This window comes from Oncorhynchus kisutch, unplaced genomic scaffold (assembly GCF_002021735.2).
Source record: "Oncorhynchus kisutch isolate 150728-3 unplaced genomic scaffold, Okis_V2 Okis02a-Okis13b_hom, whole genome shotgun sequence".
In the NCBI taxonomy this organism is placed as follows: Eukaryota; Metazoa; Chordata; class Actinopteri; order Salmoniformes; family Salmonidae; genus Oncorhynchus; species Oncorhynchus kisutch.
Window position 1 is genome coordinate 14,766,445 of NW_022261979.1, and position 72,089 is coordinate 14,838,533.

The 72,089-nt window shown below is 41.3% G+C and overlaps 2 protein-coding genes across 7 annotated transcripts; one reads left to right on the forward strand and one right to left on the reverse strand.

Annotated features, from left to right (window-relative positions):
* Positions 1-6,232: 6,232 nt before the first annotated feature.
* ice1 (KIAA0947-like (H. sapiens)) lies at positions 6,233-30,042 on the reverse strand. 4 transcript variants are annotated; one of them, XM_031812156.1, is made up of 22 exons: positions 29,745-30,034; positions 29,568-29,626; positions 28,495-28,529; positions 26,112-26,130; positions 25,866-25,977; positions 24,252-24,328; positions 24,134-24,171; positions 23,933-24,015; positions 23,702-23,778; positions 23,569-23,606; positions 23,356-23,438; positions 22,421-22,457; positions 20,962-21,018; positions 18,956-19,021; positions 17,134-18,855; positions 14,765-17,103; positions 12,342-12,510; positions 11,108-11,268; positions 10,717-10,907; positions 9,593-9,693; positions 9,291-9,389; positions 6,233-7,839 (listed from the first exon to the last, which is right to left on the reverse strand). In XM_031812156.1, exons 1-22 carry the CDS (start codon positions 29,823-29,825, stop codon positions 7,658-7,660), a joined length of 5,826 nt encoding a protein of 1,941 aa, XP_031668016.1. In that variant the 5' UTR covers positions 29,826-30,034; the 3' UTR covers positions 6,233-7,657. The 4 variants fall into 4 exon arrangements, with proteins under 4 accessions (XP_031668016.1, XP_031668015.1, XP_031668017.1 ...); XM_031812155.1 differs by having other exon boundaries at positions 14,765-18,855; positions 29,745-30,033; XM_031812157.1 differs by having other exon boundaries at positions 7,665-7,839; positions 9,593-9,688; positions 14,765-18,855; positions 29,745-30,035.
* Positions 30,043-39,005: 8,963 nt separating this feature from the next.
* Positions 39,006-50,021, forward strand: LOC109886272 (zinc finger protein 121-like). Of its 3 annotated transcripts, XM_031812161.1 has the most exons (3): positions 39,006-39,288; positions 39,897-40,016; positions 46,543-50,021. In XM_031812161.1, exons 2-3 carry the CDS (start codon positions 39,953-39,955, stop codon positions 47,655-47,657), a joined length of 1,179 nt encoding a protein of 392 aa, XP_031668021.1. In that variant the 5' UTR covers positions 39,006-39,288; positions 39,897-39,952; the 3' UTR covers positions 47,658-50,021. The 3 variants fall into 3 exon arrangements, with proteins under 3 accessions (XP_031668021.1, XP_020333580.1, XP_031668020.1); XM_020477991.2 differs by lacking the exon at positions 39,897-40,016; XM_031812160.1 differs by lacking the exon at positions 39,006-39,288 and having other exon boundaries at positions 39,323-40,016.
* The last annotated feature ends 22,068 nt before the right edge of the window (positions 50,022-72,089 follow it).

A 72,089-nucleotide genomic window follows, 5' to 3' on the forward strand; every position in this document is an offset into this window, starting at 1 on the left:
GCCCCACAAGGGTGCGTGCTCAGCCCCCCCCCCCCTGTACTCCCTGTTCACCCATGACTGTTTGGCCAAGCACGCCTCCAACTCAATCATCAAGTTTGCAGACGACACAACAGTAGTAGGCTTGATTACCAACAATGACGAGACAGCCTACAGGAAGGAGGTGAGGGCCCTCGGAGTGTGGTGCCTGAAAAACAACCACTCACTCAACGTCAACAAAACAAAGTAGATGATCGTGGACTTCAGGAAACAGCAGAGGGAGCACCCCCCCCCATCTACATCGACAGGACATAATGACATCACAATACCCCATAATGACATCACAATACCCCATAATGACATCACAATACCCCATAATGACATCACATTACCCCATAATGACATCACAATACCCCATAATGACATCACATTACCCCATAATGACATCACAATACCCCATAATGACATCACAATACCCCATAATGACATCACATTACCCCATAATGACATCACAATACCCCATAATGACATCACATTACCCCATAATGACATCACAATACCCCATAATGACATCACAATACCCCATAATGACATCACAATACCCCATAATGACATCACATTACCCCATAATGACATCACAATACCCCATAATGACATCACATTACCCCATAATGACATCACAATACCCCATAATGACATCACATTACCCCATAATGACATCACAATACCCCATAATGACATCACATTACCCCATAATGACATCACAATACCCCATAATGACATCACATTACCCCATAATGACATCACAATACCCCATAATGACCCCATAATGACATCACAATACCCCATAATAACATCACAATACCCCATAATGACATCACAATACCCCATAATGACATCACAATACCCCATAATGACATCACAATACCCCATAATGACATCACAATACCCCATAATGACCTGTCCTGGAGAAGAAGTGAAATGAAGCACCATATGAAAATAAAACAAGACAAGCCGGTCGTGTTCAGCTCACGTCAAAGGAACCCACGGCCCTATTGATGAAATCTGATCACCATGACAATATCTCTCCAAAAGCTCTCCAACCTGATGAGTCTTCAGGGCTGTTTAAAATCCTTACCTTCCACTATTACAGGCTGCTGTGTTGTCCAATCATTGTCCTGTCGGTCTCAATACAGAGCTCTATAGGAGAGTGGTACTGGACACTTCCTGCACTCGGAGGATATGTCCCAAATGGCACCCTATTCCCTACATAGTGCCCTGTGGGCCCTGGTCAAATGTAGTGCATTACATAGGGAATAGGTTGTCATTCGGGAGGCATCTTGTGAGGAACACTACTCTGTTATTGTACCCTTGGATGTTGTCATCGTCGAGGGTGATGGAGATGTTATCAGGCCGTCTCATGTTTTCTCTGTCCATGATGTTATCAGGCCGTCTCATGTTTTCTCTGCTGTTTCACAAGGCCTTCTGAGAAGCAGAAGACAGCTTTTTGAAAAACAACCCTAAACCCAAAAGCTGAAGCAAATGAAACGTTGAAAGATGTGTTTTTCACCTACAGGTAACATTCTGAGTATGTTGTCTATCAGCACCATATCACCAGGTAACATTCTGAGTATGTTGTCTATCACTAGCAGCACCATATCACCAGGTAACATTCTGACTATGTTGTCTATCAGCACCATATCACCAGGTAACATTCTGACTATGTTGTCTATCAGCACCATATCACCAGGTAACATTCTGAGTATGTTGTCTATCACTAGCAGCACCATATCACCAGGTAACATTCTGAGTATGTTGTCTATCAGCACCATATCACCAGGTAACATTCTGAGTATGTTGTCTATCAGCACCATATCACCAGGTAACATTCTGAGTGTTGTCTAGCAGCACAATATCACCAGGTAACATTCTGAGTGTTGTCCATCACTATCAGCACCATATCACCAGGTAACATTCTGAGTGTTGTCTATCACTATCAGCACCATATCACCAGGTAACATTCTGAGTGTTGTCTATCACTATCAGCACCATATCACCAGGTAACATTCTGAGTATGTTGTCTAGCAGCACCATATCACCAGGTAACATTCTGAGTACGTTGTCTATCAGCACCATATCACCAGGTAACATTCTGAGTATGTTGTCTATCACTAGCAGCACCATATCACTAGCAGCACCATATCACCAGGTAACATTCTGAGTATGTTGTCTATCACTAGCAGCACCATATCACCAGGTAACATTCTGAGTATGTTGTCTATCACTAGCAGCACCATATCACCAGGTAACATTCTGACTATGTTGTCTATCACTAGCAGCACCATATCACTAGCAGCACCATATCACCAGGTAACATTCTGACTATGTTGTCTATCACTAGCAGCACCATATCACCAGGTAACATTCTGACTATGTTGTCTATCACTAGCAGCACCATATCACCAGGTACAGTGGGGCAAAAAAGTATTTAGTCAGCCACCAATTGTGCAAGTTATCCCACTTAAAAAGATGAGAGAGGCCTGTAATTTTCATCATAGTCACACTTAAACTATGACAGACAAAACAAGAAAAAAGAATCCAGAAAATCACATTGTAGGATTCTTTATGAATTTATTTGCAAATTATGGTGGAAAATAAGTATTTGGTCACCTACAAACAAGCAAGATTTCTGCCTCTCACAGACCTGTAACTTCTTCTTTAAGAGGCTCCTCTGTCCTCCACTCGTTACCTGTATTAATGGCACCTGTTTGAAGTTGTTATCAGTATAAAAGACACCTGTCCACAACCTCAAACAGTCACACTCCAAACTCCACTATGGCCAAGACCAAAGAGCTGTCAAAGGACACCAGAAACAAATTGTAGACCTGCACCAGGCTGGGAAGACTGAATCTGCAATAGGTAAGCAGCTTGGTTTGAAGAAATCAACTGTGGGAGCAATTATTAGGAAATGGAAGACATACAAGACCACTGATAATCTCCCTCGATCTGGGGCTCCACGCAAGATCTCACCCCATGGGGTCAAAATGAACACAAGAACGGTGAGCAAAAATCCCAGAACCACACGGGGTTACCTAGTGAATGACCTGCAGAGCTGGGACCAAAGTAACAAAGCCTAAGACATGGTGGATAAGAATCAGAAAGTGATGGTTTCTGCATACCAAACACTTAGAATTCTCCTCCATTTAAATATAGTGGGGTCCTCCAACACAACCCAACAGACTAGCAGCTCTAAGTCCTGCAGTGGAGTGGCTGTATGGATTTGGACAGTTATTCAGTGTTTAAAGGATAAGTGTGGTAACACACTACGCCGCCAGGGACTCAAATCCTGCAGTGCCAGACATGTCCCCCTGCTTAAGCCAGTACATGTCCAGGCCCGTCTGAAGTTTGCTAGAGAGCATTTGGATGATCCAGAAGAAGATTGGGAGATGTCATATGGTCAGATGAAACCAAAATAAAACATTTTGGTAAAAACTCTTCGTGTTTGGAGGACAAAGAATGCTGAGTTGCATCCAAAGAACACCATACCTACTGTGAAGCATGGGGGTGGAAACATCATGCTTTGGGGCTGTTTTTCTGCAAAGGGACCAGGACGACTGATCCGTGTAAAGGAAAGAATGAATGGGGCCATGTATCGTGAGATTTTGAGTGAAAACCTCCTTCCATCAGCAAGGGCATTGAAGATGAAACGTGGCTGGGTCTTTCAGCATGACAATGATCCCAAAAACACCACCCGGGCAACGAAGGAGTGGCTTCGTAAGAAGCATTTCAAGGTCCTGGAGTCGCCTAGCCAGTCTCCATATCTCAACCCCATAGAAAATCTCTGGAGGGAGTCGAAAGTCCGTGTTGCCCAGCAACAGCCCCAAAACATCACTGCTCTATAGGAGATCTGAATGGAGGAATGGGCCAAAATAACAGCAACAGTGTGTGATAACCTTGTGAAGACTTACAGAAAACGTTTGACCTCTGTCATTGCCAACAAAGGGTATATAACAAGGTATTGAGATAAACTTTTGTTATTGACCAAATACTTATTTTCCACCATAATTTGCAAATAAATTCATTAAAAATCTTACAATGTGATTTTCTGGATTTCTTTCCCTCATTTTGTCTGTCATAGTTGAAGTGTACCTATGATGAAAATTACAGGCCTCTCTCATATTTTTAAGTGGGAGAACTTGCACAATTGGTGGCTGACTAAATACTTTTTTGCCCCACTGTAACACTGAGTATGTTGTCTATCAGCACCATATCACCAGGTAACATTCTGAGTATGTTGTCTATCAGCACCATATCACCAGGTAACATTCTGAGTGTTGTCTAGCAGCACAATATCACCAGGTAACATTCTGAGTGTTGTCCATCACTATCAGCACCATATCACCAGGTAACATTCTGAGTGTTGTCTATCACTATCAGCACCATATCACCAGGTAACATTCTGAGTGTTGTCTATCACTATCAGCACCATATCACCAGGTAACATTCTGAGTATGTTGTCTAGCAGCACCATATCACCAGGTAACATTCTGAGTATGTTGTCTATCAGCACCATATCACCAGGTAATATTCTGAGTACGTTGTCTATCAGCACCATATCACCAGGTAACATTCTGAGTATGTTGTCTATCAGCACCATATCACCAGGTAACATTCTGAGTATGTTGTCTATTACTAGCAGCACCATATCACCAGGTAACATTCTGAGTATGTTGTCAATCACTAGCAGCACCATATCACCAGGTAACACTGAGTATTTTGTCCATCACTAGCATCACCATATCACCAGGTAACATTCTTAGTATGTTGTCCATCACTAGCAGCACCATATCACCAGGTAACATTCGGAGTGTTGTCTATCACTAGCAGCACCATATCACCAGGTAACATTCTGAAAATGTTGTCTAACAGCACTATATCACCAGGTAACACTGAGTATGTTGTCTATCAGCACCATATCACCAGGTAACACTGAGTATGCTGTCTATCAGCACCATATCACCAGGTAACACTGAGTATGCTGTCTAGCAGCACCATATCACCAGGTAACACTGAGTATGCTGTCTAGCAGCACCATATCACCAGGTAACACTGAGTATGCTGTCTAGCAGCACCATATCACCAGGTAACACTGAGTATGTTGTCTATCAGCACCATATCACCAGGTAACACTGAGTATGTTGTCTAGCAGCACCATATCACCAGGTAACACTGAGTATGCTGTCTAGCAGCACCATATCACCAGGTAACACTGAGTATGCTGTCTAGCAGCACCATATCACCAGGTAACACTGAGTATGCTGTCTAGCAGCACCATATCACCAGGTAACACTGAGTATGTGTAAATGTTCTTGGTAAATAAAGGTGATTCTGAAAAGAACACGTTTGCTTTTTTCAATGGAACCTGTATTTTTGATATAAATTGAATGTTCTAGAATAGTTCCAGTTCCACTTGGTTTTTCCATGTGCCATCATGGGCAGGCTTTCTATCACCACAATGGGAAGGAGGAAGAACAGGCTTTTCCCCACTATCCCCATTTAGTTTGACTGGTCAGTAATAATGACCCTTTAAAAGGTCAAGACACAGCAGTGGCATGGATAGTTGATGGATGGATGGATGAATGATGGATAATGGATAGATGGATGCATGCTGGATAGATGAATGATGGAAAATGGATGGATGCATGCTGGATAGATGAATGGACAATGGATGGATGGCTGAATGATGGATGCATGCTGGACAATGGATGGATGCATGCTGGATGAATGGACAATGGATGCCTGCTGGACAATGGATGGATGCATGCTGGATAGATGAATGGACAATGGATGCCTGCTGGACAATGGATGGATGAATGATGGAAAATGGATGGATGCATGCTGGATGGATGAATGATGGACAATGGATGGATGGCTGAATGATGGATGCATGCTGGACAATGGGATGGATGAATGATGGACAATGGATGGATGGCTGAATGATGGACAATGGATGCATGCTGGATGGATGAATGACGGACAATGGATGGATGCATGCTGGATGGATGAATGACGGACAATGGATGGATGGATGAATGATGGATGGATGATGGATAATTAATGATGGACGGACAATGGATGGATGGATAATGAATGCAGGATGGATGGCTGAATGATGGATAATAGATGGATGGATGCTTCTCAATATGGAGAAGTGGAGCAGTCTTCCATGAGACAATAATTGGATCATATTATTAAACAATGTTTACCTCTTAGATTTTAATTTGTGAAATTAAATAGAAATAATAGGCTCTGTAACAGTGAACATTTACAAAACATTTACAAAAGTAAGACGATATTGTATACAACATCATATTTACAAAGTCATGCTTAACATACAAAGAAGCGCAACAGAACACCAAGGGGAACGTGATGCGTTAACCAACAGATAAATAATATGGACATTAAAACCAGTCCCAGAGGTTCAGTCCACAGCACGGTTCAAGATGTCAGATCTGAAAAGGTATGGATAGGTAACAGTCAAATGGATGCTGCTTCACCTTGTCCTCTGATAGGCAACATTCTTGGACCTAGGGATTAGGAGCTAGGGGTTAGGGGTGTGGAAGGGTTAAGGACTAGGGATTAGGAGCTAGGGGTTAGGGGTGTGGATGCTGCTTCACCTTGTCCTCTGATAGGCAACATTCTTGGACCTAGGGATTAGGAGCTAGGGGTTAGGGGTGTGGAAGGGTTAAGGACTAGGGATTAGGAGCTAGGGGTTAGGGGTGTGGATGCTGCTTCACCTTGTCCTCTGATAGGCAACATTCTTGGACCTAGGGGTTAGGAGCTAGGGGTGTGGATGCTGCTTCACCTTGTCCTCTGATAGGCAACGTTCTTGGACTTAGGAAATCCTTTCAGATCTGTAAAAGTGGCAATGGACCTAGGGGTTAGGAGCTAGGGATTAGGAGGGGTTAGGAGCTAGGGTTTAGGAGAGGTTAGGAGCTAGGGATTAGGAGGGGTTAGGAGCTAGGGATTAGGAGGGGTTAGGAGCTAGAGATTAGGAGGGGTTAGGAGCTAGGGATTAGGAGGGGTTAGGAGCTAGGGATTAGGAGGGGTTAGGAGCTAGGGATTAGGAGGGGTTAGGAGCTAGGGATTAGGAGGGGTTAGGAGCTAGGGATTAGGGGTGTGGAAGGGTTAAGGACTAGGGATTAGGAACTAGTTGTTAGGGGTGTGGAGGGGTTAAGGACTAGGGGTTAGGAGGGGTTAGGAGCTATGGGTTAGGGGTGTGGAGGGGTTAAGGACTAGGGATTAGGAGGGGTTAGGAGCTAGGGGTTAGGGGCTAGGGATTAGGAGGGGTTAGGAGCTAGGGGTTAGGGGTGTGGAGCTGCTAAAGACTAGGGATAAGGAGCTAGGGGCTAGGGGTGTGGAGTTGTTAAGGACTAGGGGTTAGGGGTGGGTAGGTGTTAAGGACTAGGGGTTAAGGAGCTAGGGGTTAGGAGATAAGGGTTAGTAGTGTGGAAGGTTTAAGGACTAGGGATTAGGAGCTAGGGGTGTGGAGGGGTTAAAGACTAGGGAATAGGAGTTACGTTTAAGGGACTAGGGGTTAGGAGCTAGGGGTTAGGATCTAGGGGTTAAAGTCTAGGGAATAGGAGCTATGTTTAAGGGACTAGGGGTTAGGAGCTAGGTTTTAGGGTTTGATGTGTCGGCAGAGCGAGGCGATCTGTGTGATGCAGCTGGTGACAGCGGGGGGGACGGGCTGGGTGGTCTCTCCTCGCCATGACGCCAGCGCAGCCAGAGCCTCCTTGGGGTTGCTAGGCGACAGGTCGTAGACAGTGTAGACAGCTGCCAGCTGGACCTCCCAGGGAACACCTGGAAATGACATCACAGAGACTCATTGGTTGGCCATCTGTCCAATTCAGACACACAGATCTGTCCAGACTCATCTGTAAAAACGAAACAAAAAGTTGTTCTGCTCAGATGAGACTGGACAGATGTCTGCCCGGTCCCGTCTGAGCAGACTTACTTTTTGTTTTTAGCAGAAGAGTTAGGGTTACAGGTACATACATCCCCCCAGAAATTGATCAGGAAACAAGGCGTACAGCGCCTTCAGAAGGTAATCAGAACCTGAGGTTATCAGGAAACGAGGCGTACAGCGCCTTCAGAAGGTAATCAGAACCTGAGGTTATCAGGAAACGAGGCGTACAGCACCTTCAGAAGGTAATCAGAACCTGAGGTTATCAGGAAACGAGGCGTACAGCACCTTCAGAAGGTATTCAGAACCTGAGGTTATCAGGAAACGAGGCGTACAGCGCCTTCAGAAGGTAATCAGAACCTGAGGTTATCAGGAAACGAGGCGTACAGCGCCTTCAGAAGGTATTCAGAACCTGAGGTTATCAGGAAACGAGGCGTACAGCACCTTCAGAAGGTATTCAGAACCTGAGGTTATCAGGAAACGAGGCGTACAGCGCCTTCAGAAGGTAATCAGAACCTGAGGTTATCAGGAAACGAGGCGTACAGCGCCTTCAGAAGGTATTCAGAACCTGAGGTTATCAGGAAACGAGGCGTACAGCGCCTTCAGAAGGTAATCAGAACCTGAGGTTATCAGGAAACGAGGCGTACAGCGCCTTCAGAAGGTAATCAGAACCTGAGGTTATCAGGAAACGAGGCGTACAGCGCCTTCAGAAGGTAATCAGAACCTGAGGTTATCAGGAAACGAGGCGTACAGCGCCTTCAGAAGGTAATCAGAACCTGAGGTTATCAGGAAACGAGGCGTACAGCGCCTTCAGAAGGTAATCAGAACCCTGGACTTACACATTTTATTTATTTTACAGCCTTAACCTAAAATGGATTCAATTAAATACAAATATCAGCAATCTACACACAATACCCTATAATGACAAAGCGAAAATAGGTTTAGACAATTAAAAATTAAAATACCTTACTAAAAGTTTGGACACCTACTCATTCCAGAGTTTATTTATTTTTAAACATTTTCTGTATTGTAGAATAATAGTAAAGACATTAAAAATATGAAATAAAACACATGGAATAATGTAGTAACCAAAATCAATTTTGCCTTAATTATTTAACGAGGCAAGTCAGTTAAGAACAAATTCTTATTTTCAATGACGGCTTAGGAACAGTGGGTTAATTGCCTGTTCAGGGGCAGAACAACAGATTTGTACCTTGTCAGCTCGGGGGTTTGAACTTGCAACCTTCTGGTTACTATTCCAACACTCTAACCACTAGGCTACCCTGCCGCCCCAACATTACAACATGGATAGATGAACCATTTCAGAAGCTTTACAGTAGACGGCTACCTTCTGACTGTCCGTGTCTGGCGAATGTGTTGATGACCCTGGCGATGTTCTTCACAGACGAGCCGCATCTCTCCTTTATTCCGAGCTGCCCGAGGCGCCCTAACGAGGTGGTTCTCATGGTTACACTTCATTGGTCAGTACAAATTATATATATATATATTTTTTTAAGAAAGTGTTTCATGAAAAAAATTCTACACAAACAAAACACCACCCACCTATGAGTCTGAGGCAAAACACCACCCACCTATGAGTCTGAGGCAAAACACCACCCACCTATGAGTCTGAGGCAAAACACCACCCACCTATGAGTCTGAGGACCGCAGCCACAGTGACATCCTGGATGGGTGTTTGTCTTGACCTGGGCTGGGTCACCCAGGAGTTCATCATCGGCCACAGCTCTGTACTTTAAACAGAACAACAACAACACACCAAGGCCATGATTCACAGACTGATAAACACACTCCTACATACTGTATCTACTGTCTTCAGTCTGTCATGTTGTCTCTGACTGATAAACACACTCCTACATACTGTATCTACTGTCCCACCCCCACATGCTGTCTAGATCCCCCCCCCCCCCACATGCTGTCCAGACCCCCCCCCCCCACATGCTGTCCAGATCCCCCCCCCCACATGCTGTCTCGATCCCCCCCCCCACATGCTGTCTCGATCTCCCCCCCCCACATGCTGTCTAGATCTCCCCCCCACATGCTGTCTAGATCTCCCCCCCACATGCTGTCTAGATCTCCCCCCCCCCACATGCTGTCTAGATCTCCCCCCCCCACATGCTGTCTAGATCTCCCCCCCACATGCTGTCTAGATCTCCCCCCCCACATGCTGTCTAGATCTCCCCCCCCCCACATGCTGTCTAGATCTCCCCCCCCCACATGCTGTCTAGATCTCCCCCCCACATGCTGTCTAGATCTCCCCCCCACATGCTGTCTAGATCTCCCCCCCACATGCTGTCTAGATCTCCCCCCCCACATGCTGTCTAGATCCCCCCCCCCACATGCTGTCTAGATCTCCCCCCCCCCACATGCTGTCTAGATCTCCCCCCCACATGCTGTCTAGACCCCCCCCCACATGCTGTCTAGACCCCCCCCCCACATGCTGTCTAGACCCCCCCCCCACATGCTGTCTAGATCCCCCCCCCCCACATGCTGTCTAGATCCCCCCCCCCCACATGCTGTCTAGATCCCCCCCCCCCCACATGCTGTCTAGATCCCCCCCCCCCCACATGCTGTCTAGATCCCCCCCCCCCCCACATGCTGTCTAGCTAGATTCATATTGATCTGGATGGTCATAATGACATTAAAAGAGTTTACTAAATGTATGCATCTGGTTTTGTCTGCATTGTTTTGTTAGCTGGTGAATTTCAGTCCAGCTGTGGCAGTCAACAACAACCAATAGCAGGCCTGCTTTCTACCTCAGTAGGTTGTCATGGGTCCACTTCCAGTGTGTATGAGAGCAGAGCAGCTCCAGGGTGAAGACGTGTTGCCAGGCAACGGGGTTCAGGTCCTGTCCCTGTCGCGGGTGTTTCTGGAAGGTCATCTCAGCTGCAGCTCTGACGGACGTCAACGTGCGGGACACCAACTGATCCACGTCACTAGGAGGACTCTGGGGACACAGACATGGCATGAAGTCCAAACAGATGTTACGCCAAGCTTCACAATACACAAACAGGAAATGGCCTTCTCAGCGACGGAATACTGACAACTCTTCCCTCTGTTAATTGATCAAAAGGCGGAGACCAATAGACAACAGTAGATCCATAAACCTGTTCATGACCACAGACCAAGATTACAGAGATGCCATACCTTCTCCCATCCCAGGTAAGCAGTTAGGCAGTGGAGCACCTCTCCGTGAGCTTTGACCTTGGTGACCGTGTGGATGGCCTGGCACACTACAGTCCTGCAGGAGAACACATTGGGCCATGTGGTCACCATGAACAGAACCAGCTTGGTTGACTCAGGGAAATCTGGGGGGGAAAACAAGAACAGAAACAATGTCAACTCAAGCTGACGTCACGTGACGTCAGTCAACTCAAGCTATTCAATGAAGCCATGCTACCTTCTCTAAGGACACCATAGGCCAGGATATGCTACCTTCTCTAAGGACGCCGTACCTTCTCTAAGGATGCTGTAGGCCAGGATGTGTTACCTTCTCTAAGGACACCGTACCTTCTCTAAGGACGCTGTAGGCCAGGATGTGTTACCTTCTCTAAGGACACCGTACCTTCTCTAAGGATGCTGTAGGCCAGGATGTGTTACCTTCTCTAAGGACACCGTACCTTCTCTAAGGACGCTGTAGGCCAGGATGTGCTACCTTCTCTAAGGACACCATAGGCCAGGATGTGCTACCTTCTCTAAGGATGCTGTAGGCCAAGATGATGTGGGGGCTGTGCTTTGGCAAAGTGGGTGGGGTTATATCCTTCCTGTTTGGCCCTGTCCGGGGGTGTCCTCGGATGGGGCCACAGTGTCTCCTGACCCCTCCTGTCTCAGCCTCCAGTATTTATGCTGCAGTAGTTTATGTGTCGGAGGACTAGGGTCAGTTTGTTATATCTGGAGTACTTCTCCTGTCCTATTCGGTGTCCTGTGTGAATCTAAGTGTGCATTCTCTAATTCTCTCCTTCTCTCTTTCTTTCTCTCAGAGGACCTGAGCCCTAGGACCATGCCCCAGGACTACCTGACATGATGACTCCTTGCTGTCCACAGTCCACCTGGCCATGCTGCTGTTCCAGTTTCAACTGTTCTGCCTTATTATTATTTGACCATGCTGGTCATTTATGAACATTTGAACATCTTGGCCATGTTCTGTTATAATCTCCACCCGGCACAGCCAGAAGAGGACTGGCCACCTCACATAGCCTGGTTCCTCTCTAGGTTTCTTCCTAGGTTTTGGCCTTTCTAGGGAGTTTTTCCTAGCCACCGTGCTTCTACGCCTGCATTGCTTGCTGTTTGGCATTTTAGGCTGGGTTTCTGTACAGCACTGAGATATCAGCTGATGTACGAAGGGCTATATAAATAAATTTGATTTGATTTGATGAGTTACCTTCTCTAAGGATGCTGTAGGCCAGGATATGTGCTCTGTCCCAGTCCCTCCTCCGTCGGCACAGAGCAGTGTAGACTCTAACCAGAGCCTGGAGGTGAGACCCAGGCAGCTCAGTCCTCTCAGTCTTCAGCTTAGTCAGCATCACCGACATCAGATCATCTGCCAGAGGCTGACAAGTCACAGGACAGCCATGTACCAATGATTCACAGTACCAATGATTCACAGGTCAGCCATGTACCAATGAGTCACAGGACAGCCATGTACCAATGAGTCACAGGACAGCCATGTACCAATGATTCAGAGGACAACCATGTACCAATGATTCAGAGGACAGCCATGTACCAATGATTCAGAGGACAACCATGTACCAATGAGTCACAGGACAACCATGTACCAATGAGTCACAGGACAACCATGTACCAATGAGTCACAGGACAACCATGTACCAATGATTCACAGGACAGCCATGTACCAATGACTCACAGGACAACCATGTACCAATGAGTCACAGGACAACCATGTACCAGTGATTCACAGGACAGCCATGTACCAATGAGTCACAGTACCAATGATTCACAGGTCAGCCATGTACCAATGAGTCACAGGACAGCCATGTACCAATGAGTCACAGGACAGCCATGTACCAATGAGTCACAGGACAGCCATGTACCAATGAGTCACAGGACAGCCATGTACCAATGAGTCACAGGACAGCCATGTACCAACGATTCACAGGACAGCCATGTACCAACGAGTCACAGGACAGCCATGTACCAATGAGTCACAGGACAGCCATGTACCAATGAGTCACAGGACAGCCATGTACCAATGATTCACAGGACAGCCATGTACCAATGAGTCACAGGACAGCCATGTACCAATGATTCACAGGACAACCATGTAAGAGGTGTTACCGTCTACAAATTAAAGGGATACTTTAGGATCTCTGCTAGCAGATACCATAGACTTCTAGTCATTATGCTAACGCTAGTTAGCAACTACGTTCAAACTGCACAGAGACATAAAAATGGTATCGAGTTCATCTGACTCTGTCTGGGGAAGTCGATAAAGGAGACCATCTGACTCTGGGGAAGTCGATAAAGGAGACCATCTGACTCTGGGGAAGTCGATAAAGGGTCTCATTGACAAAATCCAGAATAGAGGTCGACCGATTAATCGGAATGGCCGATTAATTAGGGCCGATTTCAAGTTCTAATTTATACCTTTATTTAACTAGGTAAGTCAGTTAAGAACACATTCTTATTTTCAATGACGGCCTAGGAACAGTGGGTTAACTGCCTCGTTCAGGGGCAGAACGACAGATGTTCACCTTGTCAGCTCGGGGGATCCAATCTTGCAACCTTACAGTTAACTAGTCCAACGCTCTAACCACCTGCCTCTCAATTGCACTTCACGAGGAGCCTGCCTGTTACGCGAATGCAGTAAGCCAAGGTAAGTTGCTAGCTAGCATTAAACTTGTCTTATAAAAAACAATCAATCATAATCACTATTTAACTACACATGGTTGATGATATTACTAGATATTATCTAGCGTGTCCTGCGTTGCATATAATCTGACTGAGCGGTGGTAGGCAGAAGCAGGTGTGTAAACATTCATTCAAACAGCACTTGCGTGCGTTTTGCCAGCAGCTCTTCGTTGTGCGTCAAGCATTGCACTGTTTATGACTTCAAGCCTATCAACTCCCGAGATAAGGCTGGTGTAACCGAAGTGAAATGGCTAGCTAGTTAGCGCGCGCTAATAGCGTTTCAAACATCACTCGCTCTGAGCCTTTTAGTAGTTGTTCCCCTTGCTTTGCATGGGTAACGCTGCTTCGATGGTAGCTGTTGTCGTTGTGTTGCTGGTTCGAGCCCGGGGAGGAGCGAGGAGAGGGACGGAAGCTATACTGTTACACTGGCAATACTAAAGTGCCTACAAGAACATCCAATAGTCAAAGGTTAATGAAATACAAATGGTTTTGATTTGAAGTCCTATAATTCCTAGAATAACTACAACCTAAAACTTCTTACCTGGGACTCATGTTAAAAGGAACCACCAGCTTTCATATGTTATCATGTTCTGAGCAAGGAACTGAAACGTTAGCTTTCTTACATGGCACATATTGCACTTTTACTTTCTTCTCCAACACTTTGTTTTTGCATTATTTAAACCAAATTGAACATGTTTCATTATTTACCTGAGGCTAAATAGATTTTATTGATGTATCATATTAAGTTAAAATAAGTGTTCATTCAGTATTGTTGTAATTGTCATTATTTAAGCCGATTAATCGGTATCGGCGTTTTTGGTCCTCCAATAATCAGCGTCGGCGTTGAAAAATCATAATCGGTCGACCTCTACTCCAGAAGCCTTCAAAAGATCCTATGGTAAATATGCTATGTAGGTAAAGCTGTTCGTGACTAACCTGATTGTCTGAGAACTCAGAGAGGACCTCCTTCTCCTCATCCCGTAACACAGGCTTCCTAGACAGATTCCCAACAAACAGGTGACTCTTGATGACAGGCAACAGGTCAAAACACTGGGCTGCTATCTTCTCTAAGGCCTGGGATACGGAGGCTTCGCCTGCTGCTTTCCCAACCAGTTTCTCCTTCTCTAAGGCCTGGGATACGGAGGCTTCGCCTGCTGCTTTCCCAACCAGTTTCTCCTTCTCTAAGGCCTGGGATATGGAGGCTTCGCCTGCTGCTTTCCCAACCAGTTTCTCCTTCTCTAAGGCCTGAGATATGGAGGCTTCGCCTGCTGCTTTCCCAACCAGTTTCTCCTTCTCTAAGGCCTGGGATATGGAGGCTTCGCCTGCTGCTTTCCCAACCAGTTTCTCCTTCTCTAAGGCCTGGGATATGGAGGCTTCGCCTGCTGCTTTCCCAAACAGTTTCTCCTTCTCTGTAGGCTGTGAAGAACTCCCATGTTGAGGTGTCCTGAGTAGTGGGTCAGGACTGGCTGATGTCATGGAGGATATCCCCTTCGCAGCAGGGCCGGCCGTCGCCCCAGCAGGAACGGCCGTCGCCCCAGCAGGGCCGGGGGAGCAGTTATCCAGCCTCAGTCTTTTGGCACTCTTTGGTAGAAGCATGTTGACTCCACTTCGCTTCCCTCTTTGCTCCGTTTTGGTGAAAGCCGTGGACGAGGAGTTGATGGTTTTGAAGCCAGATATCTGACTGACAGAGCTGGAAGGTGTGGTCCCCGTCTCAGCAGAAGACATAGAGAGGTTTCCTCGGAGGATACTGAGAGTCCAGGCACGGGCAGACAGTTCTGGATACATGCTGTCTAGAATCCTCATGGAGTTCTCCTGGGCGGGACTAGTGGAGGAAGAGGAGGGGCTGAAGGCAGGAAGTCTCCCTGGAACAGGAACAGCGTGTTTAGGAGTGGCTGAACCAAACTGTAGTGGTGAGGAAGGGGTGGTTCGAGACGGGGAGCTCAACATCTGACCATCAGGTGCTGTTTGGGACCCCACAGGGGAAACAGGCCCTTCCATTGGTGAGGGAAAGGACAGTTTACCAATCACCTGTCTTGGATTGCCAGGTTTTACCGGTCTCGGAGGAGTTACAGTGAGAGGCATCAGAAGAGGAGGTAGTGGAGGACCCATTTCAAAGCGAACCCTCCCAATGGGAACTTTCCATGTACGTTCTGGGGAGTGGCCCACAGGCAAGGCTGCTGTACGTTCTGGGGAGTGGCCCACAGGCAAGGCTGCTGTAGGTTCTGGGGAGTGGCCCACAGGCAAGGCTGCTGGCCTGATCCCTTCACTCATGTCAGGGCTGAGTCTTTCAATAATAACTTTACATGAAAGGGTGGTCGTTTGCTCGCCGTCCCTGGGAGCCGCGCCGTCCCTGGGAGCCGCGCCGTCCCTGGGAGCCGCTCCGTCTTTCACTGAGCTGGTTTGGACTGCGTTTGATCTAACAAGACTCTTCCTGACACGCCCACTTCTAGTACTGATCATCTCAGTCTTGTCTTTCCCACCTAGTTTCTCAGACCCTTCATCTGTCAGCTGGGACTCAGACCTTGACTCAGAGATGCAGTCGGTGGTTGTAGGACGCTTACGGTCAGCTTTCATATCCTGGTGTTGTAGAACATGGACTGGGCGATCACAATCTTTCAGCATCCTGTTGTTCAAATGCTCGTCACTCTGTAACTCTGTTGGAGACGGTGGATTCCTAACGTCAGACCCTGGGTCTTCAGCATCTTTCCTTCCATTCATCCTCTTCGGTTGTGTACCAGATCTCAGGAGCTTCACGTTCACCACAGGGGAAAGACATATGGGACTATGTAACCTCTTGCAAACTGTATGGTTTCTGCTACTCTGAGCATTGGGTTTTGTTGCCTGGATGTCTTCATGGAGTTCAGATGTCGTAGTACAGTTCTCTACGTTCTTTACAGAGCTCATTAAACTGGCAGGAGAGATGTGGACACTTGTTTTTGTCAGAGGTGCCAGAGACTTCTGTTCAGATGATGATTCCTCTGCCCCAGCAGAATGCACCGTGATGACTGTTGATACTATACCTACATCCTTCAGTCCTTCTGTAGGGTGACTGGGGGAGACCAGTCCTTCTGTAGGGTGACTGGGGGAGGCCAGTCCTTCTGTAGGGTGACTGGGGGAGGCCAGTCCTTCTGTAGGGTGACTGGGGGAGGCCAGTCCTTCTGTAGGGTGACTGGGGGAGGCCAGTCCTTCTGTAGGGGGACTGGGGGAGGCCAGTCCTTCTGTAGGGTGACTGGGGGAGGCCAGTCCTTCTGTAGGGTGACTGGGGGAGGCCAGTCCTTCTGTAGGGTGACTGGGGGAGGCCAGTCCTTCTGTAGGGTGACTGGGAGGGAACAGTACATCACCAACCTGTTTCCAAGAGAAACCCTCTTCATCGTCTTTATCTGATTCCTGGCCTGTAAACAACTTGTCTTGTTTATGGGGACATGCTTGAGGAGCTGCTTTCTGATCAGTTGTGTTACATTGAGTGTTAGGAGCCCATTCAGTCAGTTGTTCTGGACCAGTCACTGTCTCCGCAGAACACTCAACCAGAAGACTGGGTTCCAGCTGTTTAGTGGAGGGAGTTTGAGACACGCTGGCCTCTCCTGACTGATCTTTAATGCTTTCTACTTTCTTTGAGTCCCCATGGTTGATGCTCTGACCCGCCAAGACACAGCCATTATAACACGGGTCAGTCTCAACATCCATCTCTGTCATGTCTGGTGAGAAGTCCTGCACTTCTTCTCCTTGTGTCTGGGTGAGTGAGGTCTGAACGGCCCCAGTATGGACAGAGAGGTTGCCTGGATGCTCTACTGAGTTTGGGAGACACTCTGTGGCTTTGGTAAAGTAAGGTAGATCATTAGAGGAGGTTTGACTCTCTCCTGATGGGGACTGGATGGTTTCAGCAGCTGGTTCTACCTGCATGTCTTCCTGTTCACAGACAGCCACACTGTTCCTCTCTGTCTCTCCTGAGGTCCCTGTGGCCAGATCAGAGCTTTTTCTCAGAGTAGAATTAGTGCTGTCTGAAACAGGGCTTTCTCTCGGAGTAAAATTAATTCTGTCTGATGGTAGTTCCACTGAGGAGTCTGCAGGTTGTTGTCCTGACAACACAAGGGCCATCTGATTGGCTGGTCCAGTTTTCTGTCCTGCTGTCTGATTGGCTGGTCCAGGCTGCTGTCCTGCTGTTTTATTGGCTGGTCCTGTAGTGTAGACAGAGTGGTTTCTGTTCTCTAGAGGAAATCTGGTCCCTCGAGCTCTGGACTCCAAGACATCATCCAACCTCTCCTGAGCTGAGGAGCAGGGTAAGGGGGAGAGGACAGGGGGCAGCGGCTTGAACCAGTCCAGGATCTCCTCAACTGATCTACTATGTTTATGGCCTGGCGGGTCAATGTTCCTGCTGGGTCCATGACCTGCCGGGTCATTGTTCCTGCCGGGACCAGGGTCTGCCGGGTCACTGTTCCTGCCGGGTCCAGGGACTGCCGGGTCACTGTTCCTGCCGGGTCCAGGGACTGCCGGGTCACTGTTCCTGCCGGGTCCATGGCCTAGCGGGTCACTGTTCCTGCCGGGTCCATGGCCTAGCGGGTCACTGTTCCTGCCGGGTCCATGGCCTGCCGGGTCACTGTTCCTGCCGGGTGCAGGGCCTGCCGGGTCACTGTTCCTGCCGGGTCCATGGCCTGGCGGGTCACTGTTCCTGCCGGGTCCAGGGCCTGGCGGGTCACTGTTCCTGCCGGGTCCAGGGCCTGGCGGGTCACTGTTCCTGCCGGGTCCATGGCCTGCCGGGTCACTGTTCCTGCCGGGTCCATGTCCTGCCGGGTCACTGTTCCTGCCGGGTCCATGTCCTGCCGGGTCACTGTTCCTGCCGGGTCCATGTCCTGCCGGGTCACTGTTCCTGCCGGGTCCATGGCCTGCCGGGTCACTGTTCCTGCTGGGTACATGGCCTGCCGGGTCACTGTTCCTGCTGGGTACATGGCCTGGCGGGTCACTGTCAGGTCTGTGGGGTTCAACTGTGCTGCGGTCTTGTAGGTGCTCCTTTAACTGCCGTTTCCTCCTGGCTGTGAGTGAGACAGAGACATAATGATATTCTGGTCTGTTGTAACAAGGGAAGGTCCATTATATCATATGACATCATTACAATGCGTCTTGAATACATACCAGGGAGGTGTGATGAGGGAGGAGCTACACACACCCATAGATCCTCCAGCAGCCTCTGGATCTTCTCTGTAAAACACACCACCGTATCAACACCGTGACGACTGTAGGTACTACACAACACCGTATCAACACCGTGACGACTGTAGGTACTACACCCCACCGTGACGACTGTAGGTACTATACCCGACCATGACGACTGTAGGTACTATACCCCACCGTATCAACACCATGATGACTGTAGGTACTATACCCGACCATGACAACTGTAGGTACTATACCCCACCATGACGACTGTAGGTACTATACCCCACCGTGACGACTGTAGGTACTACACCCCACCGTGACGACTGTAGGTACTACACCCCAACGTGAGGACTGTAGGTACTACACCCCACCGTATCAACACCATGATGACTGTAGGTACTATACCTGACCATGACGACTGTAGGTACTATACCCCACCATGACGACTGTAGGTACTATACCCCACCGTGACGACTGTAGGTACTACACCCCACTGTGACGACTGTAGGTACTACACCCCAACGTGAGGACTGTAGGTACTACACCCCAACGTGACGACTGTAGGTACTACACCCCAACGTGACGACTGTAGGTACTACACCCCAACGTGAGGACTGTAGGTACTACACCCCAACGTGAGGACTGTAGGTACTACACCCCAACGTGACGACTGTAGGTACTACACCCCAATGTGACGACTGTAGGTACTATACCCCACCGTGACCACTGTAGGTACTACACCCCACCGTGACCACTGTAGGTACTATACAACACCGTGATCACTGTAGGTACTATACAACACCGTGACGACTGTAGGTACTATACAACACCGTGACGACTGTAGGTACTATACAACACCGTGACGACTGTAGGTACTATACAACACCGTGACGACTGTAGGTACTATACAACACCGTGACGACTGTAGGTACTATACAACACCGTGACGACTGTAGGTACTATACAACACCGTGACCACTGTAGGTACTATACAACACCGACCACTGTAGGTACTATACAACACCGACCACTGTAGGTACTATACAACACCGTGACGACTGTAGGTACTATACAACACCGTGAGGACTGTAGGTACTACACCCCACCGTGACCACTGTAGGTACTATACAACACCGTGAGGACTGTAGGTACTACACCCCACCGTGACGACTGTAGGTACTATACAACACCGTGACGACTGTAGGTACTATACAACACCGTGACGACTGCAGGTACTATACAACACCGTGACGACTGTAGGTACTACACCCCACCGTGACGACTGTAGGTACTATACCCCACCATATCAACACCATGACGACTGTAGGTACTATACCCCACCGTGACGACTGTAGGTACTATACCCCACCGTGACGACTGTAGGTACTACACCCCACTGTGACGACTGTAGGTACTATACCCCACCATATCAACACCATGACGACTGTAGGTACTATAATACACTGTGACGACTGTAGGTACTATACCCCACCATATCAACACCATGACGACTGTAGGTACTATACCCCACCGTGACGACTGTAGGTACTACACCCCACTGTGACGACTGTAGGTACTACACCCCACTGTATCAACACCGTGACGACTGTAGGTACTATAATACACTGTGACGACTGTAGGTACTATACCAAACCGTGACGACACCCCACTGTGACGACTCTAGGTACTATACAACACCGTGACAACTGTAGGTACTACACCTAACCAACACCCTGATGACTGTAGGTTTTTAATTTTATTTAGGCAAGTCAGTTAAGAACAAATTCTTATTTACAATGACGGCCTACCGGGGAACAATGGGCTAACTGGGGCAGAACAACAGATTTTTACCTTGTCAGCTAGGGGATTCGATCCAGCAACCTTTCGGTTACTGGGCCAACGCTCTAACCCCTAGGCTACCTGCCGCCCCAAAGGTCTTAGTGTGTGGTATCAACTTGGGTTATAGTGTAATAAAAACATACCTTTATCCACCTGTGTTTCTTCAGGTGCCGTTGCTTGAGTTGATGAGCTCTTTAATACTGAACAAAGACAAGATTGAACTTAATTAAACAAACGCTGTGATACTACTACTGCTACTACTACTACTAATACTGCTACTACTGATACTACTACTACTACTACTACTGCTACTACTGATACTGCTACTGATACTGCTACTACTGATACTACTACTACTACTACTGCTACTACTACTACTACTACTAATACTGATACTACTACTGCTACTACTACTACTAATACTGATACTACTACTGCTACTACTGATACTGCTACTACTAATACTACTGCTACTACTGATACTACTACTACTACTACTACTGATACTGCTACTACTAATACTACTGCTACTACTGATACTACTAATACTACTACTACTGCTACTACTACTGCTACTAATACTACTACTACTACTGATACTGCTACTACTAATACTACTACTGATACTGCTACTACTAATACTACTGCTACTACTGATACTACTACTACTACTACTACTAATACTGATACTACTACTGCTACTGCTACTACTACTGATACTACTACTACTACTGATACTGCTACTACTAATACTACTGCTACTACTGCTACTACTACTACTACTAATACTGATACTACTACTGCTACTACTACTACTAATACTGATACTACTACTGCTACTACTACTGCTACTACTACTACTAATACTGATACTACTACTACTGATACTGCTACTACTACTACTGCTACTACTGATACTACTACTACTACTACTACTGATACTGCTACTACTACTACTGATACTACTACTACTGATACTGCTACTACTACTACTACTAATACTGCTACTACTGATACTACTACTACTAATACTACTGCTACTACTGATACTACTGCTACTACTACTACTAATACTACTACTACTACTGATACTGCTACTACTAATACTACTGACACTGCTACTACTACTACTACTACTACTGCTACTACTGATACTGCTACTACTACTACTGATACTGCTACTACTACTGATACTGCTACTACTACTGATACTGCTACTACTACTACTACTGCTACTAATGCTACTACTGATACTACTACTACTGATACTGCTACTACTACTACTAATACTGCTACTACTGATACTGCTACTACTGATACTGCTACTACTGATACTGCTACTACTGATACTGCTACTACTGATACTGCTACTACTGATACTGCTACTACTGATACTGCTACTACTGATACTGCTACTACGAATACTGCTACTACTACTACAACTGATATTGCTGCTACTACTGATATTGCTGCTACTACTGATAATACTACTGATATTGCTGCTACTACTGATAATACTACTACTACTGCTGATACTACCACTACTACTGATACTACCACTACCACTGATACTACTACCACTACTACGAACAGCACTGTTACCTTTATTCTTCTCAGTCTCCAGTTTCTCTAGTCGTTCCTGGAATAGAAACAGGGTCCAATCAGACCGTTTCAAAAGACCTTTCCAGTTGATACTACAGCCAATGAGAGTCTGATACTACTACTACAGCCAATGAGAGTCTGATACTACTACTACTACTGATACTACAGCCAATGAGAGTCTGATACTACTACTACTACTGATACTACAGCCAATGAGAGTCTCTAACACTCTACAACAGTGGTCACCAACCTTTTCTGAGTCAAGATCATTGAGTCAAAATGCAAGCTGAGATCTACCGCTCTGATTATTTTTAAACAGGACTTCAGAAAAACATAACCAATTAAAAACAGTTCTGTAGCAATGAGGTTTGAGCAGTAGACTATAGGCCCAATACATTATACAGTGCCTTGCAAAAGTATTCATCCCCTGCTGTGCTGCTGCTCCAGTTTCAACTGTTCTGCCTTCTTATTACTTCGAACATGCTGGTCATTTATGAACATTTGAACATCTTGGCCATGTTCTGTTATAATCTCCACCCGGCACAGCCAGAAGAGGACTGGCCACCCCACATAGCCTGGTTCCTCTCTAGGTTTCTTCCTAGGTATTGGCCTTTCTAGGGAGTTTTTCCTAGCCACCGTGCTTCTACACCTGCATTGCTTGCTGTTTGGGGTTTTAGGCTGGGTTTCTGTACAGCACTTTGAGATATCAGCTGATGTACGAAGGGCTATATAAATACATTTGATTTGATTTGAAGTCACTCTGCATTATTTCTGCATCATACACCAATTCCTGTTGTTAATGACCAGAGTGAAATATTCCTCCATATTGAAAAATACTCTAATAAAAACAACTTATCGGAACACTTTGTTAAACTCCTTCATCGCAGCTGCAGTGCTGGTTGTAGCGTGAGTGGAAGTAGGGAGAACATGCAAACCTGAAGATGTAGAAGCTCGTTCTCCAGTACAATCTTCTCTGTTTTCAGCCTGGTAATGTCACGCTCTTGCTTGAGTTGAGAATCTAAAACAGAACAACCCAGAGGCACATCGTCAATAAGACAAGACAGGTAAAGGCTGTGTGACAGATCACAATAGGAATATTGTAAATGATGTTTCCCACAGACTAGCAGATAATAAAAAGTAATAGCAACCTTGAAACAGTACAAGTTGTTTTTCCAGGTCGTATTTTCTGTTGGTGAAATCAGAAGGTAGAAACATGAGTACAGCAACACCATGACTTATTCCATCCACTTGTTGTTTTAGTGCTCGGTGAAACCCCCTTACAGAACGGATGTCCTGGCGTTGTCCTCCTTCAACTGCTGCACTTCATCTGCTCCCTTCTGACATGTCTTCAACGACACCTGACAAGACAAACACACGTCATCACCGTACTAAACACTTTGACACCAATACTTCACCACGGTTTTTAGTTCAGTGGGTTGAAACCACGCAGACAAACATTGGATAAGTGTTAGAACGAGGAGGATTTATTGTCCCGATAGAGAATACTGTTACCTGTGTTGTCAGCAGGTCTTTCTGCAGTGCCGTCTTCTCCTGTCTCAGCTGGACATTATCCACACACTGCTTCTCTGTTGTCTCTTCATAATAAAACACAGGTAAGACTGAGTTACATACATCAGACAGTGGACTATTACAATGTGGGTATATCAGCGGTTGAGGGTTTACAGAAAGTACAATTATAACCAGAGACAATACCTGCTACCATCTTCAGCTGGTCCTCAAGTCTCTTCTTTCTGGAGAACAGAGAAAAGAGATGTCAGCGGAACAAGAACCAAACAAAATATGCTGTCAAATGTTCTTGATGAGTCCTTACAGAGTCTCTGTGTTGTTGTTCTGCTCCTTCAGCCTCTCCACTTCCTCAAACAGCTGCTGGGACAACTTCTCAGCGCTCTATAGGACAGAAACACAACACTGTTAGAGCTCTCCAGGACAATAGGACACAGCTCTGTTAGAGCTCTCCAGGACAATAGGACACAGCTCTGTTAGAGCTCTACAGGACAGAAACACAACTCTGTTAGAGCTCTCCAGGACACAGCTCTGTTAGAGCTCTCCAGGACACAGCTCTGTTAGAGCTCTCCAGGACACAGCTCTGTTAGAGCTCTCCAGGACACAACTCTGTTAGAGCTCTCCAGGACACAGCTCTGTTAGAGCTCTCCAGGACACAGCTCTGTTAGAGCTCTCCAGGACACAGCTCTGTTAGAGCTCTCCAGGACACAACTCTGTTAGAGCTCTCCAGGACAATAGGACACAGCTCTGTTAGAGCTCTCCAGGACAATAGGACACAGCTCTGTTAGAGCTCTCCAGAACAATAGGACACAGCTCTGTTAGAGCTCTCCAGAACAATAGGACACAGCTCTGTTAGAGCTCTCCAGGACAATAGGACACAGCTCTGTTAGAGCTCTCCAGGACAATAGGACACAGCTCTGTTAGAGCTCTCCAGGACAATAGGACACAGCTCTGTTAGAGCTCTCCAGGACAATAGGACACAGCTCTGTTAGAGCTCTCCAGGACAATAGGACACAGCTCTGTTAGAGCTCTCCAGGACAATAGGACACAGCTCTGTTAGAGCTCTCCAGGACAATAGGACACAGCTCTGTTAGAGCTCTCCAGGACACAACTCTGTTAGAGCTCTCCAGGACACAACTCTGTTAGAGCTCTCCAGGACACAACTCTGTTAGAGCTCTCCAGGACACAACTCTGTTAGAGCTCTCCAGGACACAACTCTGTTAGAGCTCTCCAGGACACAACTCTGTTAGAGCTCTCCAGGACACAACTCTGTTAGAGCTCTCCAGGACACAACTCTGTTAGAGCTCTCCAGGACACAACTCTGTTAGAGCTCTCCAGGACACAACTCTGTTAGAGCTCTCCAGGACACAACTCTGTTAGAGCTCTCCAGGACACAACTCTGTTAGAGCTCTCCAGGACACAACTCTGTTAGAGCTCTCCAGGACACAACTCTGTTAGAGCTCTCCAGGACACAACTCTGTTAGAGCTCTCCAGGACACAACTCTGTTAGAGCTCTCCAGGACACAACTCTGTTAGAGCTCTCCAGGACACAACTCTGTTAGAGCTCTCCAGGACACAACTCTGTTAGAGCTCTCCAGGACACAACTCTGTTAGAGCTCTCCAGGACACAACTCTGTTAGAGCTCTCCAGGACACAACTCTGTTAGAGCTCTCCAGGACACAACTCTGTTAGAGCTCTCCAGGACAATAGGACACAGCTCTGTTAGAGCTCTCCAGGACAATAGGACACAGCTCTGTTAGAGCTCTCCAGGACAATAGGACACAGCTCTGTTAGAGCTCTCCAGGACAATAGGACACAGCTCTGTTAGAGCTCTCCAGGACAATAGGACACAGCTCTGTTAGAGCTCTCCAGGACACAACACTGTCATGATGAGTAGAATGGAGCAGTTCACATCTCTTACCTGCTTAGCCTCCAGCTCTGCCCGCACGGCTTCGTACTCTGCATGTTGCTTTACCAGAGAAGCTACTTTCAACTGCAGATCATCAAGTTGTATACGCTGCTTACTGGTCTCCCTGGAACAATGTGACAGAAATAATGAACAACTTTATGTTGTCAACCATATACGTTTACAAAACATGTCTAATAATTACAAAGACATAGAAGAGCATTTAGTAAAGAGGAACTATAGAAGTGAAATGTGTCATACCTCTGGGATGTCTGAAGCTGTAAACAAACTGTCAAGGAAAACACTTCATAATAATGGAATTAAGCAGAGCCTTTTATCCAAAGCATTAATGCGTGCATACATTTTAGGTACGGGTGGTTCTGGGATTCGAACCCACTATCCTAGCGTTGCCAGCGCTACGCTCTATCAACTGAGCTAGACGAACACTTCTAATAACACTGACAGTAGTGCAATGGGGGTGGCAGGTAGCCTTGTGGATAAGGCTGTTGGGCCAATGGGGGTGGCAGGTAGCCTTGTGGATAAGGCTGTTGGGCCAATGGGGGTGGCAGGTAGCCTTGTGGATAAGGCTGTTGGGCCAATGGGGGTGGCAGGTAGCCTTGTGGATAAGGCTGTTGGGCCAATGGGGGTGGCAGGTAGCCTTGTGGATAAGGCTGTTGGGCCAATGGGGGTGGCAGGTAGCCTTGTGGATAAGGCTGTTGGGCCAATGGGGGTGGCAGGTAGCCTTGTGGATAAGGCTGTTGGGCCAATGGGGGTGGCAGGTAGCCTTGTGGATAAGGCTGTTGGGCCAATGGGGGTGGCAGGTAGCCTTGTGGATAAGGCTGTTGGGCCAATGGGGGTGGCAGGTAGCCTTGTGGATAAGGCTGTTGGGCCAATGGGGGTGGCAGGTAGCCTTGTGGATAAGGCTGCCCCCCCCCCCCCCCAACACTAAATGCTCCCCGGGCACCGATGACGTGGATGTTGATTAAGGCAGCACCCCCCCCCCAACACTTCTGGGTTAAATGCAGAGGCCACATATGGGTTGAATACATTCAGTTGTGTAACTGACTAGGTATCCCCTCTTCTCTCTAATACATGACAGACCATCTAAGACTGAAACCACATCAACAGATAAAATACTGAACCTCGTTCCCAGAACCTCATTCCCAGAACCTCATTCCCAGACACTTCAGCCCAAATGCGTCAAGAGTCTGGTCGACCAATGTGTCAAACGTGGGACTTCGTTAGCAAATAGAAAGGCCAGGAGAAACTCCCTGTGCAGAGGCATTGGCTTAATCTACCAGCCAATCATCTCACACAGCACCTTTCCCCATGTGGAGACACGCCTCGCAGTCACGTGATTCGCAAAAATGTAAAAATGACAAATACTTTACCTCAGTAAGGTCACCCCCATAGAATTCTAAAGGTCACCCCCATAGAAGTCTAATGGCCACCCCCATAGAATTCTAATGGCCACCCCCATAGAATTCTAATGGCCACCCCCATAGAATTCTAATGGCCACTCCCATAGAAGTCTAAATGGCCACTCCCATAGAAGTCTATGGCCACCCCCATAGAATTCTAATGGCCACTCCCATAGAAGTCTAAATGGCCACTCCCATAGAAGTCTAAATGGCCACTCCCATAGAAGTCTAAATGGCCACTCCCATAGAAGTCTAAATGGCCACTCCCATAGAAGTCTAAATGGCCACTCCCATAGAAGTCTAAATGGCCACTCCCATAGAAGTCTATGGCCACCCCCATAGAATTCTAATGGCCACTCCCATAGAAGTCTAAATGGCTACTCCCATAGAAGTCTAAATGGCCACTCCAATAGAAGTCTAAATGGCCACTCCCATAGAAGTCTAAATGGCCACTCCCATAGAAGTCTAAATGGTCACTCCCATAGAAGTCTCATAGATTACAGACTTGTTATGATGGTGTTATATTGTAACCAGTGAAGTCAAAACAGACTTGTTATGATGGTGTTATATTGTAACCAGTGAAGTCAAAACAGACTTGTTATGATGGTGTTATATTGTAACTAGTGAAGTCAAAACAGACTTGTTATGATGGTGTTATATTGTAACACTAGTGAAGTCAAAACAGACTTGTTATGATGGTGTTATATTGTAACTAGTGAAGTCAAAACAGACTTGTTATGATGGTGTTATATTGTAACACTAGTGAAGTCAAAACAGACTTGTTATGATGGTGTTATATTGTAACTAGTGAAGTCAAAACAGACTTGTTATGATGGTGTTATATTGTAACTAGTGAAGTCAAAACAGACTTGTTATGATGGTGTTATATTGTAACTAGTGAAGTCAAAACAGACTTGTTATGATGGTGTTATATTGTAACACCAGTGACAGGAGTGAAGTCAGAGGAGTGAATTCAGAAACAGTGGTCATCAGTACCAGAGCCAGCCAATCAGAACAGTTCTGTTCATTCCAAGGGAGGCACTGAAACCTAATTAACGACTGAAGAGAGGCTGAAGAGCATGAATGGCTGAGGCCCTAATGAATGACTGAAGAGAGGCTGAAGAGCATGAATGGCTGAGACCTAATAAGTGAAGAGAGGCTGAAGAGCATGAATGGCTGAGACCTAATAAGTGAAGAGAGTGAATGGACTTTTGAAAGGATATCTTCACACTTCCCTTGATATTCACTCAGCAGGTGACTGAAAAAAAATAAGTGAAACAGATTACATTAGTAGCCTACCGTTTCTAAAACATACTAGTCATTCACTGCACCTGTTACATTAAACATGGTAGGCCTAGCTACATATGTGTTTTACAATGTCATTTTCAGTTCCAAAACACAGCTAGCTACATCAGATGAGTCTAGATAGAGTCTATGGGTCCTAGTCAGTCAAACCAGGCATCGGGTCAATGACAACACTGTTGCTGCTCTGTGACATGTGTAGCAGACAGGCATATAGCTTTAACGTCGTGTCTGGTTCCGTTTCCACACGGATGTTTATTGACAAGTGGAATGAAACTGTCATCAGAATTCAGACAATGTAGGTTTGTTTTCAACTTCCAGGGAACCAGACTACAGAGTTCGATTGAATAGCCCCCACCCTGAGTATGTAGTTAGTTAGCTGTTTGATTGAATAGCCCCCCCACCCTGAGTATGTAGTTAGCTGTTTGATTGAATAGCCCCCACCCTGAGTATGTAGTTAGCTGTTTGATTGAATAGCCCCCACCCTGAGTATGTAGTTAGCTGTTTGATTGAATAGCCCCCCCACCCTGAGTATGTAGTTAGCTGTTTGATTGAATAGCCCCCACCCTGAGTATGTAGTTAGCTGTTTGATTGAATAGCCCCCCCACCCTGAGTATGTAGTTAGCTGTTTGATTGAATAGCCCCCCCACCCTGAGTATGTAGTTAGCTGTTTGATTGAATAGCCCCCCCACCCTGAGTATGTAGTTAGTTGTTTGATTGAATAGCCCCCCCCACCCTGAGTATGTAGTTAGCTGTTTGATTGAATAGCCCCCACCCTGAGTATGTAGTTAGCTGTTTGATTGAATAGCCCCCCCACCCTGAGTATGTAGTTAGCTGTTTGATTGAATAGCCCCCCCACCCTGAGTATATATGTAGTTAGTTAGCTGTTTGATTGAATAGCCCCCCCACCCTGAGTATGTATGTAGTTAGCTGTGTTTTAGGGGCCTGTACAGCCTCATCTCATCACACAAGTCTAATAACGTTAGTTACTTACTCGGAGTCAATAGTTTTCTGTTTCAAAACCAGGAGAGCTGCCACATATTCGTTTAGGTTCTACAATGAGAGAGGATGGATTGTCCGTCAGTATAGTTTGGTGAAATATTAGCTAACTATCTTTTTCTCCAGGTTTGAAGCAAGTATAGTCCAGTAGCCAGAGCCTTTCTCTCCTCACCTGGTGAAGCACAGTGCAGTTTTGACAGGCTCCAGTAGTTGCTCCTGAAGCGATTTTGGAAAGATTCTCCCCCGGCATCATGATAAGTCGTCACAGTTACTGTCCAATATCCCAAACTAGTAATGTAAAAAATGTCAAAATAGACCTACTGACATTAAAAACACAAACACTTGACAACAAATTCGGCATGACACAAACGCACTGTCCCACGTTGACTCAGGACCCGAAATACACACAGGGTTGTCTATAGAAATGCCGGTCTGAAAAAGTCAAACATTTGCGATATATTTTTTCAGATTTTTTATATATTACATTTTTGTATTATTATTATAAACAAGAAATCAATACAAAAAGTACATGGGGGAACACAAGCCTATATAAAGAATATCCCAAGGACAATGGGCTAGGGGAGGGGCTGGGGGCGGGGCTGGGGGCGGGGCTTGGGGGTACAATTATCACGTTACACAACGACCTTAAGGGGAATATTTTCACGTTTATCATTCTAACAGCTTATTTGTTGTATTTAATTGTCTTAAAATAAAGTTCCATTTATATTTGTAATGTAAAAAAATGTGGTGTTTTGTTTGTACATTTACATTTGTGAATATGGCCAAAAGAATTATGAAATTAATTGTTTCAACTTATTTCTATATATAGTGTAAAATCTTCATAAATGTGTTTGATTATAAATCTACCGATGTCTTGCCACAGATTCCTTAAATGCATAAAATACTAAAAAAGATACAACACTGTTTCTGGGTGGTCATTACAAAAGGTACCATTTGAAGTTATATTTTTCTTATCTTCTTCATGATATGGTGGTTGGCAGGATAATATTTATTAATAATTTTTAAAGAAACTTCCTTAATTTTGTTAATAAGTAGGTATGTGTGTGGCAATATCCAAACTTTTTTCCAACAGACATGATCAATAAAACCGTTCCAATATGGCATGACATAAGGAATAGATACAACATCCTGTTGAAACAAGGTTCCTATAGTTCTATTGTTGTTGAATGGACCAACATGACATAAGGAATAGATACAACATCCTGTTGAAACAAGGTTCCTATAGATCTTGTTGTTGAACAGACCAACAGAAAAACTAATCTTTCCTGCTGATGAGTCAACATGGTTAATTGTAGGTATGTTCTGAGGGTCAGGTCTTGACAGGGTCAGGTCTTGACGGGGTCAGGTCTTGACGGGGTCAGGTCTTGACGGGGTCAGGTCTTGACGGGGTCAGGTCTTGACGGGGTCAGGTCTTGACGGGGTCAGGCCTTGACGGGGTCAGGCCTTGACGGGGTCAGGCCTTGACGGGGTCAGGTCTTGACGGGGTCAGGTCTTGACGGGGTCAGGTCTTGACGGGGTCAGGTCTTGACAGGTTCCTGAATAATACAGCAACACCAGAGGGAATGGCATCTAAAACAATCGCAACTTTTTCAGGTGTTACAGGGATCTTGTAAAGGAATAAGAATTCCTTATAACTAAGTAAAAGACCCTCTGAATTGACCAGTTGGCTCACCAGTAGGATATTATTTCAGAACCAATATTCTAAAAACAAACAAGTATTTTTATACAATATGTCCTGATTATTCCATATATAAAATCTGTGCTTATAAATGAAGGACCATGACAAGAAGCATGCTGATGAAAAACAGAGCTTCACTAGAAAACATGCTGATGAAAAACAGAGCTTCACTAGAAAACATGCTGATGAAAAACAGAGAGCTTCACTAGAAAACATGCTGATGAAAAACAGAGCTTCACTAGAAAACATGCTGATGAAAAACAGAGAGCTTCACTAGAAAACATGCTGATGAAAAACAGAGAGCTTCACTAGAAAACATGCTGATGAAAAACAGAGAGCTTCACTAGAAAACATGCTGATGAAAAACAGAGAGCTTCACTAGAAAACATGCTGATGAAAAACAGAGAGCTTCACTAGAAAACATGCTGATGAAAAACAGAGCTTCACTAGAAAACATGCTGATGAAAAACAGAGCTTCACTAGAAAACATGCTGATGAAAAACAGAGAGCTTCACTAGAAAACATGCTGATGAAAAACAGAGAGCTTCACTAGAAAACATGCTGATGAAAAACAGAGAGCTTCACTAGAAAACATGCTGATGAAAAACAGAGCTTCACTAGAAAACATGCTGATGAAAAACAGAGAGCTTCACTAGAAAACATGCTGATGAAAAACAGAGAGCTTCACTAGAAAACATGCTGATGAAAAACAGAGAGCTTCACTAGAAAACATGCTGATGAAAAACAGAGAGCTTCACTAGAAAACATGCTGATGAAAAACAGAGAGCTTCACTAGAAAACATGCTGATGAAAAACAGAGCTTCACTAGAAAACATGCTGATGAAAAACAGAGCTTCACTAGAAAACATGCTGATGAAAAACAGAGAGCTTCACTAGAAAACATGCTGATGAAAAACAGAGAGCTTCACTAGAAAACATGCTGATGAAAAACAGAGCGCTTCACTAGAAAACATGCTGATGAAAAACAGAGCTTCACTAGAAAACATGCTGATGAAAAACAGAGAGCTTCACTAGAAAACATGCTGATGAAAAACAGAGAGCTTCACTAGAAAACATGCTGATGAAAAACAGAGCTTCACTAGAAAACATGCTGATGAAAAACAGAGAGCTTCACTAGAAAACATGCTGATGAAAAACAGAGAGCTTCACTAGAAAACATGCTGATGAAAAACAGAGAGCTTCACTAGAAAACATGCTGATGAAAAACAGAGAGCTTCACTAGAAAACATGCTGATGAAAAACAGAGAGCTTCACTAGAAAACATGCTGATGAAAAACAGAGCTTCACTAGAAAACATGCTGATGAAAAACAGAGAGCTTCACTAGAAAACATGCTGATGAAAAACAGAGAGCTTCACTAGAAAACATGCTGATGAAAAACAGAGAGCTTCACTAGAAAACATGCTGATGAAAAACAGAGCTTCACTAGAAAACATGCTGATGAAAAACAGAGAGCTTCACTAGAAAACATGCTGATGAAAAACAGAGAGCTTCACTAGAAAACATGCTGATGAAAAACAGAGAGCTTCACTAGAAAACATGCTGATGAAAAACAGAGAGCTTCACTAGAAAACATGCTGATGAAAAACAGAGAGCTTCACTAGAAAACATGCTGATGAAAAACAGAGCTTCACTAGAAAACATGCTGATGAAAAACAGAGCTTCACTAGAAAACATGCTGATGAAAAACAGAGAGCTTCACTAGAAAACATGCTGATGAAAAACAGAGAGCTTCACTAGAAAACATGCTGATGAAAAACAGAGCGCTTCACTAGAAAACATGCTGATGAAAAACAGAGCTTCACTAGAAAACATGCTGATGAAAAACAGAGCTTCACTAGAAAACATGCTGATGAAAAACAGAGCTTCACTAGAACTTTGACAATATTCTAATTCCAAACCACCAGGACGTCAAGGCCACCGAAAGCAGAGAACACAGGAGTACAGTTCCACAGGAAGTGGGTCTTCTTAGGAATTGTTTTATCCAATTGATCTCAAAAGTATTATTTAAGGTAGTAAAGAGAATTCAGCCCACCATTCTCATGTGTTCATTACAACAGCTTTCCTAACCTAACGGGTACGGTTTCTCCACAGAAAGTTGAAAAGCATCTGTTTGGTTATTTTACCGTCAAGATATAAAGATAGAGTGGCCGTATGTTAGTCTAGAGATACCTTCAGCCTTGGTTATTAGGACTCTTCCTTTTAAAGAGAAGTCCCTCTGTAGCCATTGATTTAGCTTCTTCTATTTAAAAAGAATAAGATGGTTCAAATGTAGTAAGCCTGTAGACTTCTGATCCTTAGTGACGGTTATACCTAAATATGTCATATATTCTTTCACTGGAAAACCATCACATGTCACAATCTTTGACAGCCATGAGTTCACATGTATTCATGTTAAGACATAAGAAATGACACATCACATTGTTCGAAATGGTAATCTGACTAGTGTCTTTCAGAACAAGTGTAGTATCGTCAGCTAGCTTATAGTAATGTCTTTACCATCTATGGAAATACCTTGTACTGGACTATTTAACTCATTTGTAAGAAGTTGGGTGATTAATAAAAACAGATACAGTGAGATAGGACAACTTGACCTAGTTCCTCTCTTCAACTCAAATCTAGGTGAGGGGCCATGTTTCAGTTTGATAGAGCTGTTACCATTCGTATAGAGAGTCTTTATACCCTTACAGAACAAATCCCCAAAGCCAAATGTCTCAAGGGAGTGGAAGAGGAACTGATGCTCTACTGTGTCAAATGCTTTACAAAAATAATAGAAGCTATCCACTGTTATCAGGTCTGAGTAGTCAATAAAAATAATACGAAGCTATCCTCTGTTATCAGGTCTGAGTAGTCAATAAAAATAATACGAAGCTATCCTCTGTTATCAGGTCTGAGTAGTCAATAAAAATAATACGAAGCTATCCTCTGTTATCAGGTCTGAGTAGTCAATAAAAATAATACGAAGCTATCCTCTGTTATCAGGTCTGAGTAGTCAATAAAAATAATACGAAGCTATCCTCTGTTATCAGGTCTGAGTAGTCAATAAAAATAATACGAAGCTATCCTCTGTTATCAGGTCTGAGTAGTCAAGTATGTCTAATACTAGTCTGTTATTGTTAGAAATATGTCTGTTCCTCATAAAGCCAGACTGTGTTTCATCAATGACTGCATCCAGGACTTCTTTAATGATTTGTGCAAGTAGTAAGGCTAATATATTGTAGTCATTACTATGTCTGGAACCTGTTTTGTTACTCCAAGTGAATGATCTGTCCGCCAGAAACCTCTCTCTCCATTTATCAGTAAGATCAAACCTTTTCGTTAAAAAGTATTAAACCCAAATTCTGATTGGTTGGCCTCCCTGGGGGCCATTTATCAGATGAATTATTTATAGTGATGTTCAAGTCCCCTCCTGTCAATAATAACGAATTGGGACATTTAGATAACCAATGAAGTATATGTTTCTCTATAGATTCAAGCAACTCATCATGTTTGGTGTTGTACCCGTAGTAGTTTACAGTAATGAGCGTAATGTCATTGTAACTCATCATTCTCATGTTTGGTGTTGTACCCGTAGTAGTTTACAGTAATGAGTGTAATGTCATTGTAACTGATCATTCTCATGTTTGGTGTTGTACCCGTAGTAGTTTACAGTAATGAGCGTAATGTCATTGTAACTGATCACAAGACAAATAAAGTAACCAAAGGGGTCACAGTCCGAGTGTAGAATATTACCACCAGAGGGGTCACAGTCCGAGTGTAGAATATTACCACCAGAGGGGTCACAGTCCGAGTGTAGAATATTACCACCAGAGGGGTCACAGTCCGAGTGTAGAATATTACCACCAGAGGGGTCACAGTCCGAGTGTAGAATATTACCACCAGAGGGGTCACAGAGTGTAGAATATTACCACCAAAGGGGTCACAGTCCGAGTGTAGAATATTACCACCAGAGGGGTCACAGTCCGAGTGTAGAATATTACCACCAGAGGGGTCACAGAGTGTAGAATATTACCACCAAAGGGGTCACAGTCCGAGTGTAGAATATTACCACCAAAGGGGTCACAGAGTGTAGAATATTACCACCAGAGGGGTCACAGTCCGAGTGTAGAATATTACCACCAAAGGGGTCACAGTCCGAGTGTAGAATATTACCACCAAAGGGGTCACAGTCCGAGTGTAGAATATTACCACCAAAGTGGTCACAGTCCGAGTGTAGAATATTACCACCAGAGGGGTCACAGAGTGTAGAATATTACCACCAAAGGGGTCACAGTCCGAGTGTAGAATATTACCACCAGAGGGGTCACAGTCCGAGTGTAGAATATTACCACCAGAGGGGTCACAGAGTGTAGAATATTACCACCAAAGGGGTCACAGTCCGAGTGTAGAATATTACCACCAAAGGGGTCACAGAGTGTAGAATATTACCACCAGAGGGGTCACAGTCCGAGTGTAGAATATTACCACCAAAGGGGTCACAGTCCGAGTGTAGAATATTACCACCAAAGGGGTCACAGTCCGAGTGTAGAATATTACCACCAAAGTGGTCACAGAGTGTAGAATATTACCACCAGAGGGGTCACAGTGTAGAATATTACCATCAAAGGGGTCACAGTCCGAGTGTAGAATATTACCACCAAAGGGGTCACAGAGTGTAGAATATTACCACCAAAGGGGTCACAGAGTGTAGAATATTACCACCAGAGGTATTTTTAATTGTAATGTCCCCAGTGGAGCGTTCAGAAGTTGGAATCAGCAGACATTGAGCGCGACTCCTAAAAAATATCGATATTTTTTCGAAGTTGTTTAGCAAATTAAAATAAGGCCTTGTGCTTCACATTGTTTCGTAACCCCCAGACCTTTGCATTTTTTTAAATCAGTTTCTAAACCCAGAGGCGCTACATTGCGAGACTTGTGGGAACGCTTGGGAAGTGGACCACATATTATCCATTATATTGATAGGTGAGATTAGGACTTTGTGACTGTGGTAACTAGTGACGACCAGGCACAACTTCGAAGTGTTTTTTTTTCTTCAAAGTTGCCGGGATGTCACATGTCCTAGTTATATCAGTACCCTCATAGCAACCTCATCATTACGAAACGTCTATTCGATTAAATAAGCCACACGTAGCAAATAAACCATTAGATTTTTTGTTAACCAAATTCGACAATCTCTCATTGATCTCCATTAAAAAAAACTCCTCGCTTGGTGAGCGGAAACAACGCCACCTACTGGAGAAGACAGATTTTGGTCCCAGCTTCGCCTCTTCCTCTCAGAGAAGACCAAGCAGGACGTTCTTCTTCTTCGGTGGAGTTTAACGGCGGGTGGCATCCAATATGTTGCATTACCGCCACCAACTGAACTATAGTATAAACCCATTCAACTTTGTGACGGAAAAAGGGGAAACGGGAAAAATACAATATATATTTAAATGTTTTAATGAACCCTTATTTTACCAGGTAAGTTGACTGAGAACACATTCTCATTTACAGCAATGACCTGGGGAATAGTTACAGGCGAGAGGAGGGGGGATGAATGAGCCAATTGTAAACTGGTACCAACTAGCCCTCATTAATACCCACCGCCTTATTCCACTACTTTAACCCCATCTACTCCTACCCCAGGCCAACGACCTGAGAGGACAGACCTTGTTCCACTAGAGAGGACAGACCTTATTCCACTAGAGAGGACAGACCTTGTTCCACTAGAGAGGACAGACCTTATTCCACTAGAGAAGACAACCTTATTCCACTACTTTAACTCCATCTGATCCTACTTCAGGCCAACGACCTGAGAGGAGATGACACCACCACTCAGCACACCCCGTAACTCTTCTGAAGTCAAATCTCCTGCCCCCAAGTAATTCTCTGCAGCTGCCACCCCATCATCTATTGTCTGTGACTTCCGTTCCATCTCTGCTGTACAGTTGATAACCGTTGCTATGAACGCTGAGAAGCCAACCTTACTGAAACATAGATCACTCATTGGCCGATCGCTCTGTTCTGGCACAGATTCACAGGGATCCTCTCAGAAACCCACAGCCTTGATCCACCCTCCTATACTTCCTTCACTGCCTCAACATACCACATTTCCTGCACTACTCTGACCCTGGTCACCTCAACATACCACATCTCCTGCACTACTCTGACCCTGGTCACCTCCACCTTCCTCAGCATACCACATCTCCTGCACTACTCTGACCCTGGTCACCTCAACATACCACATCTCCTGCACTACTCTGACCCTGGTCACCTCAACCTGCCTCAGCATACCACATCTCCTGCACTACTCTGACCCTGGTCACCTCAACATACCACATCTTCTGCACTACTCTGACCCTGGTCACCTCAACATACCACATCTCCTGCACTACTCTGACCCTGGTCACCTCAACCTGCCTCAGCATACCACATCTCCTGCACTACTCTGACCCTGGTCACCTCAACATACCACATCTCCTGCACTACTCTGACCCTGGTCACCTCAACATACCACATCTCCTGCACTACTCTGACCCTGGTCACCTCAACCTGCCTCAGCATACCACATCTCCTGCACTACTCTGGCCCTGGTCACGTCAACCTGCCTCAACATACCACATCTCCTGCACTACTCTGACCCTGGTCACCTCAACATACCTCATCTCCTGCACTACTCTGACCCTGGTCACCTCAACCTGCCTCAACATACCACATCTCCTGCACTACTCTGACCCTGGTCACCTCAACATACCACATCTCCTGCACTACTCTGACCCTGGTCACCTCAACATACCACATCTCCTGCACTACTCTGACCCTGGTCACCTCAACATACCACATCTCCTGCACTACTCTGACCACCTCAACATACCACATCTCCTGCACTACTCTGACCACCTCAACATACCACATCTCCTGCACTACTCTGACCCTGGTCACCTCAACATACTACATCTCCTGCACTACTCTGACCCTGGTCACCTCAACATACCACATCTCCTGCACTACTCTGACCCTGGTCACCTCAACATACCACATCTCCTGCACTACTCTGACCCTGGTCACCTCAACATACCACATCTCCTGCACTACTCTGACCCTGGTCACCTCAACATACCACATCTCCTGCACTACTCTGACCCTGGTCACCTCAACATACCACATCTCCTGCACTACTCTGACCACCTCAACATACCACATCTCCTGCACTACTCTGACCACCTCAACATACCACATCTCCTCCAGTACTCTGACCCTGGTCACCTCAACATACCACATCTCCTGCACTACTCTGACCCTGGTCACCTCAACATACTACATCTCCTGCACTACTCTGACCCTGGTCACCTCAACATACCACATCTCCTGCACTACTCTGACCCTGGTCACCTCAACATACCACATCTCCTCCAGTACTCTGACCCTGGTCACCTCAACATACCACATCTCCTGCACTACTCTGACCCTGGTCACCTCAACATACCACATCTCCTGCACTACTCTGACCCTGGCCACCTCAACCTGCCTCGCTCACCTTTAATCACTCCACTTGTATTGTGCGACAGCTAATAACAGTGAATTGTACTAAAATGTTAGTGTTAAAATAATTATTTAATCTATTTTAATTACGTATTATATAATAATATCAGCCATTGCTTAGAAATGAACATTACTCCCTCTATTTTACATAGTTTTCCGATGAGTGCTTTTATTTTGAAGCCCAAAACCGGAAGTGACGTTGACTCTACGTCCTGTTTTCTAAACGCAAAGAATACACTGCTAGTTTATAAGCTTAATTTAGCTATTCACTACGAAGTTTAAAATGTCTAGAATAGAACTATTACGGTCGTTTTTCAACCAGAGATTAGCAGCTGCTGCCGAAGAGATATTCCGGGTCGTGGAGAAAACGATAGCAGAGTATCAGGACGAAATGTCCCGCTCGGAAGAGAGGAACAGCCGTCTACAGAAGCTGCTCGATATCACTATTAAACCAGAAATAAAGTTGTATAGAGCAGGTTTGTGAATGATTCACTAGATATGTTTACATTGTTAGTAGGTAGATGTTAGTTAGCTTCTAGACGCCGTCGCCCCCTCAGTGGACCAGGGCCCTTATCCACAAAGCATCTTAGAGTAAGAGTATCTGATCTGGGATCCGTTTTCCCATTAGATTATATTGACAGATCCCAGATCAGCACTGCTGCTCTGAGATGCTTTGTGTAAATGTGCCCAGAGTTAATGTAGTGTTTCCCCGTTCATAGACCCTAATTAACTTCAGATCCCAGATCAGCACTGCTGCTCTTATTGATGAATGTTTCATCTTCCGGGCGAGTTTTGTTGTTCGGTCTGAACGAGAACAAACATAGCTTGGGATACGGTTTTGGAAACAAGGAACTTATCTTTTATATCAGCAATAAATACTTTTTCAAAAAGCAAAAAGTTAAATAGAGTACCACAGTGTGAGTCATAATACCCATAAAACCAAGCAGTCAAAAAAAGGAAATGGTTCCAATTGTTTTTCCACAATGTTTCCCATAGTGGATTTGAGAAACATTTAAAATAAGGGCTGTGTTTCGTGTAGGCCTACCCTGGGATAACATTTAGATAATTGTGTAAATCTCTCTAGGACAATGTGACTTGCCTGTATCTACCCCCACCAAATGAAACGCTAATTAGTTGCTAATGTGGCTATCATTAAGCACAAATGCCATGATGATCTGGAAAAGACTGCCTAATCGAGGCAAAGGTAAGAATTTCTGGATTAACTTTCTAATGTTGGCTAAATGTAGTAGTGAATAAATTAACTACATTTCTTTCAAGTGACAATTCTGTGAATTGTCTTGTGCAAGTTTTAAATGGACACAATACCTGTCAGCTAAAGATGACCTGCAGGGATTTGTAGTCTTCAATGGATGTCTACTTTGATGCTAATTAGCGTTTTAGAATGTGAGAGTAAATAGAGATGAATAAGTTGATAAAAGTCACCTTGTCCGAGAGCGATTTACCTGGTTATTAAAAGGTAAGGGTAAGGACACACGAAACACAGATTGGATCCATTTCCCTGTTTAACCGCTAGGTTTTATGGGTATTATGACACCTCCACTGTGGAGCTCTATTACTACACACCTTTATAAGGTAAGTGTTCCCACACAGCCACATCTCCGTGTTACAACGGTGTTTACATAAAACAGAGGAGACCACCGGTGCTAATTGTCTATCTAGCTCAGAATGACTGTGTAACGGAACGCAGCCTGAAACATGTCGTTGAAAACTACTGCCACTAATAAAGCTGTTAAAACAGTGGACAGTAAGTGTGTATTCTGGATTTTGACGTGATGTGAAAGGGCTATGTATTTAGAACCATATCGATGGAGCGTTCGTCTGTTTTGTCTGCCAGAGCCTGTCTACTTCTGACAATAACCAGGTCCCTGGCCCTTAAGGAGTACTGGTAGGCTGACCTACACTCCTTTTAGAGTACATGGTTGGCCTAGTGCACTGGTTCCCTAACTGTTTATAGTCCTGTACCCCGTCAAACATTCAACCTCCAGCTGTACCCCCTCTAGCACCAGGGTCAGCTGTACCCCCTCTAGCACCAGGGTCAGCTGTACCCCCTCTAGCACCAGGGTCAGCTGTACCCCCTCTAGCACCAGGGTCAGCTGTACCCCCTCTAGCACCAGGGTCAGCTGTACCCCCTCTAGCACCAGGGTCAGCCATCATCATAAGCCTGCCACACACACTATACATTTATTAAATGTTCTCACAACCCGGGATGTGGGAAGTGACAAAGAGCTCTTATAGGACCAGGCCACAAATAATAATATAATAATTATCAATAATTTCGCTCTTTATTTAACCATCTTACATATGAAACCTTATTTGTTCATCAAATGGTGAATAATTCACCACAGGTTAATGTGCTTGAAAGGATGCACATAACTCTGCAATGTTGGGTTGTACTGGAGAGAGTCTCAGCCTTAAATCATTTTCCACACAGTCTGTGCCTGTATTTAGTTTTCATGCTAGTGAGGGCTGAGAATCCACTCTCACATCGGTACGTGGTTGCAAAGGGCATCAGTGTCTTAACAGCTCAATTTGCCAAGGCAGGATACTCTGAGCGCAGCCCTATTCAGAAATCTGGCAGTGGCTTCTTCACAGAACCGCTTGTTGCAATTTCGATGAGACTCTCTTTTACAGTGGACTTGAGGCAGGGCATGAAAGGGATAACGAATCCAGTTTATGTCATCTGTTTCGCGAAAATAGCAGCGTAATTGCGCACCCAACTCTGATGCTTCGCTATATCACATTTGACATTGTCCGTTAGCTCGAGTTAATTTACACACCAAATCCTACAGTGATGGAAAGACCTGTGTGTTGTTAATGCAGACAGAGAAGAGCTCCAACTTCTTAATCAGCCGCACATTGAATATAGTTGCATCCTCTAGGGGGATGCTGCAGTCTACCCAAGAGCCTCTAGGGGGTTACTGCAGTCTACCCAAGAGCCTCTAGGTGGATGCTGCAGTGTACCCAAGAGCCTCTAGGGTGATGCTGCAGTGTACCCAAGAGCCTCTAGGGGGATGCTGTAGTGTACCCAAGAGCCTCTAGGGGGATGCTGCAGTGTACCCAAGAGCCTCTAGGGGGATGCTGTAGTGTACCCAAGAGCCTCTAGGGGGATGCTGCAGTCTACCCAAGAGCCTCTCGGTGGATGCTGTAGTGTACCCAAGAGCCTCTAGGGGGTTACTGCAGTCTACCCAAGAGCCTCTAGGTTGATACTGCAGTCTACCCAAGAGCCTCTAGGTTGATACTGCAGTCTACCCAAGAGCCTCTCGGTGGATGCTGTAGTGTACCCAAGAGCCTCTAGGGGGTTACTGCAGTCTACCCAAGAGCCTCTAGGTTGATACTGCAGTCTACCCAAGAGCCTCTAGGTTGATACTGCAGTCTACCCAAGAGCCTCTCGGTGGATGCTGCAGTGTACCCAAGAGCCTCTCGGTGGATGCTGCAGTGTACCCAAGAGCCTCTAGGTGGATGCTGCAGTCTACCCAAGAGCCTCTCGGTGGATGCTGCAGTGTACCCAAGAGCCTCTAGGTGGATGCTGCAGTCTACCCAAGAGCCTCTCGGTGGATGCTGCAGTGTACCCAAGAGCCTCTAGGGGGATGCTGCAGTGTACCCAAGAGCCTCTCGGTGGATGCTGCAGTGTACCCAAGAGCCTCTAGGGGGATGCTGTAGTGTACCCAAGAGCCTCTAGGGGGATGCTGCAGTCTACCCAAGAGCCTCTCGGTGGATGCTGTAGTGTACCCAAGAGCCTCTAGGGGGTTACTGCAGTCTACCCAAGAGCCTCTAGGTTGATACTGCAGTCTACCCAAGAGCCTCTAGGTTGATACTGCAGTCTACCCAAGAGCCTCTCGGTGGATGCTGTAGTGTACCCAAGAGCCTCTAGGGGGTTACTGCAGTCTACCCAAGAGCCTCTAGGTTGATACTGCAGTCTACCCAAGAGCCTCTAGGTTGATACTGCAGTCTACCCAAGAGCCTCTCGGTGGATGCTGCAGTGTACCCAAGAGCCTCTCGGTGGATGCTGCAGTGTACCCAAGAGCCTCTAGGTGGATGCTGCAGTCTACCCAAGAGCCTCTCGGTGGATGCTGCAGTGTACCCAAGAGCCTCTAGGGGGATGCTGCAGTGTACCCAAGAGCCTCTCGGTGGATGCTGCAGTGTACCCAAGAGCCTCTAGGGGGTTACTGCAGGCTACCCAAGAGCCTCTAGGTTGATACTGCAGTCTACCCAAGAGCCTCTAGGTTGATACTGCAGTCTACCCAAGAGCCTCTCGGTGGATGCTGCAGTGTACCCAAGAGCCTCTAGGGGGATGCTGCAGTGTACCCAAGAGCCTCTAGGTGGATGCTGCAGTGTACCCAAGAGCCTCTCGGTGGATGCTGCAGTCTACCCAAGAGCCTCTCGGTGGATGCTGCAGTGTACCCAAGAGCCTCTCGGTGGATGCTGCAGTCTACCCAAGAGCCTCTAGGTGGATGCTGCAGTGTACCCAAGAGCCTCTCGGTGGATGCTGCAGTCTACCCAAGAGCCTCTAGGGGGATGCTGCAGTGTACCCAAGAGCCTCTAGGTGGATGCTGCAGTCTACCCAAGAGCCTCTAAGGGGATGCTGCAGTGTACCCAAGAGCCTCTAGGTGGATGCTGCAGTCTACCCAAGAGCCTCTCGGTGGATGCTGCAGTGTACCCAAGAGCCTCTCGGTGGATGCTGCAGTGTACCCAAGAGCCTCTCGGTGGTGCTGCAGTCTACCCAAGAGCCTCTCGGTGGATGCTGCAGTGTACCCAAGAGCCTCTCGGTGGATGCTGCAGTGTACCCAAGAGCCTCTAGGTGGATGCTGCAGTGACCCAAGAGCCTCTCGGTGGATGCTGCAGTGTACCCAAGAGCCTCTAGGTGGATGCTGCAGTGTACCCAAGAGCCTCTGGGTGGATGCTGCAGTGACCCAAGAGCCTCTGGGTGGATGCTGCAGTGTACCCAAGAGCCTCTAGGTGGATGCTGCAGTGACCCAAGAGCCTCTGGGTGGATGCTGCAGTGTACCCAAGAGCCTCTAGGTGGATGCTGTAGTGTACCCAAGAGCCTCTAGGTGGATGCTGCAGTGTACCCAAGAGCCTCTAGGTGGATGCTGCAGTCTACCCAAGAGCCTCTAGGTGGATGCTGCAGTCTACCCAAGAGCCTCTAGGTGGATGCTGCAGTGTACCCAAGAGCCTCTCGGTGGATGCTGCAGTCTACCCAAGAGCCTCTCGGTGGATGCTGCAGTGTACCCAAGAGCCTCTCGGTGGATGCTGCAGTCTACCCAAGAGCCTCTAGGTGGATGCTGCAGTGTACCCAAGAGCCTCTCGGTGGATGCTGCAGTCTACCCAAGAGCCTCTAGGGGGATGCTGCAGTGTACCCAAGAGCCTCTAGGTGGATGCTGCAGTCTACCCAAGAGCCTCTAGGGGGATGCTGCAGTGTACCCAAGAGCCTCTAGGTGGATGCTGCAGTCTACCCAAGAGCCTCTCGGTGGATGCTGCAGTGTACCCAAGAGCCTCTCGGTGGATGCTGCAGTGTACCCAAGAGCCTCTCGGTGGATGCTGCAGTGTACCCAAGAGCCTCTCGGTGGATGCTGCAGTCTACCCAAGAGCCTCTCGGTGGATGCTGCAGTGTACCCAAGAGCCTCTCGGTGGATGCTGCAGTGTACCCAAGAGCCTCTAGGTGGATGCTGCAGTGACCCAAGAGCCTCTCGGTGGATGCTGCAGTGTACCCAAGAGCCTCTAGGTGGATGCTGCAGTGTACCCAAGAGCCTCTGGGTGGATGCTGCAGTGACCCAAGAGCCTCTGGGTGGATGCTGCAGTGTACCCAAGAGCCTCTAGGTGGATGCTGCAGTGACCCAAGAGCCTCTGGGTGGATGCTGCAGTGTACCCAAGAGCCTCTAGGTGGATGCTGTAGTGTACCCAAGAGCCTCTAGGTGGATGCTGCAGTGTACCCAAGAGCCTCTAGGTGGATGCTGCAGTCTACCCAAGAGCCTCTAGGTGGATGCTGCAGTCTACCCAAGAGCCTCTAGGTGGATGCTGCAGTGTACCCAAGAGCCTCTAGGTGGATGCTGCAGTGTACCCAAGAGCCTCTAGGTGGATGCTGCAGTGTACCCAAGAGCCTCTAGGTGGATGCTGCAGTGTACCCAAGAGCCTCTAGGTGGATGCTGCAGTCTACCCAAGAGCCTCTAGGTGGATGCTGCAGTGTACCCAAGAGCCTCTAGGTGGATGCTGCAGTCTACCCAAGAGCCTCTAGTTGGATGCTGCAGTGTACCCAAGAGCCTCTAGGTGGATGCTGCAGTGACCCAAGAGCCTCTAGGTGGATGCTGCAGTGACCCAAGAGTCTCTCGGTGGCTGCTGCAGTGTACCCAAGAGCCTCTAGGTGGATGCTGCAGTGTACCCAAGAGCCTCTCGGTGGATGCTGCAGTCTACCCAAGAGCCTCTAGGTGGATGCTGCAGTCTACCCAAGAGCCTCTAGGTGGATGCTGCAGTGTACCCAAGAACCTTTCGGTGGATGCTGCAGTGTACCCAAGAGCCTCTAGGTGGATGCTGCAGTGTACCCAAGAGTCTCTCGGTGGATGCTGCAGTCTACCCAAGAGCCTCTAGGTGGATGCTGCAGTGTACCCAAGAGCCTCTCGGTGGATGCTGCAGTCTACCCAAGAGCCTCTAGGTGGATGCTGCAGTGTACCCAAGAGCCTCTAGGTGGATGCTGCAGTGTACCCAAGAGCCTCTAGGTGGATGCTGCAGTGACCCAAGAGCCTCTAGGTGGATGCTGCAGTCTACCCAAGAGCCTCTAGGTGGATGCTGCAGTGTACCCAAGAGCCTCTCGGTGGATGCTGCAGTGTACCCAAGAGCCTCTAGGTGGATGCTGCAGTGTACCCAAGAGTCTCTCGGTGGATGCTGCAGTCTACCCAAGAGCCTCTAGGTGGATGCTGCAGTGTACCCAAGAGTCTCTCGGTGGATGCTGCAGTCTACCCAAGAGCCTCTAGGTGGATGCTGCAGTGTACCCAAGAGCCTCTAGGTGGATGCTGCAGTGTACCCAAGAGCCTCTAGGTGGATGCTGCAGTGTACCCAAGAGTCTCTCGGTGGATGCTGCAGTCTACCCAAGAGCCTCTAGGTGGATGCTGCAGTGTACCCAAGAGTCTCTCGGTGGATGCTGCAGTCTACCCAAGAGCCTCTAGGTGGATGCTGCAGTGTACCCAAGAGCCTCTAGGTGGATGCTGCAGTGTACCCAAGAGCCTCTAGGTGGATGCTGCAGTGTACCCAAGAGCCTCTAGGTGGATGCTGCAGTGTACCCAAGAGCCTCTAGGTGGATGCTGCAGTGTACCCAAGTGGCGTCGGGAGCAACTGCTTGCACGCGCGTTACCACTCCACTATGTCTCCCTGTCATGGCTTTTACACCATCAGTACAGACACCAACATGAGCAGCAGCTACATTTGGCTTCATACGGACCGTTAGTGGAATTACCGCGAGAGAGTAACGGTTACGGGATGTTAATGACTTGGCTAGGCTACCTGTATTTGACATTGTGTAGTTATTTAGCTATTTTTGTCAGTGAAACGAGGCTACTCAGGCAAGAGAGAAAAAAACCTCACCCAAATGTAGAGCCCCGTTGGAAAATATAAATGGACTGTTTGAAAATGGGAATCACATTTTTATTTGGCGTATCTTCATTTGGGAATACCTGGCCCAGTGTATGTTCTGATCTCTGTCTCTGCTTCCTTCCTTCCAGACACCCCGCTGCAGCAGCTCCCAGCCTGTGGAGAACAGGTTCCCTCTGAGCAGGAGGAGTGGATCCACAGTCTGGGCCAGGAGGATCCACAGTCTGGGGCAGGAGGATCTACAGTCTGGGGCAGGAGGTACCACAGTCTGGGCCAGGAGGATCCACAGTCTGGGCCAGGAAGTACCACAGTCTGGGCCAGGAGGTACCACAGTCTGGGCCAGGAGGATCCACAGCTCGTACACATTAAAGAGGAACAACAGGAACACTGGACCAGTCTGGGGGAAGGTCAGGAGTCTGACACCACAGAGTTCATATTCACTTCCGCTTGTGTACAAAGTGACTGTAATCAGGACCCACCTCAGCCCTCACATCTCTACCAGACACAGAGTACCAGCACCTCATATGAACAGTTGAAAAGAGGAACTAGAGAGGACCGTCAACCTTTAGAGACACCCAGTGCTTCTCAGCCCGTCTCTGCAGTGAAGTCGATCCATCCTAGTTCTCCCTCTAAGAGTCGCTGTAAGGTGTGTGGGAAAATGTTTCTCATGAAGAGCTATTTCTTTAAACATGTGAGAATGCACATCAAGATGAGAGAACGTGTCTGTGGGGTGTGTGGAAAACAGGTTGAGTTAGAGGATATAAAAGATCACGTTCAAGCTCACATCGATGCTCAGTTTACTTGTCAGTTCTGCAGTAAATGTTTCACTAAGAATAATGCTCTGAGGTTACACATGAGGATCCACACGGGGGAGAAGCCCTACCGCTGTTCTGTCTGCGGCAGAGGGTTCGCAGGAGCAACCAATCTAACCAATCACATGAGGATCCACACAGGGTATAAACCCCACCGCTGTACTGAGTGTGGAAGGTGTTTCTCTGTCCTGGGTCATCTCCAGACACACATGAGGAGCCACACGGGGGAGAAACCCTACCGGTGTTCTGTCTGTGGTAAAGGGTTTAGTGTGAGCTGCAACCTGACGCAGCACATGATGATACACACAGGGGAGAGACCTTACCACTGTCCTGACTGTCAGAAAGGATTCATCACCATGGTCCGGCTGAGGAGACATCAGATCGCCGTTCACATGCAGGGAGAAATGTTCTTCTGTAATGAACCTCAGCTATAAAAGCATGCAGGCCTTGAAACACACAGTAGAGTACAGAGAGAGACAGCGATAACACACAGTAGAGTACAGAGAGAGACAGCGATAACACACAGTAGAGTACAGAGAGAGACAGCGATGACACACAGTAGAGTACAGAGAGAGACAGCGATGACACACAGTAGAGTACAGAGAGAGACAGCGATGACACACAGTAGAGTACAGAGAGAGACAGCGATGACACACAGTAGAGTACAGAGAGAGACAGCGATAACACACAGTAGAGTACAGAGAGAGACAGCGATAACACACAGTAGAGTACAGAGATGACAGCGATAACACACAGTAGAGTACAGAGAGAGACAGCGATAACACACAGTAGAGTACAGAGAGAGACAGCGATGACATGATGAGCCCTGATGTAAGACACAGAGAGACAGCGATGACATGATGAGCCCTGATGTAAGACACAGAGAGACAGCGATGACATGATGAGCCCTGACGTAAGACACAGAGAGACAGCGATGACATGATGAGCCCTGACGTAAGACACAGAGAGACAGCGATGACATGATGAGCCCTGACGTAAGACACAGAGAGACAGCGATGACATGATGAGCCCTGATGTAAGACACAGAGAGACAGCGATGACATGATGAGCCCTGACGTAAGACACAGAGAGACAGCGATGACATGATGAGCCCTGACGTAAGACACAGAGAGACAGCGATGACATGATGAGCCCTGACGTAAGACACAGAGAGACAGCGATGACATGATGAGCCCTGACGTAAGACACAGAGAGACAGCGATGACATGATGAGCCCTGACGTAAGACACAGAGAGACAGCGATGACATGACGAAAGACACAGAGAGACAGCGATGACATGATGAGCCCTGACGTAAGACACAGAGAGACAGCGATGACATGATGAGCCCTGACGTAAGACACAGAGAGACAGCGATGACATGATGAGCCCTGATGTAAGACACAGAGAGACAGCGATGACGTAAGACACAGAGAGACTAGCTTCCACCTGTAAGAGGAGACTTCTTGGTGAATAAGACATGACTGAACAGCTGGACTTCTGAGCAACAGAAGTCCCTGATCATTAGTTAGAACAGTTGGTTCTCTGTTTGGGGCCTGGGACCCCTTCTGTGTGCTAAATTCATCAGGGACACCCTCATCAGAACACAACTAGAGTGAGATAGAAAATAGCATACAAGGAATTTTACTGTGACTTTGGCAGTGCATTGTGGGACAAACCAAGTCCCCGGGAAGGAACATTTTAAAAGGCATCACAGAAAGAAATTAGCAGTTTTCAAGCTAATTTCCATGTACTGTCATCTGTTGTTGGGAGTAAAACATCTTGTTCATGTACTGTCATCTGTTGTTGAGAGTAAAACATCTTGTTCATGTACTGTCATCTGTTGTTGAGAGTAAAACATCTTGTTCATGTACTGTCATCTGTTGTTGAGAGTAAAACATCTTGTTCATGTACTGTCATCTGTTGTTGAGAGTAAAACATCTTGTTCATGTACTGTCATCTGTTGTTGAGAGTAAAACATCTTGTTTATATACTGTCATCTGTTGTTGAGAGTAAAACATCTTGTTCATGTACTGTCATCTGTTGTTGAGAGTAAAACATCTTGTTTATATACTGTCATCTGTTGTTGAGAGTAAAACATCTTGTTCATGTACTGTCATCTGTTGTTGAGAGTAAAACATCTTGTTCATGTACTGTCATCTGTTGTTGAGAGTAAAACATCTTGTTCATGTACTGTCATCTGTTGTTGAGAGTAAAACATCTTGTTTATATACTGTCATCTGTTGTTGAGAGTAAAACATCTTGTTCATGTACTGTCATCTGTTGTTGAGAGTAAAACATCTTGTTCATGTACTGTCATCTGTTGTTGAGAGTAAAACATCTTGTTCATGTACTGTCATCTGTTGTTGAGAGTAAAACATCTTGTTCATGTACTGTCATCTGTTGTTGAGAGTAAAACATCTTGTTCATGTACTGTCATCTGTTGTTGAGAGTAAAACATCTTGTTCATGTACTGTCATCTGTTGTTGAGAGTAAAACATCTTGTTCATGTACTGTCATCTGTTGTTGAGAGTAAAACATCTTGTTTATATACTGTCATCTGTTGTTGAGAGTAAAACATCTTGTTCATGTACTGTCATCTGTTGTTGAGAGTAAAACATCTTGTTTATATACTGTCATCTGTTGTTGAGAGTAAAACATCTTGTTTATATACTGTCATCTGTATTGTCACATCTGCTTAATGTTGCTAACCTAAAATCTACAGTGATTGGGGATCTTTCACTATTCTACCTATTTGACTTTAACTTGAGAATAAAATGTGTTGTTTAAATAGTGTAATCTGCTGTAATGTGTCATGTATATCTGCTTAATGTTGCTTTGGGGATGTGTCTCTATGTTGTGGTACATTGGGGGAGTTGGGAGAAACACGGTGACATCGTACCTCTTCCTGTGTTAAGTCCCTGATCCTGTGGTTAACCACGTTCCATTCTGACGCTCGTCTGGACAGAAAGAAAGGGCTCTAGAATGTTAACAATGGAAGCCTTGACAACAGCCCTAAATCACCCTCGGAACATCCAGAAGACAGAGAGAGAGAGCTCTTAGAGGAGTCGTTGGTGAGAGAGAGAGAGCTCTTAGAGGAGTCGTTGGTGAGAGAGAGAGAGCTCTTAGAGGAGTCGTTGGTGAGAGAGAGAGAGCTCTTAGAGGAGTCGTTGGTGAGAGAGAGAGAGCTCTTAGAGGAGTCATTGGTGAGAGAGAGAGCTCTTAGAGGAGTCGTTGGTGAGAGAGAGAGAGCTCTTAGAGGAGTCGTTGGTGAGAGAGAGAGAGCTCTTAGAGGAGTCGTTGGTGAGAGAGAGAGAGCTCTTAGAGGAGTCGTTGGTGAGAGAGAGAGAGCTCTTAGAGGAGTCATTGGTGAGAGAGAGAGCTCTTAGAGGAGTCGTTGGTGAGAGAGAGCTCTTAGAGGAGTTGTTGGTGAGAGAGAGAGCTCTTAGAGGAGTCGTTGGTGAGAGAAAGGGCTCTTAGAGGAGTCGTTGGTGAGAGAGAGAGAGCTCTTAGAGGAGTCGTTGGTGAGAGAGAGAGAGCTCTTAGAGGAGTCGTTGGTGAGAGAGAGAGAGCTCTTAGAGGAGTCGTTGGTGAGAGAGAGAGAGCTCTTAGAGGAGTCGTTGGTGAGAGAGAGAGAGCTCTTAGAGGAGTCGTTGGTGAGAGAGAGAGAGCTCTTAGAGGAGTCGTTGGTGAGAGAGAGAGAGCTCTTAGAGGAGTCGTTGGTGAGAGAGAGAGAGCTCTTAGAGGAGTCGTTGGTGAGAGAGAGCTCTTAGAGGAGTCGTTGGTGAGAGAGAGAGAGCTCTTAGAAGAGTCGTTGGTGAGAGAGAGAGAGCTCTTAGAGGAGTCGTTGGTGAGAGAGAGAGAGCTCTTAGAGGAGTCATTGGTGAGAGAGAGAGAGCTCTTAGAGGAGTCGTTGGTGAGAGAGAGAGAGCTCTTAGAGGAGTCGTTGGTGAGAGAGAGAGAGCTCTTAGAGGAGTCGTTGGTGAGAGAGAGAGCTGGAGGTTTCCTCCAGACGTGACTCTTGGCATTCAGACCAAAGAGTTGAGTCTTGGTTTCATCAGACCAGAGAATCTTGTTTCTCATGGTCTGAGAGTCTTTAGGTGCCTTTTGGCAAACTCCAAGCTGGTTGTCATGTGCCTTTTACTGAGGAGTGGCTTCCATCTGGCCACTCTACCATAAAGTGCTGCAGAGATGGTTGTCCTTCTGGAAGGTTCTCCCATCTCCACAGAGGAACTCTGGAGCTCTGTCAGAGTGACCATTCTCGCCTGATTGCTCAGTTTGGCTGGGCGGCCAGTTCTTGGTGGTTCCAAACTTCACCCATTTAAGAATGATGGAGGCCACTGTGTTCTTGGGGCCCTTCAATGCTGCAGAAATGGTTTGGTACCCTTCCCCAGATCTGTGCTTTGACACAATCCTGTCTCGGCGCTCTACTTACAATTCATTTGACCTCATGGCTTGGTTTTTTCTCTAACATGCACTGTCAACTGTGGGACCTTGTATGGACATGTGTGCACCTTTCCAAATCATGTCCAATCCATTTCATTTACCACAGCTGGACTCCAATCAAGTTGTAGAAACATCTCAAGGATAATCGGTGGAAACAGGATGCACCTGAGCTCAATGTTGAGTCTCATAGAAAAGGGTCTGAATACTGATGTAAAATAAGGTATTTGTTTTTATTTTTAATAAATTTGCCAACATTTCTAAAAACCAGTTTTCATTTTGTCATTATGGGGTATTGTGTGTAGATTGCTGAGGATTATAAGGCTGTAACGTAACAAAAATGGAAAAAGTCAAGGGGTCTGAATACTTTCCGAAGGCACTGTTAGTAACAGAAGAAAATAATCCTCATCAAACTCTGTCAATTTAAACTAGAGATCCGTTTTTTTGCATGGGCAGTGTCTCAAAACCACACTGAGCCCACCCCAAACCCCCACATTAAGCCCACCCCAAACCCCCACCTTAAGCCCACCCCAAACCCCCACCCCAAACCCCCACATTAAGCCCACCCCAAACCCCCACACTAGGCCCCCACAAACCTCCACATTAAGCCCACCCCAAACCCTCACACTAGGCCCATCCCAAACCCCCACAATAGGCCCACCCCAAACCCCACACTAGACCCCCCCAAACACTCACACAGACCCCCCAAAATCCCCGCACTGACCCCCCCAAACCACCACACTAGGCCTCCCAAAATCCCCACACTGATCCCCCCCAAACCCCAAAACTAGGCCCCCCTCAGCCCCACACTAGGCCCACCCCAAACCCCCACACTAGGCCCCCCCAAACCCCCACACTAACCCCACCCCTCACCCCCACACTAGGCTCACCCCAAAACCCACACTAAGCCCACCCCAAACACCCACACCAGTCCCACCCCAAACCCCCACACTAGGCCCACCCCAAACTCCCACCATAAGCCCACCCCAAACCACCACCCTAAGCCCACCCCAAACCCCCACACTAAGCCCACCCCAAACCCCCACCCTAAGCCCACCCCAAACCCCCACCCTAATCCCACCCCCAGTATACAGTATCAGTTCTCTATGTTTGCCATGGAGTATGAAGCTGCTTTGTGTTCTCAGTGTGGTGATGTTTTTCCCTCCTGTTCTAAGACATTTGCTTGCATTTCCCCCCATATATGAGTGTGATAGGCTCCTAACTCAGAACCAACCCAGGACCCAGGACCCCTCCTAACTCAGAACCAACCCAGGACCCAGGACCCCTCCTAACTCAGAACCAACCCAGGACCCCTCCTAACTCAGAACCAACCCAGGACCCCTCCTAACTCAGAACCAACCCAGGACCCAGGACCCCTCCTAACTCAGAACCAGCCCAGGACCCAGGACCCCTCCTAACTCAGAACCAACCCAGGACCCAGGACCCCTCCTAACTCAGAACCAACCCAGGACCCCTCCTAACTCAGAACCAACCCAGGACCCCTCCTAACTCAGAACCAACCCAGGACCCCTCCTAACTCAGAACCAACCCAGGACCCAGGACCCCTCCTAACTCAGAACCAACCCAGGACCCAGGACCCCTCCTAACTCAGAACCAACCCAGGACCCAGGACCCCTCCTAACTCAGAACCAACCCAGGACCCCTCCTAACTCAGAACCAACCCAGGACCCAGGACCCCTCCTAACTCAGAACCAACCCAGGACCCCTCCTAACTCAGAACCAACCCAGGACCCAGGACCCCTCCTAACTCAGAACCAACCCAGGACCCCTCCTAACTCAGAACCAACCCAGGACCCCTCCTAACTCAGAACCAACCCAGGACCCAGGACCCCTCCTAACTCAGAACCAACCCAGGACCCCTCCTAACTCAGAACCAACCCAGGACCCCTCCTAACTCAGAACCAACCCAGGACCCAGGACCCCTCCTAACTCAGAACCAACCCAGGACCCCTCCTAACTCAGAACCAACCCAGGACCCAGGACCCCTCCTAACTCAGAACCAACCCAGGACCCCTCCTAACTCAGAACCAACCCAGGACCCAGGACCCCTCCTAACTCAGAACCAACCCAGGACCCAGGACCCCTCCTAACTCAGAACCAACCCAGGACCCAGGACCCCTCCTAACTCAGCACCAACCCAGGACCCCTCCTAACTCAGAACCAACCCAGGACCCCTCCTAACTCAGAACCAACCCAGGACCCCTCCTAACTCAGAACCAACCCAGGACCCCTCCTAACTCAGAACCAGCCCAGGACCCCTCCTAACTCAGAACCAACCCAGGACCCCTCCTAACTCAGAACCAGCCCAGGACCCCTCCTAACTCAGAACCAACCCAGGACCCCTCCTAACTAAAAACCAGCCCAGGACCCCTCCTAACTCAGAACCAACCCAGGACCCCTCCTAACTCAGAACCAGCCCAGGACCCTTCCTAACTCAGAACCAGCCCAGGACCCCTCCTAACTCAGAACAAACCCAGGACCCCTCCTAACTCAGAACCAGCCCAGGACCACTCCTAACTCAGAACCAACCCAGGACCCCTCCTAACTCAGAACCAACCCAGGACCCCTCCTAACTCAGCACCAACCCAGGACCCCTCCTAACTCAGAACCAACCCAGGACCCCTCCTAACTCAGAACCAACCCAGGACCCCTCCTAACTCAGAACCAACCCAGGACCCCTCCTAACTCAGAACCAGCCCAGGACCCAGGACCCCTCCTAACTCAGAACCAGCCCAGGACCCCTCCTAACTCAGAACCAGCCCAGGACCCAGGACCCCTCCTAACTCAGAACCAACCCAGGACCCCTCCTAACTAAAAACCAGCCCAGGACCCCTCCTAACTCAGAACCAACCCAGGACCCCTCCTAACTCAGAACCAGCCCAGGACCCTTCCTAACTCAGAACCAGCCCAGGACCCCTCCTAACTCAGAACAAACCCAGGACCCCTCCTAACTCAGAACCAGCCCAGGACCACTCCTAACTCAGAACCAACCCAGGACCCCTCCTAACTCAGAACCAACCCAGGACCCCTCCTAACTCAGCACCAACCCAGGACCCCTCCTAACTCAGAACCAACCCAGGACCCCTCCTAACTCAGAACCAACCCAGGACCCCTCCTAACTCAGAACCAACCCAGGACCCCTCCTAACTCAGAACCAGCCCAGGACCCAGGACCCCTCCTAACTCAGAACCAGCCCAGGACCCCTCCTAACTCAGAACCAGCCCAGGACCCAGGACCCCTCCTAACTCAGAACCAACCCAGGACCCCTCCTAACTAAAAACCAGCCCAGGACCCCTCCTAACTCAGAACCAACCCAGGACCCCTCCTAACTCAGAACCAGCCCAGGACCCTTCCTAACTCAGAACCAGCCCAGGACCCCTCCTAACTCAGAACAAACCCAGGACCCCTCCTAACTCAGAACCAGCCCAGGACCACTCCTAACTCAGAACCAACCCAGGACCCCTCCTAACTCAGAACCAACCCAGGACCCCTCCTAACTCAGCACCAACCCAGGACCCCTCCTAACTCAGAACCAACCCAGGACCCCTCCTAACTCAGAACCAACCCAGGACCCCTCCTAACTCAGAACCAACCCAGGACCCCTCCTAACTCAGAACCAGCCCAGGACCCAGGACCCCTCCTAACTCAGAACCAGCCCAGGACCCCTCCTAACTCAGAACCAGCCCAGGACCCAGGACCCCTCCTAACTCAGAACCAACCCAGGACCCCTCCTAACTCAGAACCAGCCCAGGACCCCTCCTAACTCAGAACCAACCCAGGACCCCTCCTAACTCAGAACCAGCCCAGGACCCCTCCTAACTCAGAACCAACCCAGGACCCCTCCTAACTAAAAACCAGCCCAGGACCCCTCCTAACTCAGAACCAACCCAGGACCCCTCCTAACTCAGAACCAGCCCAGGACCCTTCCTAACTCAGAACCAGCCCAGGACCCCTCCTAACTCAGAACAAACCCAGGACCCCTCCTAACTCAGAACCAGCCCAGGACCACTCCTAACTCAGAACCAACCCAGGACCCCTCCTAACTCAGAACCAACCCAGGACCCCTCCTAACTCAGCACCAACCCAGGACCCCTCCTAACTCAGAACCAACCCAGGACCCCTCCTAACTCAGAACCAACCCAGGACCCCTCCTAACTCAGAACCAACCCAGGACCCCTCCTAACTCAGAACCAGCCCAGGACCCAGGACCCCTCCTAACTCAGAACCAGCCCAGGACCCCTCATAACTCAGAACCAGCCCAGGACCCAGGACCCCTCCTAACTCAGAACCAGCCCAGGACCCAGGACCCCTCCTAACTCAGAACCAACCCAGGACCCCTCCTAACTCAGAACCAGCCCAGGACCCCTCCTAACTCAGAACCAGCCCAGGACCCAGGACCCCTCCTAACTCAGAACCAGCCCAGGACCCAGGACCCCTCCTAACTCAGAACCAGCCCAGGACCCAGGACCCCTCCTAACTCAGAACCAACCCAGGACCCCGACACCTCTTATAGATTATTGTCTCTTAAATAAAAACATGTATGGTATAATATAGTATAATATAAACCTGTATGGTATAATATAGTATAATATAAACCTGTATGGTATAATATAGTATAATATAAACCTGTATGGTATAATATAGTATAATATAAACCTGTATGGTATAATATAGTATAATATAAACCTGTATAATATAAACCTGTATGGTATAATATAGTATAATATAAACCTGTATGGTATAATATAGTATAATATAAACCTGTATGGTATAATATAGTATAATATAAACCTGTATGGTATAATATAGTATAATATAAACCTGTATGGTATAATATAGTATAATATAAACCTGTATGGTATAATATAGTATAATATAAACCTGTATAGTATAATATAAACCTGTATAATATAAACCTGTATAGTATAATATAAACCTGTATAATATAAACCTGTATAATATAAACCTGTATAGTATAAACCTGTATAATATAAACCTGTATAGTATAAACCTGTATAATATAAACCTGTATAATATAAACCTGTATAGTATAAACCTGTATAATATAAACCTGTATAATATAAACCTGTATAATATAAACCTGTATAGTATAAACCTGTATAGTATAATATAAACCTGTATAATATAAACCTGTATAATATAAACCTGTATAGTATAATATAAACCTGTATAATATAAACCTGTATAATATAAACCTGTATAGTATAATATAAACCTGTATAGTATAATATAAACCTGTATAATATAAACCTGTATAGTATAATATAAACCTGTATAATATAAACCTGTATAATATAAACCTGTATAATATAAACCTGTATAATATAAACCTGTATAGTATAATATAAACCTGTATAATATAAACCTGTATAGTATAATATAAACCTGTATAATATAAACCTGTTAGTATAATATAAACCTGTATAATATAAACCTGTATAATATAAACCTGTATAGTATAATATAAACCTGTATAGTATAATATAAACCTGTATAATATAAACCTGTATAGTATAATATAAACCTGTATAATATAAACCTGTATAATATAAACCTGTATGGTATATTATAGTATAATGTAAACCTGTATAGTATAATATAAACCTGTATGGTATAATATAGTATAATATAAACCTGTATGGTATATTATAGTATATATAAACCTGTATGGTATAATATAGTATAATATAAACCTGTATGGTATAATATAGTATAATATAAACCTGTATGGTATAATATAGTATAATATAAACCTGTATGGTATAATATAGTATAATATAAACCTGTATGGTATATTATAGTATAATATAAACCTGTATGGTATATTATAGTATAATATAAACCTGTATGGTATAATATAGTATAATATAAACCTGTATGGTATATTATAGTATAATGTAGTATAATATAGTATAATATAAACCTGTATGGTATATTATAATATAATATAAACCTGTATAATATAAACCTGTATAATATAAACCTGTATGGTATATTATAGTATAATATAAACCTGTATAGTATAATATAAACCTGTATGGTATAATATAGTATAATATAAACCTGTATGGTATAAACCTGTATGGTATAAACCTGTATGGTATAATATAGTATAATATAAACCTGTATAATATAAACCTGTATGGTATAAACCTGTATGGTATAATATAGTATAATATAAACCTGTATGGTATAATATAGTATAATATAAACCTGTATGGTATAATATAGTATAATATAAACCTGTATAGTATAATATAAACCTGTATGGTATAATATAGTATAATATAAACCTGTATAGTATAATATAAACCTGTATAATATAAACCTGTATAATATAAACCTGTATAGTATAATATAGTATATGTAAACCTGTATAGTATAATATAAACCTGTATGGTATAATATAGTATAATATAAACCTGTATGGTATATTATAGTATAATATAAACCTGTATGGTATAATATAGTATAATATAAACCTGTATGGTATAATATAGTATAATATAAACCTGTATGGTATAATATAGTATAATATAAACCTGTATGGTATAATATAGTATAATATAAACCTGTATGGTATATTATAGTATAATATAAACCTGTATGGTATATTATAGTATAATATAAACCTGTATGGTATAATATAGTATAATATAAACCTGTATGGTATATTATAGTATAATGTAGTATAATATAGTATAATATAAACCTGTATAATATAAACCTGTATAATATAAACCTGTATAGTATAAACCTGTATAATATAGTATAATATAAACCTGTATAATATAAACCTGTATAGTATAAACCTGTATAGTATAAACCTGTATAATATAAACCTGTATAGTATAAACCTGTATAATATAAACCTGTATAATATAAACCTGTATAATATAAACCTGTATAGTATAAACCTGTATAATATAGTATAATATAAACCTGTATAATATAAACCTGTATAGTATAAACCTGTATAGTATAAACCTGTATAATATAGTATAATATAAACCTGTATAATATAAACCTGTATAGTATAATATAAACCTGTATAGTATAAACCTGTATAATATAAACCTGTATAGTATAATATAAACCTGTATAATATAAACCTGTATAATATAAACCTGTATAATATAAACCTGTATAATATAAACCTGTATAATATAAACCTGTATAATATAAACCTGTATAATATAAACCTGTATAATATAAACCTGTATAGTATAAACCTGTATAATATAAACCTGTATAGTATAAACCTGTATAATATAAACCTGTATAGTATAAACCTGTATAGTATAAACCTGTATAATATAAACCTGTATAATATAAACCTGTATAGTATAAACCTGTATAATATAAACCTGTATAATATAAACCTGTATAGTATAATATAAACCTGTATAATATAAACCTGTATAGTATAATATAAACCTGTATGGTATATTATAGTATAATATAAACCTGTATGGTATAATATAAACCTGTATGGTATATTATAGTATAATATAAACCTGTATGGTATAATATAGTATAATATAAACCTGTATAGTATAATATAAACCTGTATGGTATAATATAGTATAATATAAACCTGTATGGTATAAACCTGTATGGTATAAACCTGTATGGTATAATATAGTATAATATAAACCTGTATAATATAAACCTGTATGGTATAAACCTGTATGGTATAATATAGTATAATATAAACCTGTATGGTATAATATAGTATAATATAAACCTGTATAGTATAATATAAACCTGTATGGTATAATATAGTATAATATAAACCTGTATAGTATAATATAAACCTGTATGGTATATTATAGTATAATATAAACCTGTATGGTATAATATAGTATAATATAAACCTGTATAGTATAATATAAACCTGTATGGTATAATATAGTATAATATAAACCTGTATGGTATATTATAGTATAATATAAACCTGTATAATATAAACCTGTATAATATAAACCTGTATAATATAAACCTGTATAATATAAACCTGTATAATATAAACCTGTATAATATAAACCTGTATAATATAAACCTGTATAATATAAACCTGTATGGTATAATATAGTATAATATAAACCTGTATGGTATAATATAGTATAATATAAACCTGTATGGTATAATATAGTATAATATAAACCTGTATGGTATAATATAGTATAATATAAACCTGTATAATATAAACCTGTATAATATAAACCTGTATAATATAAACCTGTATGGTATAATATAAACCTGTATAGTATAATATAAACCTGTATAGTATAAACCTGTATAATATAATATAAACCTGTATAGTATAATATAAACCTGTATAATATAAACCTGTATAATATAAACCTGTATAATATAAACCTGTATAATATAAACCTGTATAATATAATATAAACCTGTATAGTATAAACCTGTATAATATAATATAAACCTGTATAGTATAAACCTGTATAATATAATATAAACCTGTATAGTATAAACCTGTATAATATAATATAAACCTGTATAGTATAAACCTGTATAATATAATATAAACCTGTATAATATAAACCTGTATAATATAAACCTGTATAGTATAATATAAACCTGTATAATATAATATAAACCTGTATAGTATAATATAAACCTGTATAATATAAACCTGTATAGTATAATATAAACCTGTATAGTATAAACCTGTATAGTATAATATAAACCTGTATAGTATAAACCTGTATAATATAATATAAACCTGTATAGTATAATATAAACCTGTATAATATAAACCTGTATAATATAAACCTGTATAATATAATATAAACCTGTATAATATAAACCTGTATAGTATAAACCTGTATAGTATAATATAAACCTGTATAGTATAAACCTGTATAATATAATATAAACCTGTATAATATAAACCTGTATAGTATAATATAAACCTGTATAATATAAACCTGTATAATATAAACCTGTATAATATAAACCTGTATAATATAAACCTGTATAGTATAAACCTGTATAGTATAAACCTGTATAATATAAACCTGTATAGTATAAACCTGTATAATATAAACCTGTATAGTATAAACCTGTATAATATAAACCTGTATAATATAAACCTGTATAATATAAACCTGTATAATATAATATAAACCTGTATAGTATAAACCTGTATAATATAAACCTGTATAGTATAAACCTGTATAGTATAATATAAACCTGTATAGTATAAACCTGTATAATATAAACCTGTATAGTATAATATAAACCTGTATAGTATAAACCTGTATAATATAAACCTGTATAGTATAATATAAACCTGTATAGTATAAACCTGTATAATATAAACCTGTATAGTATAAACCTGTATAATATAAACCTGTATAGTATAAACCTGTATAATATAAACCTGTATAGTATAAACCTGTATAATATAATATAAACCTGTATAGTATAAACCTGTATAATATAAACCTGTATAGTATAAACCTGTATAGTATAATATAAACCTGTATAATATAAACCTGTATAATATAAACCTGTATAGTATAAACCTGTATAGTATAATATAAACCTGTATAATATAAACCTGTATAATATAAACCTGTATAATATAAACCTGTATAATATAAACCTGTATAGTATAAACCTGTATAATATAAACCTGTATAGTATAAACCTGTATAATATAATATAAACCTGTATAGTATAAACCTGTATAATATAAACCTGTATAGTATAAACCTGTATAGTATAATATAAACCTGTATAATATAAACCTGTATAATATAAACCTGTATAGTATAATATAAACCTGTATAATATAAACCTGTATAATATAAACCTGTATAATATAAACCTGTATAATATAAACCTGTATAATATAAACCTGTATAATATAAACCTGTATAATATAAACCTGTATAGTATAAACCTGTATAATATAAACCTGTATAGTATAATATAAACCTGTATAGTATAATATAAACCTGTATAATATAATATAAACCTGTATAATATAAACCTGTATAATATAAACCTGTATAGTATAAACCTGTATAATATAAACCTGTATAATATAAACCTGTATAATATAAACCTGTATAGTATAAACCTGTATAATATAAACCTGTATAGTATAAACCTGTATAATATAAACCTGTATAATATAAACCTGTATAATATAAACCTGTATAGTATAAACCTGTATAATATAAACCTGTATAGTATAAACCTGTATAATATAAACCTGTATAATATAAACCTGTATAATATAATATAAACCTGTATAGTATAATATAAACCTGTATAGTATAATATAAACCTGTATAGTATAAACCTGTATAATATAAACCTGTATAATATAAACCTGTATAGTATAAACCTGTATAATATAAACCTGTATAATATAAACCTGTATAATATAAACCTGTATAGTATAAACCTGTATAATATAAACCTGTATAGTATAAACCTGTATAATATAAACCTGTATAATATAAACCTGTATAATATAAACCTGTATAGTATAAACCTGTATAATATAAACCTGTATAGTATAAACCTGTATAATATAAACCTGTATAATATAAACCTGTATAATATAAACCTGTATAATATAAACCTGTATAGTATAAACCTGTATAATATAATATAAACCTGTATAGTATAATATAAACCTGTATAGTATAATATAAACCTGTATAGTATAATATAAACCTGTATAGTATAATATAAACCTGTATAATATAAACCTGTATAATATAAACCTGTATAATATAATATAAACCTGTATAGTATAATATAAACCTGTATAATATAAACCTGTATAATATAAACCTGTATAATATAAACCTGTATAGTATAATATAAACCTGTATAGTATAATATAAACCTGTATAGTATAATATAAACCTGTATAGTATAAACCTGTATAATATAATATAAACCTGTATAGTATAATATAAACCTGTATAGTATAATATAAACCTGTATAGTATAATATAAACCTGTATAGTATAATATAAACCTGTATAATATAAACCTGTATAATATAATATAAACCTGTATAATATAAACCTGTATAATATAATATAAACCTGTATAATATAATATAAACCTGTATAGTATAAACCTGTATAATATAAACCTGTATAATATAAACCTGTATAATATAATATAAACCTGTATAATATAAACCTGTATAATATAAACCTGTATAGTATAATATAAACCTGTATAATATAAACCTGTATAGTATAAACCTGTATAATATAAACCTGTATGATATAAACCTGTATAATATAAACCTGTATAATATAATATAAACCTGTATAATATAAACCTGTATAATATAATATAAACCTGTATAATATAAACCTGTATAATATAAACCTGTATAATATAAACCTGTATAATATAAACCTGTATAATATAAACCTGTATAGTATAATATAAACCTGTATAATATAAACCTGTATAATATAAACCTGTATAATATAAACCTGTATAATATAAACCTGTATAATATAAACCTGTATAGTATAAACCTGTATAATATAAACCTGTATAATATAAACCTGTATAGTATAAACCTGTATAATATAAACCTGTATAGTATAAACCTGTATAGTATAAACCTGTATAATATAAACCTGTATAGTATAATATAAACCTGTATAATATAAACCTGTATAGTATAAACCTGTATAATATAAACCTGTATAATATAAACCTGTATAATATAAACCTGTATAGTATAAACCTGTATAATATAATATAAACCTGTATAATATAAACCTGTATAATATAAACCTGTATAATATAAACCTGTATAATATAAACCTGTATAATATAAACCTGTATAATATAAACCTGTATAATATAAACCTGTATAGTATAAACCTGTATAATATAAACCTGTATAGTATAAACCTGTATAGTATAAACCTGTATAATATAAACCTGTATAGTATAATATAAACCTGTATAATATAAACCTGTATAATATAAACCTGTATAATATAAACCTGTATAATATAATATAAACCTGTATAATATAAACCTGTATAATATAAACCTGTATAGTATAATATAAACCTGTATAATATAAACCTGTATAGTATAATATAAACCTGTATAGTATAATATAAACCTGTATAATATAAACCTGTATAATATAAACCTGTATAATATAAACCTGTATAATATAAACCTGTATAGTATAAACCTGTATAGTATAATATAAACCTGTATAGTATAAACCTGTATAATATAAACCTGTATAATATAAACCTGTATAATATAAACCTGTATAGTATAAACCTGTATAGTATAATATAAACCTGTATAGTATAAACCTGTATAATATAAACCTGTATAATATAAACCTGTATAATATAAACCTGTATAGTATAAACCTGTATAGTATAATATAAACCTGTATAGTATAATATAAACCTGTATAGTATAAACCTGTATAATATAAACCTGTATAATATAAACCTGTATAATATAAACCTGTATAGTATAATATAAACCTGTATAGTATAATATAAACCTGTATAATATAAACCTGTATAGTATAATATAAACCTGTATAGTATAAACCTGTATAGTATAATATAAACCTGTATAATATAAACCTGTATAATATAAACCTGTATAATATAAACCTGTATAGTATAAACCTGTATAGTATAATATAAACCTGTATAATATAAACCTGTATAATATAAACCTGTATAATATAAACCTGTATAATATAAACCTGTATAATATAAACCTGTATAATATAAACCTGTATAATATAAACCTGTATAATATAAACCTGTATAATATAAACCTGTATAATATAAACCTGTATAATATAATATAAACCTGTATAATATAAACCTGTATAATATAAACCTGTATAATATAATATAAACCTGTATAATATAAACCTGTATAGTATAAACCTGTATAATATAAACCTGTATAATATAATATAAACCTGTATAATATAAACCTGTATAGTATAAACCTGTATAATATAAACCTGTATAATATAATATAAACCTGTATAATATAAACCTGTATAATATAAACCTGTATAGTATAAACCTGTATAATATAAACCTGTATAATATAAACCTGTATAATATAAACCTGTATAATATAAACCTGTATAATATAATATAAACCTGTATAATATAAACCTGTATAATATAAACCTGTATAATATAAACCTGTATAGTATAATATAAACCTGTATAATATAAACCTGTATAATATAAACCTGTATAGTATAATATAAACCTGTATAGTATAATATAAACCTGTATAATATAAACCTGTATAATATAAACCTGTATAGTATAATATAAACCTGTATAATATAAACCTGTATAGTATAATATAAACCTGTATAGTATAATATAAACCTGTATAGTATAATATAAACCTGTATAATATAAACCTGTATAATATAATATAAACCTGTATAATATAAACCTGTATAGTATAATATAAACCTGTATAATATAAACCTGTATAGTATAATATAAACCTGTATAGTATAATATAAACCTGTATAATATAAACCTGTATAATATAAACCTGTATAGTATAATATAAACCTGTATAATATAAACCTGTATAGTATAAACCTGTATAATATAAACCTGTATAATATAAACCTGTATAATATAAACCTGTATAGTATAAACCTGTATGATATAAACCTGTATAATATAAACCTGTATAGTATAAACCTGTATAATATAAACCTGTATAGTATAAACCTGTATAATATAAACCTGTATAGTATAAACCTGTATAATATAAACCTGTATGATATAAACCTGTATAATATAAACCTGTATAATATAAACCTGTATAGTATAAACCTGTATAATATAAACCTGTATAGTATAAACCTGTATAATATAAACCTGTATAATATAAACCTGTATAGTATAATATAAACCTGTATAGTATAATATAAACCTGTATAGTATAATATAAACCTGTATAGTATAATATAAACCTGTATAATATAAACCTGTATAATATAAACCTGTATAATATAATATAAACCTGTATAATATAATATAAACCTGTATAGTATAATATAAACCTGTATAGTATAATATAAACCTGTATAGTATAATATAAACCTGTATAGTATAATATAAACCTGTATAATATAAACCTGTATAATATAAACCTGTATAGTATAAACCTGTATAGTATAATATAAACCTGTATGATATAAACCTGTATAGTATAAACCTGTATAATATAAACCTGTATAATATAAACCTGTATAATATAAACCTGTATAATATAAACCTGTATAGTATAAACCTGTATAGTATAATATAAACCTGTATAATATAAACCTGTATAATATAAACCTGTATAATATAAACCTGTATAATATAAACCTGTATAATATAAACCTGTATAGTATAATATAAACCTGTATAGTATAAACCTGTATAATATAAACCTGTATAATATAAACCTGTATAATATAAACCTGTATAGTATAAACCTGTATAGTATAATATAAACCTGTATGATATAAACCTGTATAGTATAAAAACCTGTATAATATAAACCTGTATAATATAAACCTGTATAGTATAATATAAACCTGTAGTATAATATAAACCTGTATAATATAAACCTGTATAGTATAATATAAACCTGTATAATATAAACCTGTATAATATAAACCTGTATAGTATAATATAAACCTGTATAGTATAATATAAACCTGTATAATATAAACCTGTATAGTATAAACCTGTATAGTATAATATAAACCTGTATAGTATAATATAAACCTGTATAATATAAACCTGTATAATATAAACCTGTATAGTATAATATAAACCTGTATAATATAAACCTGTATAATATAAACCTGTATAGTATAATATAAACCTGTATAATATAAACCTGTATAATATAAACCTGTATAGTATAATATAAACCTGTATAGTATAATATAAACCTGTATAATATAAACCTGTATAGTATAATATAAACCTGTATAATATAAACCTGTATAATATAAACCTGTATAATATAAACCTGTATAATATAAACCTGTATAGTATAAACCTGTATAGTATAATATAAACCTGTATAATATAAACCTGTATAATATAAACCTGTATAATATAAACCTGTATAGTATAAACCTGTATAGTATAAACCTGTATAGTATAAACCTGTATAGTATAAACCTGTATAGTATAATATAAACCTGTATAATATAAACCTGTATAATATAAACCTGTATAGTATAAACCTGTATAGTATAATATAAACCTGTATAATATAAACCTGTATAATATAAACCTGTATAGTATAATATAAACCTGTATAATATAATATAAACCTGTATAATATAAACCTGTATAATATAAACCTGTATAATATAAACCTGTATAATATAAACCTGTATAGTATAAACCTGTATAATATAAACCTGTATAGTATAATATAAACCTGTATAATATAAACCTGTATAGTATAAACCTGTATAATATAAACCTGTATAGTATAAACCTGTATAGTATAATATAAACCTGTATAATATAAACCTGTATAATATAAACCTGTATAATATAAACCTGTATAATATAAACCTGTATAGTATAAACCTGTATAATATAAACCTGTATAATATAAACCTGTATAGTATAAACCTGTATAATATAAACCTGTATAATATAAACCTGTATAGTATAATATAAACCTGTATAGTATAATATAAACCTGTATAATATAAACCTGTATAATATAAACCTGTATAGTATAATATAAACCTGTATAATATAAACCTGTATAGTATAATATAAACCTGTATAGTATAATATAAACCTGTATAATATAAACCTGTATAGTATAAACCTGTATAGTATAATATAAACCTGTATAATATAAACCTGTATAATATAAACCTGTATAATATAAACCTGTATAATATAAACCTGTATAGTATAAACCTGTATAATATAAACCTGTATAATATAAACCTGTATAGTATAATATAAACCTGTATAGTATAATATAACCCTGTATAATAAAACTGTATAATATAAACCTGTATAGTATAATATAAACCTGTATAATATAAACCTGTATAGTATAATATAAACCTGTATAGTATAATATAAACCTGTATAATATAAACCTGTATAGTATAAACCTGTATAGTATAATATAAACCTGTATAATATAAACCTGTATAATATAAACCTGTATAGTATAATATAAACCTGTATAGTATAATATAAACCTGTATAGTATAATATAAACCTGTATAATATAAACCTGTATAATATAAACCTGTATAGTATAATATAAACCTGTATAATATAAACCTGTATAGTATAAACCTGTATAGTATAATATAAACCTGTATAATATAAACCTGTATAATATAAACCTGTATAGTATAAACCTGTATAATATAAACCTGTATAATATAAACCTGTATAATATAAACCTGTATAGTATAAACCTGTATAATATAAACCTGTATAATATAAACCTGTATAATATAAACCTGTATAATATAAACCTGTATAATATAAACCTGTATAGTATAATATAAACCTGTATAATATAAACCTGTATAATATAAACCTGTATAGTATAATATAAACCTGTATAATATAAACCTGTATAATATAAACCTGTATAATATAAACCTGTTATAGTAAATGTATATATAAACCTGTATAATATAAACCTGTATGTATATATATAAACCTGTATAATATAAACCTGTATAATATAAACCTGTATAATATAAACCTGTATAATATAAACCTGTATAATATAAACCTGTATAGTATAATATAACCTGTATAATATAAACCTGTATAATATAAACCTGTATAATATAAACCTGTATAGTATAAACCTGTTTAACCTGTATAATATAAACCTGTATATATAAACCTGTATAGTATAAACCTGTATAATATAAACCTGTATAATATAAACCTGTATAATATAAACCTGTATAATATAAACCTGTATAATATAACCTGTATAGTATAAACCTGTATAATATAAACCTGTATAATATAAACCTGTATAATATAAACCTGTATAATATAAACCTGTATAATATAAACCTGTATAATATAAACCTGTATAATATAAACCTGTATAATATAAACCTGTATAATATAAACTGTATAGTATAAACCTGTATAATATAAACCTGTATAATATAAACCTGTATAATATAAACCTGTATAATATAAACCTGTATATATATAAACCTGTATAATATAAATGTATAATATAAACCTGTATAATATATAAACTGTATATATAAACCTGTATAATATAACCTGTATAATATAAACCTGTATGGTATAATATAGTATAATATAAACCTGTATGGTATAATATGTATATAATATAAAACCTGTATAATATATAAACCTGTGTATGGTATAATATAGTATAATATAAACCTGTATAATATAAACCTGTATAATATAAACCTGTATAATATAAACCTGTATAGTATAATATAAACCTGTAAGTATAATATAAACCTGTATAATATAAACCTGTATAATAAACCTGTATAGTATAATATAAACCTGTATAAAAATATAAACCTGTATAAATATAAACCTGTATAGTATAATATAAACCTGTATAATATAAACCTGTATGTATAATATAAACCTGTATAATATAAACCTGTATAATATAAACCTGTATAATATAAACTGTATAATATAAACCTGTATAATAAAACCTGTATAATATAAACCTGTATAGTATAATATAAACCTGTATAATATAAACCTGTATAGTATAAACCTGTATATATAAACCTGTATATATAATAAACCTGTATAGTATATATAAACCTGTATAATATAAACCTGTATAATATAAACCTGTATAGTATATAATATAACCTGTATAGTATAATATAAACCTGTATAATATAAACCTGTATAATATAACCTGTATAATATAAACCTGTATAGTATAATATAAACCTGTATAGTATAATATAAACCTGTATAATATAAACTGTATGGTATAATATAAACCTGTAGTATAATATAAACCTGTATAATATAAACCTGTATAATATAATATAAACCTGTATAATATAAACCTGTATAGTATAATATAACCTGTATAATATAAACCTGTATGTATAATATAAACCTGTGTATAATATAAACCTGTATAATATAAACCTGTATAATATAAACCTGTATAATATAAACCTGTATAATATAAACCTGTATAATATAAACCTGTATAATATAAACCTGTATAATATAACCTGTATAATATAAACCTGTATAGTATAAACCTGTATAATATAAACCTGTATAGTATAAAACCTGTATAATATAAACCTGTATAATAAAACCTGTATATAATATAAACCTGTATAATATAAACCTGTATAATATAAACCTGTATAGTATAAACCTGTATAATATAAACCTGTATATATAAACCTGTATAATATAAACCTGTATAATATAAACCTGTATAGTATAAACCTGTATAGTATAAACCTGTATAATATAAACCTGTATAATATAAACCTGTATAATATAAACCTGTATAATATAAACCTGTATAATATAAACCTGTATAATATAAACCTGTATAATATAAACCTGTATAATATAAACCTGTATAGTATAAACCTGTATAATATAATATAAACCTGTATAGTATAAACCTGTATAGTATAAACCTGTATAATATAAACCTGTATAGTATAAACCTGTATAGTATAAACCTGTATAATATAAACCTGTATAATATAAACCTGTATAATATAAACCTGTATAGTATAATATAAACCTGTATAATATAAACCTGTATAGTATAAACCTGTATAGTATAAACCTGTATAATATAAACCTGTATAATATAAACCTGTATAATATAAAACCTGTATAGTATAATAAAACCTGTATAATATAAACCTGTATAGTATAAACCTGTATAATATAATAAACCTGTATAGTATAAACCTGTATAATATAATATAACCTGTATAATATAAACCTGTATAATATAATATAACCTGTATAGTATAATAAACCTGTATAATATAAACCTGTATAGTATAATATAAACCTGTATAGTAAAATATAACCTGTATAGTATAATATAAACCTGTATATATATAAACCTGTATAGTATAATATAAACCTGTATAGTATAATATATAAACCTTATAGTAATAATATAAACCTGTATAGTATAATAAAACTGTATAGTATAATATAAACCTGTATAGTATAATATAAACCTGTATAGTATAATATAACCTGTATAGTATAATATAAACCTGTATAATATAAACCTGTATAGTATAATATAAACCTGTATAGTATAGTATAATATAAACCTGTATAATATAACCTGTATAATATAAACCTGTATAATATAAACCTGTATAGTAAAAACCTGTATAGTATAAACCTGTATAATATAATATAACCTGTATAATATAACCTGTATGGTATAATATAAACCTGTATAGTATAATATAAACCTGTATAGTATAATATAAACCTGTATAATATAAACCTGTATAGTATAATATAAACCTGTATAGTATAATATAAACCTGTATAATATAAACCTGTATAATATAAACCTGTATAATATAAACCTGTATAGTATAAACCTGTATAGTATAAACCTGTATAATATAATATAAACCTGTATAATATAAACCTGTATGGTATAATATAAACCTGTATAGTATAATATAAACCTGTATAGTATAATATAAACCTGTATAATATAAACCTGTATAATATAAACCTGTATAATATAAACCTGTATAATATAAACCTGTATAATATAAACCTGTATAATATAAACCTGTATAATATAAACCTGTATAATATAAACCTGTATAATATAAACCTGTATAATATAAACCTGTATATATAAACCTGTATAGTATAAACCTGTATAATATAAACCTGTATATATATAAACCTGTATAATATAAACCTGTATAATATAAACCTGTATAGTATAAACCTGTATAATATAAACCTGTATAGTATATATAAACCTGTATAATATAAACCTGTATAATATAAACCTGTATAATATAAACCTGTATAATATAAACCTGTATAATATAAACCTGTATAATATAAACCTGTATAGTATAAACCTGTATAGTATAAACCTGTATAATATAAACCTGTATAATATAAACCTGTATAGTATAAACCTGTATAGTATAAACCTGTATAATATAAACCTGTATAATATAAACCTGTATAGTATAATATAAACCTGTATAATATAAACCTGTATAGTATAATATAAACCTGTATAGTATAA

Bases quoted from the DNA above. Each gene is read 5' to 3' on its own strand.
- ice1 (XM_031812155.1), bottom strand. From the start codon at position 29,825: ATGATGCCGGGGGAGAATCTTTCCAAAATCGCTTCAGGAGCAACTACT. The intron at 28,530-29,567 runs GTAAGTAACTAA...ATTTTTTTTCAG, and splicing joins CAGAAAACTATTGACTCCGA to TCACCTGCTGAGTGAATATC. The intron at 7,840-9,290 runs GTAGCCGTCTAC...TGTCATTTCCAG, and splicing joins CAGACACGGACAGTCAGAAG to GTGTTCCCTGGGAGGTCCAG.
- LOC109886272 (XM_020477991.2), top strand. From the start codon at position 39,096: ATGTCTAGAATAGAACTATTACGGTCGTTTTTCAACCAGAGATTAGCA. The intron at 39,289-46,542 runs GTTTGTGAATGA...CCTTCCTTCCAG, and splicing joins AATAAAGTTGTATAGAGCAG to ACACCCCGCTGCAGCAGCTC.